The sequence below is a fragment of the Erpetoichthys calabaricus genome, chromosome 1, assembly GCF_900747795.2.
Source record: "Erpetoichthys calabaricus chromosome 1, fErpCal1.3, whole genome shotgun sequence".
In the NCBI taxonomy this organism is placed as follows: domain Eukaryota; kingdom Metazoa; phylum Chordata; class Cladistia; order Polypteriformes; family Polypteridae; genus Erpetoichthys; species Erpetoichthys calabaricus.
The window spans coordinates 124,192,674-124,264,762 of NC_041394.2; the positions used below are offsets into that span (position 1 = coordinate 124,192,674).

Consider the following 72,089-nt stretch of genomic DNA (forward strand, 5'->3'; position numbering starts at 1 on the left):
AACTCCGATAATAATGTGTTGCTACACAAGGGAGTTATATATTGCTTGTTCAAAAAAAATTAAAGAAATGCTTGCATAAAAATCAGATTTTAAAATAATTATCAACATATTAAGCTACTGGTTAAAGTGTCAAAACAGCAAATTATACATAAATAAAGATAGTTCTGCAGCAGCCTTGATTAAGCATGTCTTTCATTTTATGTGAAATTTAAGATGTTATCCAGTACCACTGTTTTTGGCGGACATTCAGAATATGATAGAAACAATTAATCTTAATTAAATTTATGAGGACGAGACAGATCCCTTCAAAATCATTAGGAAGAAGCCTCATATTTTTTTCAAGAGCAATACATTTTAAATATGAATACATCTGGCAGTCAGGAAACCAAAATAGCCTTTTTATTTTGTATGTACTGAATTGACAACTCGCCCAAGGCTTTGTGGAACTCATGATTACATATTAGCTACCAGTTTGCATTTGACGATTTTTAAAAAGGTGAGCTATACTTACAGACATATATGTACATTCTACATTATTATAAGTATAGAAAGTTTATGATTATGTTGAAAAAATTAATTCCAGGAAGATTTTTTCAGTATTAGCACTGCAGGTAAAAACGTTCTTTTTCCTATATTGCAATAGAAAAGATTATCAAATTATGTTCACTCTAAGTTGTAAAATAGGACACAAACAATGATAAAGAGTGGGGGCAACACCTTGGTGACCCTGTATTGTTAGAAAGGCATAAAGAAAAAAGAAAATATGCAGTAATTGTGGAAATGTTTTCAAAGATGTGAGATCATAATAGAACTGACTCAAGATGGCTGATATGCGTTCAAGTGACAGGAAGGGGAGAGTCCATGCAGATGGACACATGAAGTGATGTGAGAGATTGAGTGGCTATCAATCTTCCATCCTGCAGAGGGAGGAGAACAGTAGGCATTAGTATAAAGAGCCAACCTCTGGTCTGGAAGGTAATTACCCATCACTAAAGCCCTTAAGCGTTCTCTCATGCATGAGAAAGTGCAATAGGGCATTAAGAAATAACTAGCCAACGCCCGCCGTAGCATACGGCGGTGTATGAATAGGAACGGAAAACGGTGAGAAAGGAATTCAGAAATCAAGAAGAAATAAATACTTTTTGAAATACACAGTGTGCATGTAGAATTTCCGGCCAAGCAGAATTACATGTGAAAGTGATAAATAAATCAGGCTTTCCGAATTTACATACTATGGCCATGGCATCCTGATAGTTTTGCTGCATTTATCTTGGACTTCATGGAAATGTGGACGGTAATATGATCGTTTTGCCTACACGTACGTTGTTATTTTCAGCGTTTGCTTGCAATGCGTCTGATAGTCCTTTGTATTGTTCCACGCGCCGATCTTGTTGCTGTAATCTGAGATAGTTGAGACGCGTGCCCTCTGTTTTAACATATGCATCTACGACATACTGTTGGAATAGTTTGCCGCTGGAGTGCAAAATACTAAATGTATTCCTCATTGCTAATCTGTACGCGTAACATTGGCATTGAGTAAGCCTTATTCACTTGGCGGTTCTTTTATCGTGAACATGTTGTAAATCTTTGTGCCAGCCAATGTCTCCATAAGGGAATAAAAGTGGGTAAATAATAGGATCGCAATTCATATTGAACGTGGAAATCTGTTTACAGGAGTTGCCTATGGGATAGATGCAAATGTCCCTTTCGGCAGGCAGTTCACCATCTTCTCTGGCGAAAATTGCTGCAACATCGGTGTGACATGTCGGGGCATTGTATCGTTGTAAATCCTGCCTAGGGTTTTCCTTGAAAACCATTTGTACAGATGCTGTTGGATTGGACTGACCGATTTCATGCATGTGTTTGTATGATTTAGCGAAGGGGTTGATGGTTCTGTGCATGGAATCTAACTGGAGAAGTACATTTTCGCTGCATGCAGAGTTTGCTTTATTTTGTAAGTGTACTTCAGTAGCTTGCGCTGTGTCAGAAACATACAACTGTCCATATCCTGTAGAGGTAGAAGTGTTAGCGTATAGTGGAGAGATTTGGTGATAAATTTGCCCGTGTATCTTAAAACGTATGGTCCGTGGCGAGGATGTTGAGTTATCTGTGCACCCACTGAAGCAAACACTAGAGAAGAGTTGCATTCTTGAATGTGTTCATGATAATTTTTAGCTTCTGATGTTTGCCGTGTAAGAAGCTGTTGTAAAGACACAGGTGGCTCCCGAAAAGGTGGTAAAGCTAGTTTACCGTTGTGGCAGCACCTCGAGTACTTGTTGGATGTATTACGCTCAGCAGGCCAGTATAGTGCATGACATAGAAGAGAACGAATAGGAATCAAGAAATGCCGTGTCGGTTGCGTGTGGGCGGGACCAGTTTTGAAGTGGAAGCAGGACGAACCAGAAGAGAAACATATATAAGAGATGTTTTATACTCTATGTGCATGAGAGTGCCCAAATGACCCTAGACTGCTAAAGACAAGGGCACCACCTGGATAGTAAGGATTCTGCTAGATCTTGCAAATGGCCTACAGACAACAAAGAGAAAAATCCACACCGGTAGAAACAAAGATTCTGCAGATGCCAGTAGGGGGGGAACGGGGCTAACTAGGAGGTGGTACACTCTTTTTATGTGCCTTTAAGGGTATTAGGCTGGAGCATCAGCAAGAATGTTACTTTGATCAGGGTGGAATTTACAATGATCCCTTATGATGAAGTCCAGCTGTGTTCAGGGATATCAGACCAAGAAGCTGAAAAGAGAGTAAGGCCAGGAAGAAAATTTCAGAGTTGGCAAAGACTCTTGGGAACATGCTGCCATTCTAAAATAGCAGGAATATGGAGAGCTTTCCCTTTGAGGACAATGAAAGGTTCAGCAGAGCAGAGATGTCAGGATCCATAATTGTGGTTGGGTCTCCTTTGATCAAATAGAAAGCTGTCCCTGATCTATCAAAGAGATTCTTTGGTTTAGCCTAACTTCACCGGGACTGGGCTTAAAGATGCCTTACAGCCAGAGTCCCATGAGTTCAGAGTAAGGAGGAGAGTGGACAAAATATCATCTGGCAGGAGGTTGAGAGCAGGATCTAGACAGAAGTACAAAGAGAATGTGACAGGTGGTGAAGACAATGCTTATGTGGTGTATAACAAGTGCAGGCAAGTGGGTAAACTATCCCACTTCGAATTCATGGATTCACGACTCATTTAGGTAGGCAGGGGTTTCTGTTTTTCTGTTTTGTCAGTTACCTTTTTTGTGCTTCTTCTTGCTGTTTATTTTGATAATAAAAAATTCATGTTCTTTTCTGGCCTCCGTGTTGTTTATTCACATACAGAGGCCTGCCATGAAAGTCTTCTCCTATCAGACAGTATAAGAATATGATATGTAACCTCTCTTGAAGTTCTTTATAAGGGCTAAATCTTCCCTGAATGCTTTCAAAAGTTTTGATGGTGACTCTGCATGACTGAGCCTTGTGAAGGGCTGTTTCTAGGATGAGAGTTGTGTTCTGTTGATGCTAATGACATACACCCAAGACTCAATAAGCCTAACCTGGATTACAAGAGTCTAACGATGGATAAAAGGATATATAAATACTAGCACATCTGCTACAGTATGCAACCATTTTAATTTAGTAATTCGTAGCATATCTTTTAGCAGCTCTAAATTAAACCAAACATTTCTTAGATAGATAGATAGATAGATAGATAGATAGATAGATAGATAGATAGATAGATAGATAGATAGATAGATAGATAGAACTTTATTTGTCCACAGGGGGGAATTTGGCTTTTTACAGAACCTCTTTAAATAAATTAGTACACATCCACTCCATGAATAGTGGTTGGGTATAGAGGCTCTTTGGTGCATCATAAGTCAATAAGCAGTTTCTTGGTTTTGCTGATTTTAAGATGCAGATAATTCTCTTTGCAAAAAAAAAAAAACCTCTCCACCTGACTCCTACACTTTGTTTCATCCCCTTTATCAATACACCCCATAACTGAAAAATCAACTGAGAATTTCTGCAAGTGACAGAACCTGCTGTTATATATATAATGCAAGGTGTATAGAGTGAAAGGAAAAGGAGACAGGACTGTTCTTGGTGGGGCTCCAGGGTTGTTATCAAAGACACAGTTCATGAGTCTCACAAACTGCGATCTGCCTGGCAGACAATCCATTATACAGGACACTAGGCTCATCTACCTGCATGTCTCTGAGTTTATTTCTTAATAGGGATGGCTGGGATAGTATTGAAGGGGCTGGAAAAATCTAAAAAACTTAATCCTAACAGTACTGCCAGCTTTTTCCAGGTGAGTGTAAACCTTGTGTAGCAGACGGATAATTGCATCCTCAACTCCAGTCTTTGTCTGATAGGTAAACTGCAGTGGGTCCAGGTGGTCTACCACAAGAGGACTCATATAGTCCAGGACCAGTCTCTAAAAGGTCTTAATGATGTGAGACGTAAGTGCCACTGGTCTGTAGTGATTAGATGAAGAGGTGCCTTCCTTCTTTGGAATAGGAACAATGCAGGATGTTTTCCACAGCAGGGGCAATTTCTGAAGCCTTCGGGACAGACTGAACAGGTGACGGAGGACACCACAGAGTTGGTCAGTATAGGCCTTAAGAACTGAAGGACTGACTCCATCTGGTCCCACAGCTTTTCCTGTGTGTAGCTTCCTCAGTTGTCTCCTTACTTCAATGATGGAGAGTCCACACTGATGGTCAGAGGTGGCCTTGTCACTGGCCATTCCAGTTGACATGGTAGGAGTTGTTGATGTAGTAGGGATGGTGTGGGGAGACAGGTAATTGGAAGAAGGTGGCAATGGGAGGGAAATCTATTAAGGAAGGGAAAATCTATTAAAAAATTGTTTCTGGGCATTAGCCTTACGTATAGAGTGCCTTATGTTTTCTTTTAAAATAGTTTGGTATGACACTCAATTTATACTTCCCTTAACAACAGTAAGTTTTCTGAGGCCATAGACAGAAATATAGCCTCAAATCGAGACATTCCCTTTTCTAAGTTTATTGTATTGTTACATTTTCAACCAAATGTTGATATTTTTATGGAGAAAAAAGATGAGTCACATGCTTATCTACCCAAAGACAATTTTACCTAAGAATCTACAGAGTCATCTAGATTATTATCAGCAGTAATGCTGATTTTTGAGAGAACAGGCTTTATTCTACCCATCCATAATGCTTCCATTTGTGCTTTAATGCTTGTTCTCATATTTTTCAGAAATGGACATAGCAATCTAGAGATTATTGGATGTATTCAAGCTCTTTTGGATATTGTAATAAGGATGGATTTTTGGACTTTGAACATTTGTTTGTTGTTTCTGCTTTCATATTGCAATATAATGTATTTGCATTCTTGTAGTGATAATAAATGCTACAGGAAAACTTTAAAGTTTTGGAAGAAAATATTTAACTGTAACTATTAAGTTAATAAATAATATGAAATTGCTTGCATGCTCTGCTCACCACATAAACAGTTAGAATCAGCTAAACAAAGAACTTGGGGTCATCTGAACAGGCACATTAAGCACAGGTTGGGGTCTGTAAAAATGAGAGACATGTTTTTCCTTAGACAAGGACCATGGGTTGAACACTGATTGGCAGAAAGTTCAAGAACCTATGTCATGACTAGCCAGGACTGTTCAAGGGCATGAGGCCTGCACATGAGAGGTGAGTTGGCCTTTAAACCATGACGCCCCATTGGCCCAAGGGTACAGTCAGGAAGCATAAGACTTGCATAAACAAGGGGCTTGCCAGAAGCTGTAGGCCTCTTGTTCCATTGATTCCATCCAGAGACCATGTAGGATCAAAGATCTATTGGGATACTTGGGTCTACATAGAAAGTCCTAAGGCAAGGATAGCATCACCATTGGGTCCTTCCATAGCAAGACGCACATCCTGTTAGAGTTGTCTTATTACTCTTTGGGATACTTTTGAAGGTTATGTTATCTATACAGTGTCATTTTGGTCTATAATTTCACAATTTGTTGACTATCAGTCTTACAGTATATTTTTAATTCTAAAATGTGAATGTTTAAACCTCCTCAGCCTGATGATCACATACAGCACTCTTCCAGAGGTTTCTGGTTGTCTCTTTAGATCATGTTCTATTATAACAACTTGTATAAGTAACACCACATCATATTAACTTGATCCATTACAAAGTAGACTGACTCTTTCATTGGTCCTTTTTAACTTAAGTGGTTTACTTGTTTTTCCAAAACAAAATTCATTTGGACTTTGTTACTGCATTTATCCATTCCACTAAATAATACATAAAATTATTTTGGTCAAGCAACGTTTTCATGAATAAAGGCACTTTTTAAAAACTCTGTTACAGGTTTATAAAATTTTATGCTGCACTCTAAAATGCAAAGCATTAGTATGGTTCAGATAAGGCATTTGGTATACATGCAATGGAGCAAAATAATTCATAGATAAGAAAAACATTATCTGAGTATGTGTGGGTTGCACCCTCCAATACAACAACATAATATATAACTATTTCCATATATAAAAAGTATATTGGATGCAGAAAAGAACACTGCATGTCTGTGCAGATTTAACATTCATTGTTGTATAACGAAGCCCCTCACCATTGTGTGGTTAATAATGACGCATTTGAATAAGATTTAATGAATCTAAATTACATTAATTCTAAAATTGATCCACAAGTTATTTATTCATTTAAATTTGAGCATCATACAATATTAGTAATTCTAGACCTCAGAATTAAGATGTTTATTTGACAAACAACAATTTTTCTTGTCTTTATCTTTAGAGTGTATTTGACATATTGTAAGCATTCTATATGCATAATTACTTTAGGTTATTGGAATCAGATTAACTGAATGGTTTTAATTACTACAGCAGATATTTTGCTTAAGGTGTTGCCACAGGCAAATGTACAAATAATAAGTTGCTACATGAATTATTTAGAGGTACATTGATTTTTTTAATGTTTACGCACAGACTTTCTGAATGTGAGAGATAAAATCTCCTTAACAGAATGTCTTAGGTTAACTTAATAAAGTTATAAGCAGAAACATTTTACAGACATCTAATGTTGAAATATTTATTGAGAAGTATTCAGACCCCCTTCAATTTTTCACTCATTGTCATATTGCAGCCATTTGCTAAAATCATTTAAATTAATTTTTTCCCTCATTAATGTACACACAGCACCCCATATTGACAGACAAAAAAAAAGAATTTTTGAAATTGTTGCAGATTTATTTAAAAAGAAAAACTGAAATATCACATGGTCCTAAGTATTCAGACCCTTTGCTCAATATTTAGTAGAAGCACCCTTTTGAGCTAATACAGCCATGAGTGTTCTTGGGAAAGATGCAACAAGTTTTTCACACCTGGATTTGGGGATCCTCTGCCATTCCTCCTTGCAGATCCTCTCCAGTTCTGTCAAGGTTGGATGGTAAACGTTGGTGGACAGCCATTTTTAGGTCTCTCCAGAGATGCTCAATTGGGTTTAAGTCAGGGCTCTGGCTGGGCCATGCAAGAACAGTCACAGAGTTGTTGTGAAGCCACTCCTTCATTATTTTAGCTGTGTGCTTAGGGTCATTGTCTTGTTGGAAGGTAAACCTTCGGCCCAGTCTGAGGTCCTTAGCACTCTGGAGAAGGTTTTTGTCCAGGATATCCCTGTACTTGGCCGCATTCATCTTTCCCTCGATTGCATACCTCAGTGCAAGACACATGACAGCCCGCATGGAGTTTGCTAAAAGACACCTGAAGGACTCGGAGATGGTGAGAAATAAGATTCTCTGGTCTGATGAGACCAAGATAGAACTTTTTGGCCTTAATTTTAAGCAGTATGTGTGGAGACAACCAGGCACTGCTTATCACTTGTCCAATACAGTCCCTACAGTGAAGCATGGCGGTGGCAGCATCATGCTGTGGGTGTGTTTTTCAGCTGCAGGGACAGGACGACTGGTTGCAATCGAGGGAAAGATGAATGCGGCCAAGTCCCAATAATCTTCTCAACCGCTCTCACCACTCTTTATAGGAAAATTCAGTCTGAGGTTTTTCAGTCTCTATACCAGAGATGCAGGTGGTCAATACACTCTCTATAATGCCTCTGTTGAAATTTTTCAGGGTGGGAGGGGGAAAGTTAGCTCTTCTCATGCACCGCAGAAAATGTAATCTTGCCTGTCCTCTCTTGATTAGGAAAGAGGTGTGTTTTGTCATCATTTGTTTGAGATTGTTTGTTACCTCCACTTCCAAGAACTTTGTGCTCTTGATTGACTCCACAACGGAGACATTACTAGAGAGGAAGATAAATAGTGATTTATTTTGTATTATCAACATTCAGCGGAATGTTATTTGCTAGTCCATCAGTCCACCAGTTGTTTAATCTCCTCTTCATTAGCCATCTCATCATCACCACTGATAATGCCTACCTCTGTTAACCATCCACAAGCTTAATGATGTGGCGCAATGGTCATGTGTCATCATGCTGTCCTAGAAAAAAACATTCCAACAGAAAACATCTATCTAATATAGGAAAAAGCAGACAAAATACTAGTGCGGTGGTTAGTGCTTCTGTTTTACAAGGGCTCCAGTTCTCTTCCCACATCCCCAAAGACATGGTGGTTGTATTAATTTTCCCCTGTGTCAATGGCGTGTGTATGTGAGTGGGATGTGAAGAATTGAGAAAGTGTCCAAGATTATTTTCTGTTTTGTGCCCAGTGCTGCTGGGATAAGTTACATGACTTTGAATTAAATTAATTGTGATTGAGTGTATTCTGTTTGTTTGATGGATACATTTTCTTGCTTCTTGCCTGGCTCCTTTGAATAGACATCCTGCTTATATAGACCCTTTTGTATCAGAGAATACACTAATCACTAGCCACATTACCTGTCAAAGACAGGCAATAGAATACATTTTAAAATATTTGATATTGTTTGCCCTAAGTGTACCTTCAGGAACTGTCCTCTGTTTTCTCGTGTGTCTTAATTTCTTTTGACTGGAACTCCATCTCTCAAGCATGTTCCTATACAGCCTGCTTTTCAGACTAGAAGTATCCTGGTCATCTCCAGTCCACTTTTATACTTGGCATGCTTCCTTAGTTTGCTCTGTGGGACTGGACACACATAGACCTTATTGTTTTATTATATAGTAGAAAAATAGTGTTACTTTTTATCTAATGTGATGGCAAAACGTTTGCCTACTTATCTAAAACTGCACCTTCAGTTCATTTCACAATGTCTGCAATGTGTAACTGGGCATTATATGCTCTTGATACTAATTATTCAGCATAAACAAAATGGTGGGTGACACTGAGTATGTAGCATTTCTTTATTTGCAATTACTGCATTGGTTAATAGATAGATAGATAGATAGATAGATAGATAGATAGATAGATAGATAGATAGATAGATAGATAGATAGATAGATAGATAGATAGATAGATAGATAGATAGATAGATAGATAGATAGATAGATCTTTATTTGCCCCATTAGGGAAATTTGGCTTTTTACAGAAACTCTTTAAATAATAAAATATAAAATTAAATAGATAAGTAAATATATATACAGACACCATGGCCTGAACGCACACCAGAATGAAAAGGAAGAAAAATGTAAAAAGAAAGAAAAGAAAACTTCTGATTTGACAGTCACAGTCACAGGAAGGCATTATGCAGACACACTTCAGCTGAATAATTTGTTGGCCAAAAGTACTCAGTGTATCAGAAAAAGAATTTGCAGCATTGCCCGTAATGGCACTCAGTTCTGTTTTAATCCTCTCCTTTGTTGCTACCTCCAGGGTTTCCAGAGTGTGTCCTATAATTGATGCTGCCCTTTTAATTAGCCTTTTGATTCAGTGGGCCTCTCTTGAAGTGATGTTACCAGCCCAGCACACAACACTGTAGAAAATCACTCACCATCACAGAGTTATAGAAGAGGCAAAGGATGTCACTTCCCACATTAAAGGAATGCAGTCTCCTAAGGTAAAAGAGCTCTACCCTTTTTTTAATAGTTTCTCTGTGTTCTAAGACCAGTCTAACCTGTTATTAAGTTGAACCCCCAAGTACTTGTAGGAGAGAATCACCTCTACATCCACTCCTTAAATAGTGACCAGACATAGAGGCTTTTTGGTGTGGCAAAAGTCTATAACCAGTTCCTTGTTTTTGCGGATGTTAAGATGCAAACAGTTTTCTTTGCACCGAGGAACAAAGTTCTCCACCTGAATCCTACACTTTGTCTCATCCCTATTATCAATACACTCCATAAGTGAAGAATCATCTGAGAATTTCTGCAAGTGACAGAACCTGCTGTTATATTTATAATCTGTGATGTACAAGTGAAGAGAAAAGGAGATAGGACTGTTTCTTGTGGTGCTCCAGTGTTGCTCACATCCATATCACAGACACACTCCATGGATCTCACAAACACCTGCCAGCCTGCCTGGCAGACACATAATTATTCAGACCAACATAGGCTTATTCACTTGCATCTGCATCTCAGCCATTGCTCATTAAAAACTTTTACTCCAATCGGTTATGTTTTCTCAAGTTCGCTGGAATAAGCTGCAATGAAAATTTGCAAAAATTCTCCCTTTCATCAAAATGAATATACATAGGTCATCCATGCATTCAATTTTAAAACTGCCAGCATTTTGAATGACATTTTCATTACTGGCACTGTAATCATTATACATCTTGTACTCTTTTTGAACCTAAAAATAAAATACAATAATGTAATAAAAAACACAAAGCAAATAGTATAAGTTAAACACACATTGCATGTTCTGGATGTTTTAAATGCTTTTGGATGTACAATCTGCTTAAAATATTATTTATAAAATTTAGAATTTAATGCTGGTTTTGGAACAGGAATTGTAAAATCTTATTGTTCTTGGGTCAGTTTATTAATAGTAAGTGTTTTCTTGTATTACATGTAATTGTTATATCAAACACTAACGTTTTCTTTTGGCCCTTTTCCACTGGGCACTGAAGTTTTTGTTGTTTTTTGTTGTCTGTCATACTAGACTCTTGCGACTAATTATTTTATTTTGTAACTTTCCCTCATTTGATTTGTTTTGATCATTAACATGGAATGTCAAGAGATGACCATGCTATCATGAGTGACCTTTTTGTGTAAAAGCACATCGAATACACAACATGCTGCCAGATGTTAATTCAGTACAGGAGAAACTGTGCTGATTTATGGAAAATATATAAAAAAAGAAAATATTAAGTAAAAAACAAAAAAAACAAAACAATTATCAAGAACAAATAATTAATTCAAAGACTTACGTGAGTACTTTATCGATAAAAAACTTTCAAATGCATAACAATGAACACCACACGTTGACAGACTGATCAGAGACAGAGACATTCTCTCATCATCTTAAAGGATCCTACATCCCAAAGACACACGTTAGGTTTACCAGTAACTCTGTCTGACCCATAAGACGGGTGAAATGACACCTTTTATTGGCTAACTAAATAGACTACAAATGCAAGCTTTCGAGGCAGCTAAGGCCCCTTCATCAGGCAAGGTGTAATAAAGAAACTGAAAAATACTCTAGCTTATATTGGAACAGCAAAGTGATTTTTTTCTTCCATCTTACAAGGATATATTCCCAGAACCTCCCCTCCTTGCATACAGACAACCATCAAACCTCAAAAAACTGATTGTCCAAAACTCTATGTGTGGCTCAGCAGCAAGTGGCACATCTTCCTGCCTACAGAATTGGTGTGGCACCTGTGCACATATCTACACGACAGATCAGTTAGCTATGCCACATTGTCAGCAGGAGCATAAAATAAAGGGTTCATTCACATGCAAATCTGCTAATGTGGTATACCTAATCATGTGCATAAGGTGCCCCAACACTGGACTGTATGTTAGGGAAACTGGTCAGGCACTGCGCCAGCAAATGAACTCACATAAATTTCATATTAATCAGAACAGTATTGATCTTCCGGTGGCGGCACACTTTAACAGTAATGGCCACAGCATAAAGGATCTGAGGGTCACTGTGCTTATGGGTAATTTCAAGACCCAACAGGAGCGGAGAGAATGGGAATACAAACTTATGCTTAAATTCAACACTCTACAAAATGGTCTGAATAGAGAAAAGAGTTTTATGACCAGATATGTGGACTAACAGACTGATTGACCAGCTGCCTATATCAGAGGCCTATCTTACAGACAATGCACTTCAAAAAAACCTTACAGGACTTTCTCTAGTGATGATTATCTTATCTCTACATTTTATTAGTTCATTGTTCTCTTCTTTCAGGGTTAATTCATCTCAGGTGTGTTTCTTTGTTATACCTTGTCTGATGAAGGGGCCTTAGCTGCCTCGAAAGCTTGCATTTGTAATCTATTTAGTTAGCCAATAAAAGGTGTCATTTCACCCTACTTTCTCCTGTATCAATCTATGGCTAACATGGTACAACACTCTACTGCTATCAGTCTGGTAATGTGACATTGAAGTGTTGCAGAATTTATTCTGAACAATGAGAAAAGCAGTCAATGACCTTTGTGCTTCAAACAGGAATGTCTGACGTTGCACTGCCTGAATGTTAGCCAAAGATGACAATCTTTCATTTAAGTATTAACATCTCTTAAGGTTTTTGAACTTTAGTGATTTAGTAATATTTGTGTTTGGAAAACTAGATAGCTGTTCTGGGAAAATAAATAACATGATGAACTGTTTATAGAGATAAATAATGCAAATATGCCAGTAAAAGTTACAGAATTCATGAACTGCTGCTACAAAGTCCTTCATCACCTTTCATTCCCATAATATTACATATACAGTAGTGAAGAGTAAATGGTTAATTATTTTCCTAAAGATAATTAAGAATATTAACAAAATTTGACAATATGCACTACACAAACCTATAAAATGCAACCATGATATTGTAAATTTCAAAAACATGAAGGTTGACATTATTTAATGTCTTTATCTGCCAGTAAATATGCCAAGGACTAAGCTTCTGTTTTTGAAGAACTGCTAAATTGGGATCATTATTTGAAAAAGTGTAAAGTTTGAATATTGTTGCTCAGTGGCAGCAAAAGATTGATGCCATATAATTGTACTAGAATGCATTGTGACAAAGCGTTGGCACTACTACTGTTAGGGAAAATACTCATGTTTCACTGTTAGTAAATGAATCCATGGGTAACATCTTTTATTACAAAAAGTTTGAGGAAGTTAGCCACATGCACTAATCAGTTTACTGTGACCAGACTGACAAGTCTAACAAAGAAGCGCTCTCAAATTAGTAAGGTTAATTATATAACACAACCAAGAAGCATTAAAGCTTATGTTGAATCAGCATACAAATAAATGGTTTAATCTCATAATGCACATAAGTCTTAATATTATCTGAAGGTCTCAAAATAGTTAACATATTAGAAGTCACATGTTTATTTCTACAGGGAAGCATCTTATTTATACATTTTTAAATGTATTTAATTTTGATTATCTCATCATTCCTTGGTAACTGTTCAGGACTCAGTAGGTACAGAATATCTTAGTTATGCAGGAAAGGCACAACCAAAACACTTGTAAATTCACAAAAAATAAAAATAAAACAAGGATACACCTTTGGGTTTCTCTGCTATGGCTACTTCAAAACATTATGGATTTTTACCTATTTCTAGACTTGTTCACCATCTATGAGGTTTACATACCCCTCTGTGTTCACTGAGTTTTTTCCAAGTTATTAAGTTTACTTCAAGTTTCCAAACATGATGAGACTGTGATGTGTAATGTAAGCTATGTTGTGCCACTAAACTGGCCTAGTATGTAAGTGTGTCCATCGGAGTGGGCTCCTGCCTTGCACCTAATGCCAGGATGGGCTGCAGCTGCCTGAGATCATGTCAGTGAAAAAGAGTGTCCAGAAAGTGGATTGATGTATGAACAGTTTACAGTTTAACAGACCACATATGACAGAACATATACTTGAAAACAAACTTAAAAAGTGATTCAATGTAATTGATATATGCATTTAGCAGAAAAACAAGAGTACAGAGAGAAACAAAAATGCATGATGCATATGCATGAAATGAAGCCCAAAAATTGAATTTCCAATGAGTATGTGCAGAAACAGAAAATGACTAAGGTTACGAAGACTTATTTTTTAAAAAAATAAAAAAATATTAATTGAATTGTTAGACACTTGTTTTGACTTGTAAAACCTCAAAAGGCAAAAAGTTTTGTTTATTTTTGTTTCTACTCTTCTTTTATTATTTTAGCTAGGAATTAACATTTATCTTTTTTTTTGCTTTTCAGATGCATGCTGATAAAAGAATGGTTCCTTTTGTAGATTGCTGTGTAAAGACAGTGAAGTTTTTGCCTTAGATTCCTTTTCACACAGATTAAAATTAACACCACACACAAAATGGCAACATCTTATCTCAGTAAATTAATCAGACAAGCCTTATTTCTATTTGCAATGTGGAAAAGAACAATAGAAGGGCAATTTGCATGGTAGGTTTTATATTAAAATCCATTTCTCTTCCAGTCAATAGATCACATATTTAACTATATAACATAACTCCATGTACATTATAGTAGATACTAAAACATAACTTGTGAACTGGAAGAAATCCTGGGTGCGAATAAACCAAATCATAATCCATTATCTTAATTATTTTATATATGATAATTGAGCTGACTCTGAATTGACTGCAGATGAGATGAATCCTGAGTCAGCACTATATAGGCTTACAGTCCATATTCAGTGCCAGCTGCAAGGAAGCCTATGAAGTTTGGAAGCCAGCCACAGTCACATGATCACCATTCTATTGTGACTAAACTCAGCCATCCTTGTAAGATACTAAGCCCCTGATAGTGGGCCGAGAGTTTGTCCTGTAATTGAGCCTGTATTCTACATGATGGACCTTCTTAATCAGGTTTTGAATCTCTGTGTCCACCAGGTTATATCAGTCACTTACTTGCATGCCAATCAAGGACTGAGCAAATACTCTATTTGTAACTCTTTCACTTTCTGGCTCTGTTATATAGTGTTGTCCAGTTCCTCTCACCAGTGATCTCTGCCCTAACTCAGGTGCAAGGTACGTCTTGACTCTGTAGGGTAGAAATGTATAACCAACCTCCTATCTGTTTTACCCTTAAATGGCAATACACTTTTACACATCGGAATGCCACAGTAGGATAAGACCGCCTCCAATCAAGAAAGTTGTTCCAGAACCCATGCTCTGCATGAAGGTGATACCAGCTATATCTACCTGGTACTTCTGCACCTCCTATACCAGTTCAGGCTCCTTCCCCACCAGAGAGGTAATATTTCAAGTTCCCAAAGCCATTGCTAGAATCTAGTTTATCTAAGTCTTTCCTGCCTATGCCTACCACTAAACTGGCTTCACATCAGAATCTCACCCTTTATCTTGCAGGTGGTAAGCTCTCAAGATAGCTCCACATTGCGGTTTCGGTATGAGCATGACTGAGTTATGTGGGTTGGCTCACTGGTGAACGCCACCACCAGGCCTGACTCCAGGACTTGGTCCCTGTAACCCTGTCTTGGGCAGGGAACATTGTTTACTAACTTGATTTGTTTAAACACATGAGAAAACTACGTGGTTCAAAACTGATTAACATAAATGGAACCTAGCAATAATTGTCCATTAATCGAATGTTGAAATATGGCCCGTTGACAAATGAGGAGACAGAAAAAAAAACTCTAGTCAGTAACATCCATGGAGAAAATAAATCTCTGAGGGGTCCATGATTAATTTTAATGGACAAAGCCAAAGACAGAGCCAGACATGGTCACAGTTTTGCAGACCTAGGTCAAATGGCTACCCACCCCATCCTTGGTAATCATAGACCAAGGTATCTAAATATGTTATACAAAATATCAAAATCAACAGAGGCAATCAAAGATAAAACAAGCAAACTCTTAAACCACAAAACACGAGAACATTAGACTAGATTCTTTTGCAAGAGCAGAATGTACAATGCTTCAGCAAAGACCTTTCCTCAGGTTCACAGTTTATTTCCAGTGTTGTTACTTTCTTTTGACTCCCACACAATCACCACTACATAGCAGCAGACACTAACAAGGGAAGCCAGGGGCAAAAAGAAAGTAAAAGGAGTGGCAGGGGTAGAGGTATTCAAACCTGCATGCCACCTCCTTTAAAATCCTAACCCTCTATGGCCACTCTTTGACATTTATACAGAGTGTCAGGAATTCCCAAAACTTGCGTGGTCGTGTCCCCTTGAGAATTCTTTTTTTTCCCGCACAGAATACAGATATTGCTGCCCGTTCCCTTTTTTGGACAATACAGTACTATAACTGGATTTAACAGCCGCTAATGCAGGCCAATTTACATTCTCACAGCCAGTTCATGTTTTTCACTCTTGCTGAGTTCTGCCCTTTCTTTTGCTACCCTTTCCTCCCTGCCAAGCCATTGACAACCAAGGAAAATTTCTCAATGTGCACCGCAGGTTTAAAAATGACAAAATTAATCTTGACTATCAAACCGTCCTTCAGACAATATAATACATTAGGTACTCAATTGTGCTTAAACTGAACAGTTTCCTAAATTGTTAAAAATGTAAAAATATCCATTATTATTTAATGAGGTCTGCTTATGAAGCAGTTTTTGTGTTTGAAACATTATCTTCCATTAAAAAATATATTCCAAAATAGAAATAGGTTAAATGATTAAATCATTAAATTCACTGTAGCAAGTAGAGCATAATGTTGTACTCATAGTAAGTTGATTAAATATGCATAATTTAGTTTGGTTTTATTTCATTGACTCTTTCAATATATTTTGGATGTCTTTATTTCTACAAAACTAGAAATGTTAATGTTAAAGGTTTATTAAACATAAAATCATTTAATCATTAAGGTTTAGACTCCCTGCTTGGCTTTCTTAGTCTCTAGAGGTCTCTCTGTTACCATTCTGTTCCAGTAGAAGTAGATAGTCGTGCAGAATGATTTCCCAGTACAGTGCTTCAGACTTATATCTTAACCCCTTTTTACTATGGACACTTCCATTCTTAATTTACATTCCATCTCTCGAAAGGACAAGTGAATGTTCTCCTTAATTTCCTTAGAGCAGCACGAGATAGTAGATGCAAGCTTAAATTAGAACATACATAAGAATATAAGACTAACGAGAGGGGACCTTTCAGTCCATCAGGCTCATTTGTTTAGCTAATAGCTAAGCTATGCCAATATCTCATGCTGATACTTGTTAAAGGTTATCAAATATTCTTCTTCAACTACTTGTATCAGTAGATTATTCCAGATTCCCACAAATATTATATTAAAATAGTGCTTTCTCTCTTTACAGAAGATTTAAAACTTGTATTAATGTATTCTCCATCCATATAAAAATGGAAGATGTTGTATTAGCTAGCCTCAGGTTGTGAAAGTGTTAAACCATTAAAGGCTCATGCCTTTATTTTTTTCTTTTCTTAATGCATGGAGAAGTCACCGTTATGTACCAATCGTATGTCAGGAATGTGAGAAGTGATTTAGTGGACATAGAAGGAAGGTCACTCGTAGGGATGGGTGGTAAGTATAATTTGGTATTAAGAATAATGCTGGCAAAGTAAGGGGGCAGAAAAGTAATTATTTCCTATAAAGCATGTGAAAATATTGGTGGTATGGACAGGAATGAAGTATAAAAGAGATACTAATAACAATTGCTAGAAATTAAAGATTTGCCAAACAAAAGGCGCTCACATTGAACTGAGACTGCTGTTGCACATCTTTGCAATAAAGTCCATTCTGCTTGTCCAACTCCAGACTCCGGGTGAGTCCATTCTCTGCAGCATCTTCTCTTAAATACACCTCCCCTTAATTTCTACTGGTGTCCTCAAGTATGTGATTTGTCATTTAGTTGTTAGAATACCTCTGGATCTACTTTATCAGTGCCTTTGAAAATTTTGAAAACCATGTGGAATAGTAGGTCCATGGCTTAACAGGTGATGGCCAAATAAATAAATAATTAAATAGCCTCCATGGGTGTGCGTGCTTGTGTGGCTACAGGAAGTTGGTAGGTTGATTGAGACCAAGCAAGCCTGCATGTGAGGGTGTGGTCTGTCTTGATTGCTCCATTGGCTTTCCATGGTCTGTGAAATAGGTGCTGCCCCCACGGAGGCTTATAAGGGATGAACTGACACAACAAAGGGAAAAACAGAAGAAAGGAAAAAAGGAGGAAAAATAGACTGGCCAGCAAGTGAAAGACAATCGAAGCAGAGACGGAGTTTAATGGAGAAGAGAGAGTGTGAGTGTGCCCCTTTGGTGCAGGGAGCAAGAGGTAGTTGTTCGGGAGTGAGATTCATACCTGCGGGATCCTGAGACTGAAGAAAGGGTGCTCCTACTGAGTAATTGCTGGGGAGTAGGAGCAGCCTGACAAGTGGTGTCTTCCGCAGATGCCGAGGGATAGGCAGCGGGGGACATATGTGGCTCAGCAGGGCTCCCCAGTGTTGCTGGAGACCGGGCAATTGGTACTTGAACCAGGGTATGAAGGTTGACAGCACCTGTCAGTAGATGTCTCCTACTTCTGTGAGATCTGAACAGGATAAGTGGAGAAGGAGCCATGTTTAACAGGGGACTGTCTCTGGCTTTTAACCTCAACACTTTTAATGTAATTTATTTATTGGAACTGTTTTTAACATTCACTATCACTTATTTTATGGATTATTTACTTATTTATGGATTGATTGCAGTGCAGTATTTGGACACTTTAATTTTGATTGTTTGGATTTTTAATAAAATCACTGTTACACTTTTGCACCTAATCCTTGCTATGATGTTTGTGTCCTCATCTGCTAGGCTCGTCCTCGGTTATAGTATCGATGGTGGCAGGTTCAAGGGGCTCCTAGGATACCACAGGAGCATGGAGCCAACCCACACTGTCACACACCTATATTAGGTCCTCCTCTGATCAGACTAAACTGGTTTAATTCTCTTAGTCTGTCAAAGTACAACATGTCTTACAGAACTGGGATGCACTTGGTTTCTCCGTACCTTAATCTGACCTCAAGGTATGGACGAAACTCAAAATTCAAACCTTAAACTAGCTGGATATGTCAACAGGATCATTTCAAATGTTCTTCTCTATTAAGAATTAAGTCAACGTCAAAGTATACTTGGTAAAATTTATTTACTCTAAATAATATCAAATTGTATTTGTATCAGTCTTGAGGAGCTGCAAGGTTATAGTTGACAAAGATTTTGCTTTCTGTGACCTCTAAAGCCTTACTGTTATTCAGGTACAATGCTACAACAAAACCAAATAGTCAAAGTGCACTGTAAGGACATTCTGAGGGCATTCATGAACCTGAAAATAAATCAAAATATCCAAAAAATACAGGCTCTTCAGAATAAAAGTAAGGAAGTAATGAGCAAAGAAAATAAGCACAAATCATCATACCAAATGCAAAACTATATGAAAACTGCCTCATTGAAAATTCCTTAAATAATTTGTGTGTCCCTGTATCACCATTGGGGTGGCTGCCCATTTACACAACTAAGTATCTTATGAAGCATTTCCAATACCCAACTGTGTTTCTCTCTCTGTCTCTAACTATCTCTCCCTCTCCCAGTTCCATGCCTGTATGTATCCTGTCAATTCAGCTTTTACCAAAAACACACATTTCATCTCCAAGGTCAACTAAAGATTGGAAGTGAGTAGGCTTTATCCTGCCACCCTGAGACCACTTCCTGGGCAGCCACAGAAACTACTTCTGGGGTCAGTAACACAGTGTAGCAACCCAGTGTCCATATGCCCAGAGTTCCCACAAATAAGATTTTAAGTACAGACAACTCTATTCTCTCTCCTGAAACAATAAATAAAGCCATGGATTCCTATGGTCTCCTCTAATATAATGGAGAACTTCTAAGGTAATTCTCCATTAATCAATTTGTGTCGTGTCCCTATACACACTTGTTATCTTGGCACTGGCACAATGGTGACCCTTCTTACTGCCTTACTCTGTTTTTCTACACTTAGAATCTTGTAACGACTTCTGATTATATGGTAGTGAGCCAAAATAGTTGAAATACGCGTCACAGTATTTACACCATACTAACAGAAATTAAAAAAGGTGTATGAATTTATGTATTACTCAGAAACAAATTTTAACAGTAAGCAATAATAAAGAAATATACTCTTAATTAATATATAAGCAGCAATGCTAGAATATAAATCAAAACCAGTCATCATTATGAGAAAGAAACATATTACAGTGTGTATGCCATTATAGGACTTTTGATGAATAATAATCAATGAGACACCCACTCAGGGACAGCAAATTAATGCAAGTAATGGTGTGTTGGATCTCTGTTTTACGTTCCGGCTGGGATACCAGAAATATGAAGAGAGTTGTACAATTTATGAACAAGGTTCATAAATCAGTAAAAGTCTAAATTAACGCATTCACTTTCTCTATTGTGATTTGAAACATGGTCTTGCTTCCATTGATAACTCAGACACACTTGGTGAAATAGTCAAAACAGTACAATTTACTTATGACACGCAGATAATAGAAGATGGATATATGCAAATAAACATATATATATATATATATATATATATATATACATATATACTGTATATATATATATATATATATATAGAAAAAAGACACCAACAACACAAAACATAAAATAATGAAAAGCTTAGTTTAACATTTTCTATCCTACTAGGGGGTTCCCCCCTGCTCGCTTCACTCGCCAGCCACTTCACATCTCTGCCTCTGTGAAGAGGGGGGCTGAATGCACCCCAAGGAGATGTGGTCGCTCCTCCGAGACACCCTCTTAAACGGTGATACAATGGGAAACAAATACAGTTTTTTTTTACCTCCTCTTTGCTCTATCAGCTGCTGGCTTTGAACATTTAAAAGCCTGTACAGCTGCTGTCCTAATCTTTTTGTTTTATTTCCAGCCCCGGGCGTGGTTAAATCTTTTGGCACAAAGTGCCGTCTTGCGAGACGTGAGTTCTTGATATTTTTTTAGTTTATAATTTAAAAACGGAATAAGAATCTGAAAATCTAACAACATCACATTAAAGTTCAATCAATTCTGAAAAGAATGATAGCAAACATATATATGTAGGTTTTAAAATAAGCCAGATTTAAAGCATGACAAAAAATGTGACATAAAAACGTCACTGTTGCACTTTTAAGCTTAGGATTTCATATGTAGAGAGTAGATAGAAAAAGGCACATAGGTTAGATAAAACTTTCCTCTCCAATCGGAAAAGGCACACAACTTATGAATCTACAATTTTCAATTCAAGACGTCTAAATGGATAAGTTTTCTGGGTGGTTATGAGGCTTCTTTTGCTGGCAAGTGGCGTTCATTTGCTCACCACAGCTAGCATTTACCATGGCTTAGGGATGCCCGCAGACCACACTGATTTCTTTAACTCAGTCTGTGTGTGTGAGTGGTTGCATGTGTGAGGTGTAGCTCAGTCCTTTACTTTTGGATTTAGGCTTAGAATCTTATAACACCCAGTCGGTATTCTTCACAAAATTATCATCTGTAGCTAGAGTTGGCACCAATAACATAGTTTATTACCTGGCTCTGTCTTATCTATTAAATTTCAGTTAATTGATCTTAGCATCTAAGTATACTTATGGTTTGAGGCAAGTGATGCTTGGTTCCTTTCCTGGTTGGCTTTCTCCAGACACATAGAAGGACTTTTCAGTTTGCTTTATTTACCTTGTAAAGGAGGTGTCCTTCTTCGCCTTTAGTCACACCATCTGGTTGCAGGTGGTACTGCAGTTTTCTCTTTGAAGGTTACAAACAAACTGTCCTTTGATGCTAGCAAAGTCACACATGCTAAATCAACTGACGATCACTGAGAGACCATCATTTGCAAAGCGAATGCATGGTTTACATACAGTCTCCTTCTCTTGCTCCTGTCCTTGCTGTCCCTCAGCAAGGCTGGACTAATGGCACACTCATCCCATTTCCAGTACAGACGAGTATTCAACTTTTCACTCGAGCACAGTTGCCCTCTGGAGTAATGGGATTGCTTCAATCTCTGTTGCAGCCACACCCTATCAGCTATGGGATTTGGCTACGGGCAGCCAAATTACGGCCAGGTGAAGCTGTAGCATAGTAAGAAAAGCGCCTTTCGTTAGAGTGTTATAAACGTTTTTATAAGAAGGAATAGAGGTAGTGTCATTGGCTTCTTTGGTGCACATAAGCCCATCCTCTTGGTTGACCACTAGTTCTTAGTTTATGATCCTTGGTTCAGAACTCGAGTCCATTTCACACCTGAGAGAGATATGTTCTGGAATAAAGGAATCGACCATCTGATCAAATAAGGATGCAGATTCTTTTTCCAAAGGGACGTCCAGTCAGGCAAAGAAGACCTTTGGCTGGCAATAAGAGTATCTGGCAACAGTTTGCTAAGCCAGGACTCAGGTTCCAACATGGTTAAATGGATAATGCCAGTCTGTCCTGCAACATTAAGCATCAAAATGTACATTTTGATTACTACATTTTAGTCATGTGCACCTTTATCACTTATAAGTATGAAAATGCTGTGCTATTTTTTGATATGAACGATGCATGGGTGGTAGGATTCTGAAGAGTTTTAATTGCTGAACCACTCAAGAATTCATTGGTCCATTTTCTTATCTGCTTAATTCAAATCAGGGTCACGGGAGGCAAGCACAATAGGCTTAAAGGGGGAAATAACTGTAAAAAGGTGCCATTCCACTACAGAGCACACCTATGCGCTGTTCACACCTATGAACTGTACACATGGGGCCAGTTTAGATTCAGCAGTTATCTTAACATGTCTGTCTTTAGTATAAAGAAAGTGGTACCTGGAGAAAAACCCATACAGATGCGAGGATAGTGGGAATGTGTAAACTCTATAGAAATAAATAAACCAAACAAGGAAGGAAATACATAATTTTATACAAATCTGCCAAAATAGTAAAACAAGAAATTATACTTAAGAAAACTCTGTTTCAAAAGACAAAAGACTTCAAGCACAATGAGTTTCTAAAGGAACTTTGGTCAAAACATAAACTGCATCTACTACCAATCATATGAGGACATTGTTAAAAAAGCATATATTTATTTGCTAATAAAAAAAAAAATCATTAATAGAAAAAAAATTTTTTTTTATATGTTAGAGGAATCCAGAGTTCCTGTAGAAAATAATCATGGATAGAGGAAGAATACTGAACCTTCTCAAAATCAATGACTATGAATAAATGCTATGTACTTAGAGCTATAAATTTAAGGAGCAGTGCTCAGCACTGCATTCACAGCTTGATTCCAGCTTTATAAACAATGTTAATGTATTAAGCACTTATATTTATGGATTTGCTTTTTTACCCTTGGAAAAATTGAATACATGCTCAAATTTCACCAACAGTTTGTCACATACAGTCAGTCGGTAGTTGTGATATCTGATAATGTCATTGGCCCGGTGAGACAGGAGATGAATAGAATTTTTCAATAGCTCTTTAAATATGATATGATTTCACATATTTTTTAAAGAATGCTACGGTGGCTTGAGCTGAACATTTGAAGACTCTGAGCTTCCTGTTGCTATACATGACCCTAATTTTTTAAGTAGCAGTCTGCATTTGAAACATAGACTGTTTTATTTTCACTGCTTTTAATGCTAGGAACCTGCACTTCTTATGGTTGGAGTGTTTTTATGAGGCTTTTGCAATCTTCACCACCATTGTGGTTAATTAGATTTTTTTTTTCAATTTTAATTATGTAGTGACTAAGGCAGATGCATTTATCTTTCTGCACACTGTACCATGAGGTATTTTTTTAAATGTTAGTTTTCGGAATGAAATTCTTTAATTAAATCACCATGGGTCAGCTCTCCAAAGAAACACCTAAAAGAGGATTACTGTTAGAATTTAGAAGTAAATATGATAGAATCAGCATCATGATGTACAATTTCAGTTCTCAGCCATTTCACTAATATGTAGTTCTAATCTTATATATCCATCCATCCATTTTCCAACCCGCGGAATCCGAACACAGGGTCACAGGGGTCTGCTGGAGCCAATCCCAGCCAACAGAGGGCAGGAACCAATCCTGGGCAGGGTGCCAACCCACCGCAGGACACACACGAACACACCCACACACCAAGCGTACACTAGGGCCAATTTAGAATCACCAGTCCACCTAACCAGCATGTCTTTGGACTGTGGGAGGAAACTGGAGCGCCCGGAGAAAACCCATGCAGACACGGGGAGAACATGCAAACTCCACGCAGAGAGGACCCGGAAAGCGAACCCAGGTCCCCAGGTCTCCCAACTGCAAGGCAGCAGCACTACCCACTGCGCCACCATGCCGCCCTAATCTTATATATTCCCTTGTAAAAGTTTGTACCATTTGCATTTCCCATTTAAACATATTTCTGTTCTAAATATTACCAATGGACTTAGAAAATTTCATAAATCACCAACATATAGTAACATACTTCACATTGTTCTGAGGCTAGAAATAAAATAATTCTACCTCATCTGTCATGGCCTGCTCTTTTACATCTTTGCTAATACTCATTTACCTGCCTACAGTCACCCCATCCTTGGCTTTATCCCTTATTTTAGGTTATCTTCCAGGAAAATTATGGTATAGTCATGTGATTTGCAAGATGTGTATTTAGGCAGGCATCCTTCCTCAGTCTTTCCTTGGTGTGTCCTTAATGTTTAAGCTCTGAGTGGTGTTTTCACATTATTCAATTCAAGTCAGTTTATTAAGCACACTTCCTCTGATTAGCCCAGGGTTCTATAAAATAATTACAAAAACACATATTATTTAAGCACAAAACACAATGAAACATAAACAGAGAAACATCATGCACCGTCTCTCTTCTTCTTTGCACCTAATAGTCCTATAAATAGTCTGGGCCAATAGTAGCAGCCTTCTGTCTTGACCAGAGGTGCTGCACTTTGAATATCATTTATAGTTCATTCCCAGATATCATCCAATCAAAGTGATATTCCGTAAAGGATCACTCAGTAGGTAGAGTTTAAAACAGATCTATGTTCACGTACACTAGCAAGGACTACTTTTCAGGTTACACCAAGTGATTTATACAATCATATAAACAGCCTTATGGATTCTCTTAAATATGGAAGTAAGTAACCTTGATTCAGGACTGGATGTAATAATATTTGGGTAAAAACATAAACAATATTGTAACATCTCTGGAGTATCTCTGAATAGTTTTTTTTTCTTTTTTTTTTTTACCAAAACTGGTCATTTTTAGGGTTTCACCAGCACCACCTACAGGTGTGTATGACACCTGCATTGCTGACAGAGATAAAACAGGCTGAAGAGATGGGTGACTGAAGCAGTTACATTGATCTACCTTTAGAGTATCTCAAATTAGAAGCCAAAAAATATATTACTCCAAAGCAAAAGTTTAAGTATTTAAAGCTGGAAAGGAAAACTTGGCAGAAGTTTCAAGGGCTAAAAAATTACACTTTCCTCTTTTGGATCCTTCACTACTGAAACAAAATTTCAAGTTCAACTTGAACTTGAACTTAAACTCAGTCTTTTAATTGCTTTTTCTTCAAGTGAAAAACATGAGGAACATCAGGGGAAGACAATCAGTACTTTCTTACCTTATTTGCTGTTTACCATCATTGTAATTGTGAAGAAATACATAAAAAAGAACAGTCCAAACTATGAATTAATCTCTTAGGTATGCATAAAAATTAAATGGAACCAATAATCCAGACAATGGCTGACTCAAGTACTGTACTGTTTTAATATGTGAAACAACCACTACTCATTAATGCAAATGAACAAAACCCCTTTAGCATTCTTTACAGTGTTCTTGACAGCTCACACAGGGCATTGCTATAATTTCTAACATCACTGTACAAGGAAAACTTACCGTCTGAAAGTAATGAAGCACCATTTTCAGTTGACATAATGTTATTTAGCCATAATATCATAACATCCTTGAAATAAAAACATACCCTTGATGATCCCTCCCCCTCCACCAGATGTTAAACTAATATGTCTTTGACTGCAGAGAGAGAAAGACGTCATGCCAGTCTGGAAGGGTCAGCTCCACTGTATACCAGGGTGGCAAATTGAAGGATTTGGACCTCAGTCAATTTATTTACAGTATAAGGTCTACTTTGCTTCCTGGAAAACATATACATTTTACCATCTTATTGCAATGGTATTTTAAATGTTGGCAGACGTTGTTATTGTGGGATGTTCATGTCACCGGTTGCTATGGTTTCCATCACAAAATGCTTTAACAGGGTCCTGACTAGTTTCTGATCTATGACTTTGACTTTTGTTTAACATCATTGGCTTTATGAATTATCAGTTTTTTTTCTTGATTCTGACCCCAGCACATATCGTTGACCTTGATGCATCTCCTGACTCTGTGTTGACTCTATCCTGACTTCCTTGCTATGTAGTTTCTAAATCAGAAATTTACTGAAATTTTCTCTGAACTTACATTAAGACCATCATGACGTAAGTATTGGTTAGTCTGTTTCTCTGGTGGTCAGTAAATTAAAATCTGTTTGGAATGCTGATCTTTTTTTTTTTTTTTTATAAAGCTCAGTGATATACATTGTTTTTTTATTTTCATTATTGGTTTTAATGCTTAATTTCAGCAATAAATTCAGATTTGTTTCTCTTTAAATTTATTTTTGCATGAAGCATAATAAATCATTTGTTGCCTTGTATATGTAAGTGTTTCCTGAAGTGTTCTGATTGATATCTTCGGAGAAGTGTTAGTTTCACCAAAAAGTCAATTTGTGTGGAAATAAATGTAACACATTTTAAATCTGCTATTAATAAAGCACACAGTCTGAATTTGCAAGTCTAATAATACTATTTAAAGTTCAGAGCTCCAGGACAAGAGGACTGTGGTCAATATGGGAATATACATGATACAATGAAGAAAAGAAAGAATAGTGTCTGAGACACAGGTAAAAAAACTTTCTTGGCTACCACAGCTATGGCCCTTAAAAAAACATGAAATTGTTAACACTAGAATTACCAAAGCTTACAAAAAATGTAAATCCAGCCCATCTTAAATCTGCTCGGACCTCTCCATCAGCAGCCTACTATCCCATCCTCCCAACGCTGCAGAAAGTGCAAAAACCTCTCCCAGCTCAAGTCTGGTTTATCAGGGAGTGAAGTAGTACCTAGAGCTGTATAGGCTAAAAAAATATATCATTATTTGTTCCATGTCTACAAAGATCTATGTAAGTGTAGGATGACAGGAAATGCAAGAAATGTTGAACACATACCTAAAAGACAAACTTTTTCCATGTTTTAGTACTAACGACAAAATGTAGACATGAAGAGTATAATGTGTGAAGACTGAAGTCTAAATAAGCACTTTCACAAAAGGTATTAATATAACAGAACAAGTGCGCTTTTATTCAAGACTATAACCGAAGAAAAAGAAATTTGTGTTAGTGTGGGTCATTATAACAACTTCTTTGATAGTACAGCGGTATGAACTGCTAACTCCTATTCAAAGGGTTCGAGTCTCCCCACTTCTTAAAACAAACGTTTTGAGTAGTGAACTGCTGTTATTGCTACTATTATACAATAAAAACATACATTTGATTTGAGTCTGTAACAGCCTAGTGTAAATGTATGGTACTTGTAAAGGTTAGCATTTTTTTTATTCAGTTTTATTCTCTCAGTCACATTCACGCTCGCCCCGATCTGACACTGCTCTTTTCAAATAAAGTTTTGCTTTTTTTCAAATGTGGCACTTGGTGCCATGGCCCACCTGCCAAGTTGTTTTGCCTGCCTAAGGTAAAGTCATCCCTGATGGAGGATTGCAGGAATCGTGAGAAAGAGGGGTCCTTTCATCGGATTGGCTGGCCCAACACTGTTTCAGCCGTGGAATGTCCAAATGGGGGAGGCAGCTTGATGGATGAGGTCTCCAGGAGTCTAAAATTATCCAAATCTTACTATGTGATATCATCTATTGTTAAATTCTGCTCCGTACTTCTAAAAAACTAATTTTTTATTGAGGATTTGTTCTGTTCTGTGTATTGTATTGTATTGACCCCCTTCTTTCGACACCCACTGCACGCCCAACCTACCTGGAAAGGGGTCTCTTTTTTGAACTGCCTTTCCCAAGGTTTCTTCCATTTTTCCCTACTAGGTTTTTTTTGGGAGTTTTTCCTTATCTTCTTAGAGAGTCAAGGCTGGGGGGCTGTCAAGAGGCAGGGCCTGTTAAAGCCCATTGCGGCACTTCCTGTGTGATTTTGGGCTATACAAAAATAAACTGTATTGTATTGTATTGTATTGTAAATAAAGACATGCTATAACAGAGGTGAACTCGGATGAGGACGAGGTTTCTACATCGGAGAGAGAGAACAGAAGCCCTCCCTGCAAGAAACATCCACTCGCACATAAGAACAACGCAGCTGCACCAGGCGTAAAGGCAAAAGATAGCACCGTTTGGATGCACCAAGATGTCAGGCGTCATCCTGCCAGTCAATCTGCCCCACACCTGTCCAACAAAGCAGCACGGCTTACAGAGCTCGCCAAACATATCATGCAAAGTCCAGTTTGTGATTATGTTTAGTGATGGTCTTTATATAAAAACATTTATATGTTAATATATAAAAGCCAGACTGAACGTTATTTACCTTGACTTATTTACTCATTTTCCTACAGCGTAAAGTCACAAGTAGACTGCACAGCTTCCTCTATTTGATCGACAAGGGCATGCTCACAAATTACTGCCACGAGAAATACCTGCTGACACTTCTGTATGCAATCAATGGTACAAGAATGCAGTCAGACTTCTTTTTTTGGGCACATACACTGTCCACATCCAAACATTAGCGTGTAGAGTCACTCGTGTACTGAAGAGTCTATAGCTGCAGGTCGAAGGTGTCATTGGACTTTTACAGTCACTGTACTTTGTATATAAAACCCAGATCGAATGTTATTTACCTTGATTTATTTACTTATCTTCCTACAGTGTAAAGTCACAAGTAAACTGCAGAGCTTCCTGTGTTTGTTCGACATGGGCATGCTGACAAAGTACATGTGTACAGAGCTTCCACCTGCAGCTAAAGTCACTTCAGTCAACTAAACTCAACAAGTCTAGAATCAAATTTTAGATAACTGTTGAAGAAAATAACAAATACATATGCACTAGATAGTATTCCCTATTTGGAGAAAGATCCCACTTGATTACCATGGAAAGGCAGTTTGACGTGTGAGCCTCACGCAGGTGAGAAAAGCCATTCCTGACAATATTTTCACATTGCTTTAATAACAAATAAAAGACAAGCCTGCTCTGCACCGTACAGTAACCAAAATGATGCATTCTTTTTTTTTTTCTTCTTTTGGCTGTGAAGCTATATAATGTCCTATACATAAGGAAATAAGGTGTTTTGATTTCCTTGCCTCTGAAATATTGTCACATTGCCAAAGGATAATAGAGTTTGAACTTCTAGAATCTATAAAAGCCATATAAAAATTTTAGAGGAGTACTAATGCGGTCTGTTTTCCTTACACAAAGGGGCACTGTGAAAGGAAAAAGTCTGAGAAACACTGCTGTATGCTAACAGGAGGGGTAAGGGAGGGCATGGAAGAAGAAGAACTGCTCAACAGCTGCCTCTGGGTGTGATCCTCTTGGGGGACAGTCCCATCCATCTTTGAATGCTATACCACTGTGATGTCACTCTAACTCAAAGTTTGTTTAAGCTGGCTTCACAGAAAAATTTTCCATGAAAAATTATGAGCACCCAGAAAATTTGCAGAGAAAAATGTTGTGGCAAATTTAGCCAAATAACACTATTGAGGATATGGTAATAAAATAACTTAGGACAGCATTCTTTAGTGAATAAACCTACTGATACCAATCCATCCATAAATACATGGGGACGAATATGCAAACTACATATAGATGTGGGCATTTTAAGACAGGAATGACAACTCTGCGCAACCACTCTCCCTATAATAAAGCATCAATATTAAACTTACTAAAGTTCTACCTAATTAACACTAAATTTACACCTATCGGTTCTTGAGATTGGATTGCATGCTGTGTGTGTTCTCAACCTTTTTTCTCTAGATCACCAAAATATGCACATTCATGATGATAGCAGCAGCAGTAGACAAGAGATTGCAAAAGTAACTCAACACAATTTTTTTTTAGTGGCAGAAATGATAAGTTTTGCATTGCAAAGAACTGTGAGTGAAGGTGTGACTTATTCAGTGATGATTATGTAGTTCTCTACAGAACAGCAGTTCACATCCGAACATCAATAATAACAACGCTTGGAGACGAATTTTCAAGTTCACACCATGCTCCTGGCCCAAAAGGGTGCTGCAGAGGAAGAAAAACACTGAAGCGAAGATCACAGGCAATTTCCATTTTTAAATGTTTTGTTTTTTTCCTTTTTTGCTTTCATAAAATTTTATGGATGTGCTGGTTTGCAATATGTGGGCAATTTCAAGACGCAGTTCAATATTCAGTACTCTTAGCTTATATTCAGTTAAGTTTTAATGCTTTTGTTTTCACATTTGACCTTGGAGCCCTTTACCTCCATTATAAAGCACAGGAGCAGGCTAGAGATTTTTTTTTTAATATATAACAAATGCTTCACTTTAGAAAACAATTTCATGTGGTAAAATCATATACCCCATGATTTTGAAATAAATACCTTTAACTCGAGAAATACCAAACTTATTCTTTAATAGCTAGGTAATTTGAGGATTAGTATTCTCTAAATGAACTTTTTTTGTACTTTAATAAGTATCTATACAAACTGAAAAAGAGTAAAATGTTCTTTTGTCATGCATTTTATATATTTATGTGGTGCTTTTATTTTATTTTATTTTATTTTATAGATTTTATTAAATTCTCCAGCAGTCTGGAGTTTTTTTGTTTTTTCTGTCCTCCCTGGCCATCGGACCTTACTCTTATTCTATGTTAAGTAATGTTGTCTTATTTTAATTTCTTACTTTGTCTTTTATTTTTCTTTTCTTCATTATGTGAAGCACTTTGAGCTACTTGTTTGTATGAAAATGTACTATATAAATAAATGTTGTTGTTGTTGTTGCTGCTACATTATCTGTCAGTTACTGCTACTTTTTGAACCACTTGCCTTTTCTTAATTTCATAGCTACCTTGATGCCTTTTAAACTATTAGCTTTTCCTGCTGCTGCCTGCTTCCTTTCCATTTATCAGGTACATCTGTTGTTTTATCTCACCCAGCACCCTTTTTATGCTGTTGCCTATTTTGCTTTCAAGACTTGTATTGTGTTCTGCTGAGACTGCATTGCAGGCCTGCACCTCATCACTCCATCTCATGCTGAAACCTCTCAGCTTGGTGTCTGTGGCCAATATAATGCCTTTCTTTTTTGTCCATTTACTGGAAGCAACTTGGCCCAGATCACTGTACTACTATGGTTCAATGCCCTTTCGATTGGTGCCTTTTGTTGCTCTTGATTATTAATTGTTAGCCTCATAGCTTCACATTTGGTTTTGTCTTTCCAGCATTATCAGGCGTGCTGCAGAAACCGATGTATAGATCCTCCTCTGTCTGGCTTTTAGATGAAAGAAATTCTGTAAATGTTCAAGGTTATGATCTGTTGACCTTCTCCTCACAAAAGAAGAGACACAGTTGTGTGATATAGCAATATGTGAGGTGTTAGAATGTTGTGCCTGTCAACTATTGAACTTTAAAGTATAGCAAACTTTAACATATATAGGGTGTTGTCCCATAAGCATGTATTAAAAGTGGTCCTGCCACCATTAGAAAAAAACCCCAATGAGATATGGTTACTTCTATGACGGTTGTCCCTGAACATGCTTATTTATTGAACTGCACTTCCTCCAGTGAATGACAGACCTCCTTGCCCTTAAGGCAATCTATAAATAGAAAACATTAAATTTGTTACAGGAGAGATTTCCCCAAGAATGCCAGAGAGCTGCTAGGAGGTCTAAATAGGAAATGGTGTGGTCCTGCTTATGTCAACCAAAGGGCAGGCAGCCTAGAAGCAAACAGAGATTGATCTGGATTACATAGGCTTGTTATGTTATTTTGTTATTTTTATTTTTATTTTTCATATTTTTTATTTTGCATTCTTTGTATATTCTTTATTCTTGATCCTTTTCATTCGAGTGGCACTTTCCTTGAAATAGTAATGTGGCTTGTTTTGAATTTTGGAAGTCAATTGGCCTCAGTTATAGTGCCATTAGTTAATCAAATGCATCAGAAGCACTATGTGACTGAGTACTTTTCTGTATACAATGTTTTAATTTTTTTTTTTATCAGGGGCTAATATTATTAGTTGACTTGAGGTGCTTACTATTGAACATGCTACATGCAGTCCTTGGTGTTGTTGGTGTGAAAGAGCTGGCAGCAGAACTCTGCATTAACACTAAAATTACCAGAGCCTACAAAAAAACTCATAGATCCGGCCCACCTTAAATCGCTTCTTAAATCTATTCGCACCTCTCCGCCAGCGTCTTTTGTCATCTAAATGTGCTGATAAACACAACCTGCAAGCAGCCGGCTATTCCATCCCCCCACCGACTTAGAACATGCACGAACTTCACCCAGCTCATGCCTTGATTGATTATCTGGGAGTGAAGTGGAGTTTCAGAGTGGAAATAATAGATTGTTATATGGAACACACGCATTTCATATGTGTCCCGTTTCTACAGTAATCTGTGTAAACACATTGTTAAAACAGAAACTTTTTCATATTTTAGTAATAAATGTTACAAAATGTAGGCATAAACTATAAAATGTGTGAAGCCTGAAGCCCAAAAATCAAATAAACACTTTCACAAAAGGTTCAAGAATGACATGACAGCTTCCGTGGCGTAACGCTAAAATTTGCTGACTCAGAGCGCAGCAGGCTTGCCGTCCTTAGAGACCCAAGTTCGATTCCCTGCTAGGGAGAAAATGTTTGTTTTTTTTTTTAACCGTTGCCTCTCTACCTGCCTGCCTGAACTCCCTGTCTATCTATATAGTAATAACAGTAATTTTATTATTATATAGCAGCTTCCCTGTCTGCCTATCATATAGTGCCTTTTCTTCCTATCTATCTATATATCTATCCCCTTGGCTGTTTTTTTTATATATCTATTATACAGTGCCCTATGGGGTGCCAAACAGGCAATTACAATGATTTTCGGAATATATAAAGTCATTCCTGAATATATAAAGTCCGCATTGGAATATATAAAATCATTTCTGAATATATAAAGTCAGCGTCGGAATATTTAAAGTCATTCCCGAATATATAAAGTCAAAACTTGAATATATAAAGTCAGCGTCAGAATATATAAAGTCATTCCTGAATATATAAAGTTAGCGTCGGAATATATAAAGTCACTTCCGAATATATAAAGTCAAAGCCTGATTATATAAAGTCAGCGTCGGAATCTATAAAGTCATAACCAAACATATAAAGTCAAAACTTGAATATATAAAGTCAGCGCTGGAATATATAAAGTCATTCCTGAATATATAAAGTTAAACCTTGAATATATAAAGTCAGCGCTGGAATATATAAAGTCATTCCCGAATATATAAAGTTAAACCTTGAATATATAAAGTCAGCTTTGGAATATTTAAAGTCATTGTCAGAATATATAAAGTCATCATAGGAGTATATAAACTCATTCCTGAATATATAAAGTCAAAGTCAAAATATATTGATTGAAACGACTCAGGTACATTTCTAGTAAACTAAAAAACTGAAATAAGTTAACAAAAACGTATTCAGAAAAATATATTAAAAAAACACTGTCCGGTTAATGTTTTGAAAATGATGCATGTGCCTGGCATTTTGAACACTATATTTATTTATTCTTTTTGTATGGGCTCATTTTTGGTCAAACCTCACAAGCCCAATTGACTCTGAGTGGCTTCTGTGTGTAAGTTTACCGCAACCATTACTCAAAATAAAAGATTTCTTTCACTAGTACGAGTAAAATGACAAGCACAGAAATTAGAGAGTATTTGATGGAACTACACCATTTTACTTGTGAACTTTCCCAATGTTCCCTTGATCTAAATCATTTGGAGCACATATCTAGATGTGCCGAGGAACATCTTAACATCATTCTTGCATTTATCTTGGCCGGTAATACATACGTTTCCGAAAATACACATCATGAAACTCTCTTATCCTCTTTAGATGTGCTTTTTGAATTTCTAAATCGTATTTACGGCTCACTTTCGGAACAAATACTCTCTTGGAGGGGGTGCACATCCAGAATGCGTAATGGTTATAATTTCGCCTAGTTTGCAACATAATATCCAAGGAGGTCGACCAAGATAATTTGTTATTATTATTATTATTATTATATGCCATCATGTATATACCAGTGTTTACATATTGTGAGGTTTATTGTGCATTGGTTTTGTCTAGATTCTCTAATTTTTGTTAACATCTTAAAGATGTTCGTGTCAAATCAATTGATGGTAATAAACTGCACTCATGCGAGTGTCATGCGATGGACACGATATACGTATGAATTTTCATTATTTTTACTTATTATTTGGCTGGCGTCTTTTTTTAAGGCTACTTGCAACATGCGCTATGCATCAGGTTAAAATTTTTTTATTAATGTATTTTTTTCTTTATCAAATTGTAGCACAGGCAGGTAAAGTAACTTTCTCATGAACATACAATGTCAGTCATGGAAGCCAGTAGTGAAGAATATACCCTTAACCACTATGCCATACCTATCTGATCGAGTCGATTTTTAATTTTGGTGTTTTCAACTGAACAGCTGAAGGAACCTAAAATACATGGGGTTAGGGGTTGGCTATTAACATAAGTTAATATTCTCAAAGCCACATAATACATATCAGGGTGGCAGAGGCACCAGGCTCACCATCACTGGGTACAGTTACATTACAGTTCTGGATGGAAAACTAGTACATCACAGGACCCACACCCACAATCACACTCATTCAGACTGTTACTGTATTTGTAGTCTGTAATGTGGAAATCGTTTTGTTTTAAAAGACTCACATTGTTTAGAAACGTGCAAACGTGTATTGTTTAATGGTGCTCCAATAGGTTATAACTGTTAATGTTCCTTCTCCAGATACAACACTAATCCAACTCATGTCATGTATTTACGAGATTTAGGATTTTCTTGGACATCAATTTCAAGAATGATGTGTGTGAGCATTCGAACACTATTCAACCACAGACAACAACTGGATCTTGCCCACTATGGTAAATACAGTGTAATGTCTAATGCAATGTTGGATCAGTTAATAATAGATATTTTGTCATCCACACCATATTCTGGAGAGACATATATATATGGAAGTTTAAGAAGTCGCGGAGTTAGAATTCAGCGTTGGAGAATAAGATAACGGCTTGGACTGATTGATCCTGTAGCAAGAGCTCTAAGAAGACGATATTGTATTAGAAGAAGAACATATAATATTTGTATACCCAATCAACTTTGGTAAGAAAGTTTTTTTTATTTTTTTTAAAGTCTAATTCATGTATTTAAAACATATATATTATTTATTATAGGCACGTGGATGGCAATCACAAATTAAGCCCTTGGAAATTCATCTTTCATGGCTGTGTTGATGGCTACAGTAGATGCATAATCTACCTGCAATGTGCCAACAACAATAAGTCTTCCACTGTCCTTCAGCTTTTTCAGGATGGTATAAACAGATTTGGATTACCATGTTGTGTACGTACAGATGCTGGAAGCGAAAATATTGATGTAGCTCACTTTATGATTGCTAAAAGAGGTGTCAACAGAGGAAGCTACATAGTTGGCCAAAGTGTTCATAATCAAAGAATTGAAAGATTGTGGTCTGAACTGAACTGAAGTTTTGTTTCCATATTTTAAAGATATATTTCTTTTTATGGAGAACCTTGGTATTTTAGATAGCACAAACTCAGACAATATCCGTGTACTGCATTATGTTTTCCTGCCAAGAATAAACAGAGCTTTAGTAGAATTTTTTAACCAGTGGAATCATCACAGTCTTAGTACTGAACACAACTTGTCTCCACTTCAGTTATGGACTACTGGCATATTGCAACATTCTGAAAATTCAGTTTGTCAAGAAGTGCTTGAATCCAACAATTTAAATTATGGTATTGACCTTTTTGGTCCCATGTCTGATTATACAAATTTTTCTGATAATGTGTATGATTTGGAACTTGCATTTGATAATCAGGAGGAAAATCATTTACGAAACTTAGTCAATCCATTGTCTGATGATGGGAATCATGGAATTCAGCACCCTGAATTCCCCTATGTGATTTTCTGGAAAATAATAACAGTTCTACTAGTGATTCATCATAAGTACATACAAGTCAAAAATGTTGAATTTGTTAAAACGATTTACATTAATAATGTATCATTAAATAGTACAGTACCTGCAGTTTTGTTATGACAGGATATTGTTTTGTCAAGATATGTAAATTCTTGCTAAAATGAATGGCACACTACTAAATATACAATATGTCTACTTACAATTATATTGTTTGTATAAGTAAAAGTTTAAAATAGCAATGAAAACAGTATTTTCAGTATTCTTTTTTTGTGATAAATGAAGAAACACAGCTGTCTTCAGTGCAAGTCACTTAAATTAGTAGCCCTTGAAACTGTTTAAGTTTCCAATATCAAACTTTTGGCTTTTTCTTCCTTTTGTATTGTTTCTGAAAAAATAACCCCACAAAACCTACTCAACTGCCTGTTGTAGCCCATTGTAACCATGTCATCTGCACTTCTTAACAGGTAATCGCTTTGAGTAGTGAGAAGAGTCCTATATACCTGTAAATGTATTGTGTTATTTTGAATCATAAAAAGATCTGAAACTGAGCCTCTTTATAACCCAAGTATTGGCCAATAAATTACTGTTAAAAAAAAAAAACCTTTAACAATTTTAATTAAGCCCATGATGACTTTTTCATAACACAGATATTGTCCACAACACAAAAAGATCAAACTTGAAGTAGTCTATTAAATAACTTTACCATTCACTTTACTCATACACTGTCATGAATGTAACAATAAGGCATTTAACCTGCACCTAAATAACAAGTCCATAAGCAATGCTAATAGAGAAAACAATAAACAGTTATATTTATAGTAAACTTAAAGATGTCAATACCTGATTCCTTGACAATACAAAATTAATTTATTTCAAATATATGAACAATAATTAAAAACACAGTGTAACTTTGTTCTTTTTGCAAATAAAACATTCTGACGTTGAAAAATGTACAAATACCACAAAAGATTTTTTTTATTGCTTAATGTGTAATGTTTGTAATATACATCATCATCATCATTAAGCCTTTCCAAACCCTGGGAAATTTCTAATGCCAAAATTCATATTGTTTTTTAAAGTTAGTATAATTGTTGGTTAGAGGAATCCTAAGTATGCAGTCGCAGGTATTCACCAAAGGGAATTTTGACTTGCAGTGCAAGAACTCCAAAGATGGCTCAGGAAAGAAACCAAGAGGAGAAACTGAATCACTTCCTGTTGCAAAAATAAGTATTTCTTCCAGTGTCACTGCATCAACACAAACTGAAAATAAGAAAAAAGTTACTTTAGTTAGCACAGATTTTTAGTAGCTTAATTTACATTTTTACACTTCACAACCAATGGCGGGCTACTGTGTAGCAAAAGAAAAACAGTACAGTGCAGACTATTTGAGACAATTAACTCTGCAAGGGGATATGCAATAAACTTACAGCTTCATTCTTCATTATACACAGAATTTGGGGAAAACTAGATTTGTTCTGTAGCATGTAAACAACCCACATGTATAGCAGCTGAAGCTTCAAAGGTGAATGTACCAAAATAAACCAGAACAATTATTTTACCCAAGCATTAAATATAGTTTCTTATAAACCCCATTGAACCACTTCTTAATGTGGCCTGCATCATTATAGTATGTTACCCCATTTTCAACTTTACATCTCTTAGTTGACGCATAGCTGCAGAGAAAAAATCTATATTTTCTACAGAGGAAATATTCGTAACACTATGCACCTTAGTACATTCATTGAGTGTCTCAGTTTAAAAGGGCAAGCAAAAAATTAAATATCACACCTAACCTTGATTAATGAATGGGACAGCATTTAACATTTGGCATGAAGTTTAAATATAACTTGTCAGAAAGTCCTTTGTCAGGTTGAATTGCGACCTCTAATGGCAGAATATTAAAAATCACTTGTGGCGCTTTTCCTACATATTTATGGGTGAAAGTTCAGGCTTCGCACGTCTTTCGTTCTTTTGTTTGCTTGCTGCACGTTGTGGGAAGTTTGTCCTTTTCTCTTATCACTTGAGCCATTAATGATGTGCGTCCTTGCGGAAAAATCACAGCAACAGGAATTAAAGTACTTTCAGAGTTCAGATTGTGCTTGAAATTAATCTTTACCTCGATATTGGAAAGGGGAGTTTACAAACAAAGTTGTACCACCGTGGAGTTAATAGCGGCACCTCCCGTGACCAGACATCTGATCGTGTCTATGGTCGTTTGGACTTTATCTCACCCGCATCTATTACACCAGCCTGTCGTACCGAGACCAGCTCTCAATTTTATAACTATTATTTTGTAGTATTATAACATGACATTGTAAAATACATGTAATCAGGTTAAGGGTCTCAAGAAGCCAGGGTGAAACCTGGCACCATCAGTCACCAGACTGGACATTCCCTGGATATGACACCGGTCAATCACAGGACACAATACAGCACGCACCCACAACTCAGAATTGCACGAGGCCAATTCAGAGATGCCACTTAACTTAAACCAGGCAGACATGGAGAGAACATGACAATTTCACACAAATAACAACCTGGTGTGGAATTCCATCTCAGAACAGTGGAACTGTGAAGTAGTAGTATTCTACTATGCCACCTGTAAAATACATGTAATATTATAATAATCAATGTTTAAATAAGCCTATTTTTATACATTACATTCTGCATCTTGCAGATAGTCTCTCCAAAATCCCACTACAAGTAATTCAGCTTCATATCTGTTGCTTCCTTCCTCTGACATACGAAACTTGAAAAGTTGTTCAACCTCAATAGCTGTTAATTTTTTCTCCAATTTAATAAAAAGGGATTGAAGCTGCTGTGGAAACTGCTGCAATGCTGAAAGAACTCCAAGGCTCTGCAGTCCTTCTTGAAATCTATGAATAAAAAATAAAAATTCTCAGTAAAACCCAATTCTTATAACTACTTCCATATTTAATATGTTACATATATATGTAACAATAATGAACATGTAAGTAACACTTTCACAATAAAATATTTTAAGTACACATTGATTAATTTATGAAATAAATATCTGAAACTCAGAAATGTACATTGAATTTTCAGGGTATAAAAAGGAATAAATATTTACTTAATGAAATTGATATTGTATACCTTTCAAATGGAGTTCTTGTTCTCTGTAGCACATACCAATGTGCCACATCTTTGGTAACAGCTCCTTTATTTTCCAAGGTGATTTTTCTGAAACACCTGGAAAGGTTTAAAATGCAGGATGCTCTGATAGCCACTTGCAATTGTGTGTCTGATGTAGCTGTTTTTATCTAGAAGGAGACATAACAGTATTAAATTACGGTACTTTTTGTTTACAAATTGGACCAAATGTAAACTATGTAATTGTCTGATTGTTACTTACCCTTTCTTTAACAGTGGACTGTAGTATGGACTACTTATTATTCAAGAAATTTAAAGGAATGCTCTATCCATTTTTTTTTAACTTGTTGCTTACCCTATGTAGTTGTTGATAATGGCACAGATAATTTTTAATCTAAAGTTTTTATGCAGAATGGATATAAAGCTTCTGATAGAACTGCCATCTATGGGGAACAACATTGTACAACAGAAAAAAAGTATAAAAATGAAAAAATCACACCCTACTAGTGTCACATAATCCACATCAAGTCATCACATCATATGTCCCATGTACTTTAACTAAAATATTGTTAAATAAATCACTTCTGTAAAATGCTCTTGTGAATTAGAATGGAACATGTCGAACCATAAGTGAGTATTTAAAACTGTAGACCTACATAACATTATTAGATTTATTTTCATAGCGCTGAGCCACAACAGGAGTACCTTGGGATTATTTTGCATCAGTTTATGAAAGTGCAGAGTTGAACTAATCTTCTGCTTGTTGAAACATCTCAGACGTGCACAAGCATGAGGCAGACTCTGTTCCTGGAATTGTTTTCACACACTTTTGTTTAACTTTTAATCGTCAATTGTACTTGTCTCTCGGAGCACTTGGCAGTGTTGATATAACATGAAGCACAATGTTTGCAAATGAATAAGTGGTTATTGAGCTGGACTTGTGACCAATGAATTAAGGAGGTATGCAGTTCTTCAACTGAAATGGTCACTTGCATTTGAGTATGTAACATTTTCATTCATGATACTATTTTCTGGAAGCGGATTATTTAACAAAATTTCAGTACAAATACATGTGTGTTTGAGACATTGTGAGCATGCAAGTAAATGACTTGAAGTGCATAAGATTTTTTTCACAGATGTTTCTGATGCTTTTTGCTGTTGTTCAGCATTGGCCCCCATGGGCACCTATTTTATCAGAAATAAAAAAAAAACAACAGATTGTTGTGTTGAACATACCTCTATAAGTTGATTATGAATATCAATATCAAGAATATCCTCAACTTCTGCTTCAGTATTTTCTGGACCTTTGGCCAAGGATTTATAAAGAATTGGGGAGAAAAAGCATGGTGATTGCCCCCCATGCACAACAGACATTGCTATCAGTTGTCCCGCAAAAAAATAGCAATTTTCCTTTAATGCTGCATGAAAGATTGATAAAAAAGGTTTTATAAAAATCAGTCACAAAAGCAAAACATTTAGTTATATGAAAATCCATTAGAACGATAACTTAGTCAAGCAGTTAAGGCTTTGAACGTCAAACACTGAGGTTGTAAGTTTAAATTCCACCACTGACATTATGTGACCAAGTCCCTTCTCCTACCTGGGCTATAATTGAAAAAGAAATGGAATGAATTGTTGTCTCAGAATTTTTCATCTTATTGGATAAAGGCAAATATTAACTAATAAAGTAAAAAGAATTTTGCGAACATACCTGCTGAATTGCAACTTAAAAGTTTGCTCCCTGAAGCACGCTCAAACATTCCACTGTAATCTTTCAAATATTTCAGGCATAAGCGAAAATATTCACGTTTTGGACCACCAAGGTCTACTGCTACTTCAGAAATGCCAATATCGTCAGTAACTTTTACATCAATTCTTTTTTTTGGAGTAAAGTTTGGTCTGCTCATTGCTCTCAACGTGCCATCCCAAACATTTCTTCGCATTATATTGAATCAAGTAACTTCATGTTCATTTATTGCAGTGGTAAGTGGCATCAGTATTTGCTCAACAGACAATGAAGTATCTCTGTAAAATTTAAATATTGCTCAGTTAATATTCTACATCAGGATTTATGCTGAAATATCCTGTCGCAACTGCATCTCAGTAAATTATATACACAGGCCTACAGCTTCCTTTTGCTATGACTAGCAGTCTACTGAAAATCCTAAAGATACATTGATTGAACACATCATAAAACATTTACAGCTAAACAATACATTTAAACTGTCTGTGAAAAACGTTTTTAATATATTTGGGGTTCAACCCAGCATTAATTTAAACTACATACTGCTGGCTTTTAAGTGTCTCTTCCATCAATGATCTGCTAATTGCTTCTTGAATATCGGAATCTTCAGACAAGTATTCTTCATTTTCAAGAAGGTTAACATAGTCACTATATGGAAAGAATGTTCATAGAGGAAAATATTGTAGAATTAATTTCACAATATTGATTATTCGCAATCAAAGCAAAACTTTAACTTTACTTTGTAGGACTCTGAAAGTAATACAAAAAAGTCCCTGGTATACTAACAATCTGTACTTTTAATCAAATCATAAAATCTTTCCACAAACAATTGTTGGACTGTGCACATTGGTTTCTGTAGCTTATGTTTTACTGTTTAGTTTGATACCTCCAAAATATTCTGGCAAATGTAAACAAACTATTAACAAGTTTAAAGGACAACAGAATGTTTTTTGAAAGTGCCACCCCATACAGTGGACAACGTATAGTTGATATTAATATATGAATTTAAGTAAATATTTATACATTTGTATACAAATGTATTCAAAATTCATGTAAGAAATGTAAAGAAAATTCACAACTGTTTCAAAGTGCATTCAAATACTGACAACAAGGAAAGTAATTAAATGAGAGAAAATAATTTTAATGTGCTTGAATGTATAAAAATGTTTTGGCTTTCCCACTGGACACAGAGTAAATTATGTTCACTTCACTTAAATTAAACCACTGTCAAACACTGAACAAATTATTGCATCCTGTCAGTTTCAGTTTTACTTCAGTTATTTAGGTTTTCCATTTCCTTGCCTGACATACCTAACATATGACGTGCTGAAGCAACTAACAAAATTCTTTTTTATGTTTAGTAAGGGTTGAAAGCAAAAAAAGTGGAAGACTGAATAAGAAGTGAACAGAAATATAATTAATAGTAAAACCTTAATCAAGCAATCTTCTTTAAGTATAAACAGCTTCCGAAAATTGAGCAATTTAATCAATTAAAGCACAAAACTATAACCTCAATGTTTAGACCTGTCAACATAACCAGTTTTCTTTCACTATCTTTCACTATCCAAGATTTCAGACTGTTTTGTTTTCCAGTCTGTTTAAAACAATTCTGTATCTATGTGCATCCATTATATATAAACAGTCTGTAAATGCAGAGAACCAGTGATCTGTGCCTACACTCCAAGAAGAATGTTATACAAAAATAAACTGCATTGAAAATATTATGTCTGAGTTATTTAAAAAAGTAACCACTTAGACCTCCATAGGAAGGCTGCAGAACTGCTCTAAATAAACCAAAAATTGAACGTTCTTCTGTGTTTTCTAATTATTGTCAGAATTGGAACATGTTCTAAAAATTACATCAACATCTAGAGGACTGCCAGAAAAACCCTGGGATTAGACTTTTTTCCATCTACTTGAGGAAAATATCAAAGTTAAATTTTACATTTCACACAATTCAGTATTTCAAATTTGACATTTCAAACCACAGCATTTCTGTTCTAAGTACTACAGTGAAAACAAATCACCTTTAAGACAAGAAGATGACTTTGGGCATTTTTCTGACCGGAACACAAATATCTGATGTAAACCATCTTTGAATCTATTTAATAAAGAAAATGACTCTCAGGACACCAGAGCCATACCTGGCGGCATTTGGCGCAAGGTTGAAGTTAACTCTGAGCAAGATACCAGGTCAGTGTGGGTTAAACTCACTCACAAATGATCATGCTAACTAACATAGATTACAACTGTCTATTAACCTAACCCTCATCCTTTGACAAAATCGCAGTAAAACTGGAGTGCCCAAAGAAGAATGCACACATTCCACATGATTACCGGGCCATGATTTGAACTTAGACTCTCAGAGCGGTGAAGTTGCATTGAAAATTATACTATATGATGGTGGGTTTCTTTTTTAAAAACTTGCCTTTACAATTTAAAGTGATATTTCATTATTAAATCAAGGCACAGTAAAACATCAAAAAGTGGACAACAGATAAGAAAGAAACTTAAAACAAAGGTGTATAAGAAAGGTGTTTATAAATACGACTACTTTTTAAATTTTAAACAGTATAAACTGGGACAATTACAAAATTCCATGTATATTGTAAATAGAAAACTCCTGCAACATCTCTTCACACCTATTCATCTTTATTAGATTTACCAATGATGTTAAAAACTGGTCTCAGTTTTTTTTTAAAACAGTGCATTATTATATTAAGCTGTACCAACCCAAGTCATTTTATATTGATATTAAAGCATTCACATACTTCTAAAGATTCAAAATCTCTTTCACTCTTCTGCTCCTCAATTATTTCTCCTTCAGAATTTGATGGCTAAAATAAAATATATTAATAATAATATCACATGTAAAAATATTTAAATTTATCAATGAAAGTATTCCACAACCTTCATTTTTAAATTTTCAAAACATTTCTTTGGTAACTACCTAAGTAAAATTAAGAATACGTACACGTGCAAACCTGTAACATTAATTTGTTACAGGGACCATCTCCAAATATAAATTGATGTCCAATATAAAACCATTTTTAAAATACAAACTTACAGATGCCTCAGGGAAAGTCAACACTGTTGTATCTGGTTTTACATATATAGACTTCTGATGAAATATCTTTTTAATCACAAAGTCATTTAATGTTTGGAGGCTCGTCAAGGATGGCGTCACCAGTTTGCTGTGACATCCAAGTAAAATTTGAAGCCTAAGATTAAAAATTGATAGATAATGTAATACATAATTACAATTAAATATAAAACATAAAACAATAGTTTATTAAATTTTACATTTACAAGATATGCACTTCCAGCGAAAGAAATATACAAAAGAAATACAATACTATCCCGCATGTATCAATCTTTGGCTTGAACGCTTCACGAACAGCCTTCCATCACCATGCCTTCATCCCAACACACTTTGAATTCCACCACTGACTTGATATGACCAGACTCAAACAGCCATGCTTTAACTGCAGCTCTGGGCACTTTCTGGCATTCAGCATCTAGAAGGAGTATCACTTCTTTGGAAAACGTTGGATGTTCTACTGACGGCTTTCCTGATCCAAGAAGTTTTCTAAAATAAAGACATTCAAATATACATGCTACCGAAAGCCAAATGAACCGTTTAATTTCGGAAGAATTTTAGTTATATTAGCTGTGTCCCACTGTAAAAAAATCACAACCGGTAGAAGGGCAAAACACTTTAAATTAGAAAAAAGCTTACTGTTTTGTTATCATTTGGATAAACATAAGCCTGATTGTTCTCCGCCACAGGGCAAAGAACGAAAATTTCTTACTTTAGGTAGTTTGTTTATACAGCGCTTCTGCTTTACAGCCTGTACGTACCTGTAAAATCCTCCTGAACCTCAAGAATTCTTTCTCAGATTGTAAATTTCTCACAATCTGCCTTGCTGTGTTACTATCCATTGCAAAATACAAAAACTACTAATTCTTATTGTATTTTTTGTACAACGCTTTTCTGAAACTTCTGTCACAGTTGGTCGGTCTTGTGAGGAATGTCTCATAGCGCGCCCATTGAAAAATTAAATATATTGCTTAAAAAAAAAGAGGAGCACAAATATTATATTAAAAGATTAGTTGAAATTTATTTTTATTAACATTTTGACTAACTTTCGGTTAATTTATTACATTTCACTGTATTAGGACCCCACAGAGTTTACTAAACACGTGCCTGAGTCGATTCACTCTATATATATTCCAAAGCTGACTTTACATATTCAAGTTTTGACTTTATATATTCGGGAATTACTTTATATATTTCGACAGTTACTTTATATAATCAGGAATGACTTTATATATTCCGACGCTGACTTTATATATTCATGTTTTGACTTTATATATTCTGATAATGACTTTATATATTCCGACAATGACTTTATATATTCAGAAACAAGTTTTGACTTCATATATTCCGAAGCTGACTTTGTATATTCAAGTTTTGACTTTATATATTCAGGAATTACTTTATATATTCCGAAGTTGATTTTATATATTCAAGTTTTGACTTTATATATTCCGACGCTGACTTTATATATTCAGAAAATCAATGTATTTGCCTGTTTGGCACCCCATAATATATATAATATAATATAATGGAGATTCCTTTTAATAGCTAAAATACATGGCCAGGATTAAAAGTGGATTCCATTTTAGACATGGAGCAATGAAACAACTCATTGTCTTTGCAAAAATATCTTAAGGGTTCATGTGAATTTCCCAATCCTATTTACAAGTACTTTGCTTATTTGGAAAGCACAAATGATGGTATACCCTATTGTACTGTATTAAAGCGCTCCCATATACTATTTGGACTCTGCGTTTGTGATTTGAGATTTTTGTGTTCATGTATTTGGTATTAAGTCAAGATGATTCAATATGTGCCAATAGTGCATTATATTCTTCTTCTTCCTTTTCATGATTTTCATTGATATTTATCAAGGCACAGTTGAGCTTTAGAGAGTATGCAGGTTTGGAGCATGAATGTTGTATCTCTGCTTTTTGGAGATGTTGTCCTTTTTGCATCACCAGACTATAATATCAAATGACAACTGGTGTAGATTGCAGTAGCATGTCATGCAGCTCGGGTGAGAATCAACACAAGAAATCGTATTGTCTTCTTCCAGGAAAAAATGGCTTGTTCTCTTAAAACAAGAGGAGCAACGTTCATGAGTTCAGGTATCTCATGATACCTCCATGTTATCATGAGCAATGGTAGTGGTGATTATGAGATTGACCAAGGAATCTGTGCATCAACACTTGTAGTGCACCATGATGATGAAGAGGGAGTGAAGTTCTTAAGCAAAGATTATGGTTTATCAGTCAGCCTATATCCTTATCCTCATCTAAGGTGCCGGGTTTTGGGTAGCAACTGAAAGAGTAAGTTGGCAATACTTATGACCAAATATAGGTTCCTGTGTAATATTGCTGGGCTCACTCTCTGTGATAGTGTGAGGAACAGGGAGTAAAGCAATGCTTCTCTAGTTTGAGAGGAGCCAGTAAAGTTTGGGTTTAGGAATGTAGTTAGGGTTTCCCCAGCAGGGGCATCAGGAACATGATTCAAGGCAGAGATAGAACACACTGGAGGAATTGTATCTCTCAACTGGCCTAGGAACATTTGGAAATTCCCCCAGAGGATTTGAAAGCTGTTGAGATTTGGGTGACCTGGTCTACCCAGCTCAAGATGTTGCCACCATGAAATTTTATCAGGATAAGTTTAGAAAAAGTTAAGTGAATTCCTTTAGCCTTTATCACAATGAGTAAGCGTACCTGTGTATCAACTCCTACAGTTGCACTTGCCAAAGTGTGTTACTTCCTACTCAGTTTTGATGGGGAAAGAAAAATAGTGATATCCATTCTGATGATGTTGGTTATTAAGTCTGGCTAAAGTGCAAAGTCAAAAAATCATTCATATTGGAATTATTCCTACTACATTGCACTGAATACTATAGATGACCCATCTCTCTCTCCCTTTTGTGCACTAACTCTTAGAAATTAAAAAAAAAATAAATAAAAAGACTTGCTGCTTGGTAGGTCCTCTTAGTTCATGGTCCAGGTATAGAGTAGATTGACTCATTGCTCTCTATCTTGCTCTAAAAATTAATTCAGATTACATGGATGTCTTGGAAAATTTCAGTGGCATGAATCCTTTGCCTACTTGATTGTGTTGGTTCTGCATTGGGGTCCATATTGGAAGAGTTATACATAGAAAATGTCCTTGACTTTATGCTTATTGGAGACGCCCATGCTTTTGAACAGTACCAAAGGAAACAGTAGCAATTTTAAAAGAGTACTCCCTTATGGAAGTGATGTCAATGCCTGAATAATGTGTCATTACTATATGGCAGATTATCCACCAGGTTCAGAGGCAGCACATCTATTAAATGCAGCGCACATTAAAGTCAAAGTCACCGTCCTCCCTGTGATAATTATTGATCATAGAATGCCTTTTTCTCTTTTTGGTCATGCCACTGGATTTTCACTTATTGCAAAACACCGTGTTGGTAACTCTCTAAGGTATCCATGATGATCAGTTTCAAGTGCTGGAAGGCTACAATAATCAGTGGCTCTGCTCTACAGCTGGTTGGATCTTAATTAATGAGTTAGAACAGCTTGTGAGGATTTATGCCAAGAGTCAATCAACAATGTACAATACATCAAAAAGAGTTTCTGGAGCCAAAGTGGGTAAGCTGAAAAGGATGATTAGGGGATTTCAGATTTTCACTAATGAAAGATTTTTTAAATACAGTACATACATATTACAATAAGGTAACAATAAAGCACCCATATGTTCTCCCAAGTCGGCAGAAAATTAGGATACTTGACAGACCTTTATGGAACTAAACAAAGAGGACTGTCCTTCTGTTCAAGGCATATTTAGATCAAATTTTACATTTGTATTGGTGGCATGGTGGTGCAGTGAGCAATGGGTTCAGTTCTGGCTCCCCTCAACTTCTGAACATGTACTTGATAGCTGAACTGGCAGCTGTACATTGGTCAGAGTGACTGTGACTGTGTGCTGAGAGAGCTCTGCGATGGACTGGCATCCCATTAAAGGTGAGCCTCCAGTTCTTTAATAAGACCCTCTGACTCCCCATGACACACTATTAAACAATAAATTAAATGCTGTAGTGTAATCAGAAGATATTTGTACCCAAACACTACTGATATCATTTGGATAAAATTTGTTTATATGTCTGGACAACAAGCTAAAGAGAAACTATTTGCATCATACATCCTATTCCCTTGTACTCTTTTTTCCCCTGACAGAATAAATAAAAAAGAAATGCAGCACTGCAGATGATGCTGTGTAGAAGGCATGCTGCTTGTCAGATTTCATGATGCCTTACTGATGCGGGGAAATAGTTTGCAGTTTGGAAGAAGATTACTCATAGGTCATAGGATAAGAACATAATCAAAATAGTGTTTTAGATAAGCTCCATATGCCTGTCCTGCTGCTATATGGCTGTGACACAGAATTGCTTTTTAAACATGATTCTTAGACATGCCCACAATCCTATAAGCCAACCTTAAATAAAGTTGTTTGCTCCCCTAGGTTGTCATTTGGAGTTATACACAGAAATCAATCGCCTTTTTCTCAGACAGGAGCACTGAGAGCTCCTTGACAAGGTTATTCCTTGGCCCAGTGAGTTTTCTTCCTCCTGACTTGCAACGGAGCAATGCTTTATATTAATATAATCACTTCTGTCATGAAATATTTATCTGCTGAAGCTTAGTTGATTGAAACAAGTAAGAGGAAAAAAGCAAAACAAAAAAAGAGAGAGAGAGAGACAAACAAAATACATGGTGTGATGAAATCTGGCTCACAAAAATTCAATATATAGACTTTATCAAGACTTTGGAGAATATTTCAGAATTAAATATTCGGAGAACGAAGGTTGAAACATACCTATTTTCAATATTTACAGTAGTAGTGTTTTCACAAATGTATTTTGTAAGAAAAATATATATAATCTGTGCTGTTGGCATTACTGTTGTGTAGTATATATTAATGCTGCATCAAAGTCATTTTCTTCAGAACTGTGTGATCTGTTGTAACAGCTTTGTTGTGGGATTTTATGTCTACTTTGAGAATCATTAGTTGGAATAATCAAAATTCTTATAAATCCATAATTACTTTTATTCACTCAATAGTACCATTCTGTTCTCTTCTTTTAACATTCTGAAAAACAACATCTTCATCAGCTATAGAAAAAAATCTCACCTTATTCTGTCCAATTGGGACTTTGCTCAATCAAACGCTTAAAACTGTTGATTGGTATTGCAAACCTAATGGCGATATGCATGTGAACAGCACTGTTTGCTTTCTCAAAAATGCAAGGCTATGCATCGACAAAAAATGTAGTGCAATCAGATTATCTCAGATGAATACACAATGGGCGGTCGGAAAATCAAGAGTACACCTTATGAGAAGGATTTAGGAGTCATAGTGGACTCTAAGCTATTGGCTTCTCGACAGTGTTCAGAAGCCATTAAGAAGGCTAACAGAATGTTAGGATATATAGCACGATGTGTGGAGTACAAGTCCAAGGAGTTTATGCTCAACCTTTATAATGCACTGGTGAGGCCTCATCTTGAGTACTGTGTGCAGTTTTGGTCTCCAGGATACAAAAAGGACATAGCAGTGCTAGAAAAGGTCCAGAGAAGAGCGACTAGGCTGATTCCAGGGCTACAGGGGTTGAATTATAAGGAAAGATTAAAAGAGCTGAGCCTATACAGTTTAAGCAAAAGAAGATTAAGAGGTGACATGGTTGAAGTGTTTAAAATTATGAAGAGAATTAGTACAGTGGATCGAGACTGTTACTTTAAAATGAGGTCATCAAGAACACAGGGACACAGTTAAAAACTTGTTAAGGGTAAATTTCGCACAAACATTAGGAAGTTTTACTTTACACAAAGAACGATCGACACTTTGAATAAGCTACCAAATAGTGTGGTAGACAGTAAGACGTTGGGGACTTTCAAATCTCGACTTGATGTTTTTTTGGAAGAAATAAGTGGATAGGACTGGCGAGCTTTGTTGGACTGAATAGCCTGTTGTCGTCTACAGTGTTCTAATGTTCTAATGTACTAATTTGTTGTCATATGTGACACATGCCTGGTCTGCCGAAGTGGTCAGTAATACTGCGGGATATTTTTCCCGTTTCTAACCGTGCAGCAGACTGGTTGATGGGAATTGTAGTCCCCACTTTGTCATTTGCATAAAGTTGCAGATAAAATTAAGGGATGTAGTGGGGTAATATATATTAAATGCCTTTCTTACTGGATCAGTTATATGAAATTGACTACTCTCACAGCTACAGCACCTGGCAAGCACTTGCTAAAACCGCCTTCTTTGAGCTTTGACGAACTTTTCTTCTGCACATAGCCTACATTTGCCTAAACCAGCACGCTCCATGCAGTGCATTAGAATGTACCACTTGCTAGAGGACTATTAATGACAAATAAAAACAAATTAAAAAATAATCAAATCCATCAAGGTATTTTTGAGATTTTGAGGTATTTAGTTTTTCTGTAGTGTTTTTTTTACTCTTAAATGTTGATATATCAAAATGTTTTTTTTAGTGGACACCTACTGCCCAAAATGCACCATCCTGTCAAATTCCAGCTTTTTAAACAGGAAATAGTGTTTTTGTTGATGAGTGAGTAACTTCTACTGGCACACACTGGCTGCATCACATTCTGGTACAGCACATTAGGATCAAGAAGCACCATAGAGGGTTGGTGGTGATAGCAGAGAACATTTACAGCACCTAGTTGCCTTCTGTTCAGGATATCTAAAACATTCGTTGTCTTAGAATAGCAAACAATATTATTAAAGACCACCACCATCCTGCATAGTTGCTTTTTTCACTTTTTCTTTCTGGCAATTACTATGGAACTATTGGCAGTGGCACCAGGAGATTCAGGGAAAGAGTCTATACACAAGTCATACAGCTGCTGAAAGTGAATCATAATTTTAAATACCATATATATATTTTATATATCTATTATAAAAGAAAATCTTGAGATGAGACTATTGCCAAGAGATTTTTTCAAGTCCTGCCTCCTCTCAACCATTTTTCAATCACACCCACAGTCCTCTCACCTTTCTTTCATGTGAATGCTTTTATCAGACTGTCACACACGTGCGCTTAGGAGGCAATCAAAAGGCCCAGAGGTGAGTGAATGGTTATCAGATGGGGGGTTGTATGATGGTATTAATGCCTCTCTTTCTGACCTTACAGATTACATCTTGCCTGAAGAAGGGGCCTGAGTTGCCTCGAAAGCTTGCATATTGTAATCTTTCTAGTTAGCCAATAAAAGGTGTCATTTTGCTTGGCTTTTCTGACCTTACAGAAATAAAGAAGACAAATAATGAAACAAATACCCTCACAGAATGTAATTCAAAACCAACAATACTTCCGGCTCCAGTTTACCACATCACTTCCGGTCCCCCAGTGATGACGTCACCACCGACCACCATTGATGACGTCACTTCCAGTCCCCCAGTGATGACATCACCACCGACCACCATTGATGGCATCACATCCTGCTTTAATCATTTCCTGTAGCCATTTTGAATAATTTGTACTATATAAAGGGCGGCAGAAACGAGCACTGTTGTCAAATGTCTGATTTAAATTACTTTATCATTTTGACCAGAAAAAAAATATTACAAGGGGCTAATCCCCAAACCTTTATGCTTTGTTTGTGAGCTTAATTCATCACAAGACACAGTTCCTGCACTCTTATAATTTTTACGTTTTCCTCACTCTAAGTTCCCAATAAAAGAAGACTTATTATGTCCAAATCTTATTGAAGAATTTCATTCCGAAAGCTTATCAACACAAGAAATGAGTACACGGGCAATCCTAGCACCAAGAAATGATGAAGTCAAACAAATTAATGTGAAAATTGTCAATTGGTTACATGGCAAATTGGTTAAATGTGTATCAATAGACTATGCTGAAACATTTGGTGGTGATGGTGTGGAAGATGAAGACATCAACTTACAATATCCCGTATAATATTTACAACCGTTAACACTGTCCGGTCTTCCACTGGCCGATTTACTGTTGAAAGAAGGATGTATCGTAATGTTATTACGTAATTTATATCTGAGTGATGGGCTATGCAATAGGAAAAGATAAGTTGTATTCAAAATTGGTCAAACAATTCTGACATGTAAAATTTTAACAGGCGACAAGAATGGTAATGTAGTACATCTTCTGCGGATAACATTAGACACCAAAGCAGAGCTTGATATGCCATTCGTATTAAAATGTTTACAGTTTCCTGTTAGAATAGCTTTTGCTATGACATTTAACAAATCACGGGGACAAGCATTCGATATTCACTCACGTGCAGTAATACGTTGCACTGTCACGATGTAAGTCCAAACACAGACTCAAAATTCAATGCGATATTGATGAAAAGTTAATTCAAAAAATAGTTTTTACTGGTTTTACAGTAAAAGTGTAAGTTTAAAAAGTATTTGCGTGTTAATTTCAAAGCCAAACAGAACAAAAACGTATAACGTAATGAATACCTCTAACGCAACATGAAACATAATTTTCTTTCAATTTATTATGTTTTACTCTTTTTTACTATGGTTAATTACTCGCTGTTATGTAAAATAGTTATAGATAGATAGATAGATAGATAGATAGATAGATAGATAGATAGATAGATAGATAGATAGATAGATAGATACTTTATTAATCCCAATGGGAAATTCACATATTATGCATATGTAACAATTCCCATGAAAATAACGATCTGTTTAAATTGTACATTTGCTTCCCCATATGCGAGCGGCAGATATGCGAAGTGGCTAATGCGTAGCGCCCGGCAAGCAAAGTAAGCAGGGGCAGAGGCCCCTAGTGTATGTACTGTATATATATATATTTTTTTTTTTGAGGTTTCTGAACTCTTTTGGGACCCTGCCCCCCAACAGGACGACACACCGAAGTGTGCCCTGAAGTGCGATTGCTTGGCCGTTGCCTTGGAAATAGCAGGCTCACAGCGCTGCAGTGGAGCACCACGGAAGCAAATCCGAGCTGATCATGGTCGTGCTATAAGTGCCTGTCCTTGATGGGTGATGCAAGGAACATTATAAATGCAGGGAACGGTATTACTTGGCCACTAACCTGGACATGATCCTGCCTGACTGTTATGTCTGTGTATAGGAGAATGGTAGATCCCGTTACGATAAATAACCATGCTGTTCCTGTTTCAAGATGAATAAAGCAGGTTTTGCTAAAGTACAGAGACTCAGCCTCGTGTTTTGGGGCACAAGACAGGGACTTACGCGTCACAATATATACACACATACAACTCCAATCACGAGTATCTAGAAATTAAAAAAATTCAAAGGCATTCTCTTTAGCACTATGGAGCTGCAGAGGTGCAGGCCCACAAGCTCCATGAATTGTCTGCAACATAGAACACCAAGCTTGGGAGTGAACTGTTTGAATTAAAAAATCAATCAGTTATAAAGGTTTTTGTTACCTTGGGATATGATTCTTGTGTAAAATTGCAGGTGATACTGCATTTACTAAACCATCATCTATCTGAAAGTGTTTTTTTCTGTAAGTGTATTGGTTCTATGCAGTGGGTTGGCACCCTGCCCGGGATTGGTTCCTGCCTTGTGCCCTGTGTTGGCTGGGATTGGCTCCAGCAGATCCCCGTGACCCTGTGTTCGGATTCAGCGGGTTGGAAAATGGATGGATGGATGGTATTGGTTCTAAAAAGTGAATGCACAGACTGGTGAATCAAAGTGCAATGTGGACTATCTTCTGCCTTGACTGAACCATATAAATCTTCAAAATCAATGGAACTGGAGGAGAGAGAGTCAATTGCTACTCCCACAGCGTCCCTCTCTAACTCTTCTGAGGATGTTCTAGAAACCCACAAGTCATCTTATGCCAAAATTGATGCATCCAAATTATCTGACACTGTAAAATTGTAATGGTAAGCCTATTTTTTTAAAAAACAGCATCTTCACCTGAGCCAGCTTGTGGAATGGAGTAAGTGTAACTGTTACCTCTAATATAGTGTGTTTGTGCTTTATGCATCAAAATCAAATCAAAAGTAATTTAGTATTTGAATTTAAGTATTACATTTTGCATAGGGCAAGCTATAAAAATGTTAAATCACAGGAAATATGAAAGCTATTAAAATTTTGTATATAATTCACATTGTTAAAAGAATTCTGCCATTGTATCAATGACTACTTGGGTAATGCTAATTCTATTAACATATATTTAAATTAATTCATTTTTTTTCTGAGTTTTTAAATGTGGGTTGAAATTTTAAGCAACCCATAGTCTATTCAAGTTTTTATTTCTGTTCACTTAGCTTAAAAATCTCAGAATTAGTCATCCTGCTTAAGTCTGTGCCCACTGATCTCTGTCACTGCATGATTTTGGACAGCATAATTATTTTTGATCGTGTTATGTTACAGGGATTGTTCTTTGGTTTATGTTCTTTTTTATTGTTATTGTCGTTGTTTTTGTATTATTTATGTTTTTGTTATTACATATATTTTGTTATTTACTGTTCTTATTTATTATTTATGTAGTGTGTATTTTCTTCTGTTCCTTGTGTTTTGTGGGTAGTACCCCAAAAGGTGGGTCCACTATTACCTTACTGTTGAAGGACCACCTTCAGCCCTTATATTTTAGGCTGGAGAGTATTGTTCTTTGGGTTTTCTGGGTTTTTGATTACTTTTGCTTTGTCTTTGGGTTCTGAGTATAGGATATCAGATTGGAATTGTTAGCTTTGGGCTAGCTTTTCAGGAAAACAATTTTTGTCTCATTTTTGACTTATTGATGCTTTTTGTTTATCAAAAATCCTTTAAATACATTTATCATTTTCCTTATCGCTCAAGCTAGAGCTTTGATCGTGTATCCTTCTTCTTGAAGGAATTTTTGAGTTTTTTTGGGACATTTAAATTTATTTTAATCTGCAAAAGCTTGTTCCCCATTTTAGGATTGTGAAAGTCAAATCCTGCCTGTAGAGTTTAGATTCAGGCTGCCTGGTGTTAGGCCTATCTTTAGGCACACAGTGAAGGCCCTGGCTTGGTCTAAGGGTCCTTCATCCTTCCTGATGTTTTGTGTTGCATATGACCATAGTATAAACATAACTTAAGTATTTAACTCCTATCACTAAAATTTTCAACATTTTTATTATTTAGACTCATCGACAGTGTTACTGTAAACTCTACAGAAAATTAAAAGAACTAGGGACCAAAAACTATCAATCAAATAAGAGGTCACACTACAGGAATAGGATATTATTATGATTTGAAGTCAAAACCATAGTAACAGAGAGTGTAAGGCCTTCTAAAGACAAAGCCAAGTCAGGTCTCCTTTGCCTGCCTTGAATAGGCCTCACCTCTTACAGATGAATAAAAATTCTACTGGAATGCACCAGGCCTTGCAGGGCTTAAAAGGGGAAGAAGTCTCAAAAAATAAACTTAGATCTCCCAAAAATATCAAAACTGCCTCTTACAGAAAGGAAACTATAAAAACCTATGGTTGAAGGGTATCTTTAAAAATCAAAAGTACTTATTTAACAAACTGCCCTAATTCAGAGTGTTTATAAGAAATGTAGTTATTTACTTCATAAGGCAGAAGTACATAATAAACAAAAATTGTTGTGTTAAATATAGATAGACTGTTAGGTCATTTACGTTGGTGCCCTGCCCAGGGTTTGTTTCCTGCCTTGCGCTCTGTGCTGGCTGGGATTGACTCCAGCAGACCCCCGTGATCCTGTGTTCGGATTCAGCGGGTTGGAATATGGATGGATGGATGTTAGATCAGTTGCAGTGTACCTAAGATTGCACTGTACTAGATGCGGATCAAGACCAGACTACGTAGTACGGTACTTAGAGGAGATCTAAGTGCCATTGCAGTGAATAGTGGAATAAGATCAATACCAAGTTCAACTAATCTGCAGCTATTCTTAATTTTGTTTTCTGTTTCACCTTGATTTGCTCAGTTGGTTGTCTGATTGTCCATTAACACTGGCATGCTGGCAATTAATGTCTTGCACTTTCTCAATTATGGACTACACATTCCCCTCCATTTAAAGGGACAAATCACTGGGAAAATGTATGTCCTTATGTAAACTAATTAAAAATAACTGCTGTCGTTAATCTACATTAGATTAAAATGAGGGTAGCTGTTGTTATTTGAAATGTTATTCACCTTGAATGTCTGAAACGGCAGTGAAAACTCAATATGGAAAGTAATAATTATGAAAGGTAAACGTAAGTAGAATCAGATTTGAAGTATAATTGTCTCCCTGTAACTCATGGGCAAATCTACCATCGGGGTGACCTTGGTGTGTGCCCTGGCCGACTGGGCACCAACAAGCTTGGGTATAAAGTAATGCTGACATTTTTCTGTTTTGGTGATACCTTGCGCTCTTCCACACAATACAGCTAGAGACATTATTCGTATGTTATATTGCTGCCCCTTCTTCTAATTCTTCTAACGTACTAGTGGTATATGTGTTTTTTTTGTATGTGATGTGAGTCTTCTTGGACTTTCTTCCTCAATTTATTTTTCTTTCTGCTGTCTTTGCTATTCTTTATTTCCTGCTGAGGCTCTCTTTATACTTGTGGGAGCAAGTAATTTCATTAATGACTCATTGGGTGTCATTGAGGAAACTGGCTGAATTGATGGTGTCTATATGTTAATACGTGATCAACCAGTTTCCCCTTTAAACGCTCTGCATTGCTTTGCAGCCGCACGATCCCACACCTACATGAGTCTGGACCTCACCAGTTTTATTTTAAAAACTCTGCACTGCTATGGATCCCTAATGAAAGAAAAGAATAAGGAAGTGCAAAATAATAATAATAATTATAATAACAAGCAGAGAGGATTGATCCTTCTAGTCTGTGGTCTATGTAAATGGCAGCAGTGGACAAGGCAGGGAAAAACAAAGAAAACATTCTTCAAATATACCCAGGGATCTCTAAATGTGTCAGTATGTGTGTTGCTATGAATGTGAGTGTCTAAGGCTTAGCAAACAGTATTTAATTTTGGAAGGAACAGAATAAAAATACAGGCTTCTAGGAATCAGGAATTATGCATTGTGACCAATCTGTGCTCCTTCACTTGCCCTGTTTATTAAATTCAATCTTTCTTGGGGATTTATTAAGAGGCTCAATTTAGAAAACTGAACTGGCCCTTGGAGCTTTTTCATATTTATTTTTTATTATCTGCATAGATGTTTGAACTGTGAAGTGGTAGCAAAATGTAACATAACTAGGGCATATCAGAAGCATAGTTCCTAGATAATTGGTCTCTGTTACAAGCCGATGCAATTATACTCATATGACGACTTCCAAGTGAAAGGCAAAAGAGTAAAGCTTTTGGAGAGGATGCTTTTTATGAGTTGTACTGTATATAAATACTTGCTTTGCTTGAATACAACATTTTCTTAATTTTTTAGTCTATTTTATTTCTCAGTTTAATTTTAAAACTAGATCAATGCTGCATTGAAATCAGCATATTGCTTTTTATGTTTTGGTAATCAATGATGTGGATTTAAAAACTACAAAAAAACTGAAAAGGGCAGTGGCCACTCATGTAAAAAATAATTTGCCTGTGAACCTTTTCCAGACTACAACTGCTACACTTTATGAGATTGCTGTAATGGCAAACAGGATGTCAGTAAGGGTTAAAGGATGGTACACATGCTATATGGTATGCTACTGGTAGGCCGAAAGGTTAGGGTAATTGATCCTTAGCTGGGGATGCGCTATAAATGCCAGGCCACTAGTTGGCAGCAGCAGTAATCTGCTGTACTGATCCATTTTCCAGCAAAGACTCCTGAGACTTACAATGTTTGCTGACACCCAGCAGTACTTCCTGTCAGAGTGGAATGATGCTACAATTGCACCTGGGTTATGGCCTGTAATGGCCTCCACCACCTCAAATAGTCAAGCTTGGATTCAGGAAATAAGCAGAGGCAGTGGCTATGCTGGTGAGGAGGAAGAGAAGGCTAGGAATCAAAAAGGAACATTTTTGTGATACTCAGGTAAAGAGTACAGATGATTAAAATAAGACTCAAGAGGTGCAAAGAGTTTGTTCTTTTGTTTTCTGTTTTTACTGTGTGTGTAATAATAATAATAATAATTCATTACATTTATATACTCTCACCCACTGTTGTCTATTGTATGTTATTTAATAGAATACTCCTTCTAACCATTAGTTAGACTAAGTTTGGTCATGTGACCGCTTGTGTCTGCAAGTTTTCATTCCAATCAATTTCACTATCAGTCATTTTTAGCTTCAGTTGATCTCATTGTTTAATTAGCCTTTTCTTATTTTTGTTTTTAGATAACTGTAGCAGTGTCAGGTATACATTCATAAGAAATTCAGAATTCTTTGCCGTACCTTTAAATGCTTAACTCTCTTTTGTCATGTTGTTTTTAATTCACATTTTGTGTTCCTAAGAATTACTGAATGCTTTGAAGTCATTTCTGGTTTTTTTCCCAGTGCCTCCTGTCTCACTGGTACTAGTAAACCCACATGTATGATATATCATTCAACTCACCTTGATGTCTAGTTATTTAAGCCGTCAAGGGGTTTTAAGTTTTCCCTCCTATTTTTGGTCCTCTGGACCTGAAAATCCTAATTTTTAGGTTATTTTTAGACCATATTTTATGCAGGAAATTACAATCTTATGAACTAAAAGGTGTCTTCAGAAAATAATGATCGGAACAACTTGATGTTGAACATGCCACATGTACTGACCCCAGGGTTTTGCCCCCAATAGGATACGAGGGGACAAAATCGAGGGGATCAGTTGTGTGATGAGTGTAATTTTATTCACTATACTGATCACAAATATGATAATATTTTTGATATTTGATATTTCTGGTGGTCCTAGTCCTCTAAATACCACTTCCAGAATGGGTCAAATCACAAATTTACAACATAAGTATGTGGGCTATCATTTTAGACAATTTCACTATCAGTGATTATGAATATGATTTTATTTCTGGGATCTAGCCCTCTTTGGACCTCTACCAGATGGTGAAAAATTACATATTTCTATTATAATGGAACATATTTACTGTAGACTTTAAACATTTTAACTGAAACTCACATTTTAATATTTAAAATATTTGTCACAACTGTTCTTGTTTATTATGTACTTCTACCTCATGAAGTAAATCATTACAATTCTTATGCACACCTCAAATAATGGGGGCTTAAGCTAATTCAGACTTTCTCAGTTAAATTTTCTCTCTGAATTCTATATGAAAATTGACAATCAACACTACACAGAGCAAACACAAGTATAAATGACACTGAATGCTAAAATAGCGGCAGCTACTTGTCATCCATTTATGGATTTACCAGCAAATAATCATTTATTGTGAACATTAATAAAGAACAAAATATTAAACAGCAAGATGAAAAACATTCACTCATTTTGATCTAACACTCATAAATGTTTTGCTTGCCTCATTCAAAAATCATTTAGCATGACCAGCTTGTAATTTCTGGAAACTGGGAAATGGCAGCTTGCTTAATTAATAGAGAAGTCCAATGTCATGAAGAATTTGGTTGGGATGAAAACCTGCAGAAAACCTGGAAGGCCCCAAGACTGAATTTGGAAACCCTCTTTGTCCAAGGGTACTTAGTTACAGTCCTGGAGGTCAACAGTTGCTGTAGGTTTTCATTTTAACCAGTTTCTTAATTAGAACCTATTTATCTACTAATGAAACACAATTATTGTGGGGCTTAGTTTTAGTCAATATGCTTGTTACAATTCTGAACCCTTAATTGCTTATTTCAGTTTTAAACTGCTGCATTTAGTCTTTAATTGTTGCCTCTTTTCTTAACCAGACATCAGTTAATAAAAAGGTGCAAATGACAAGGGAACCAACAGCTCTCCAGTTAACATGTTTCCATTTAGACCTGTATGCGTGCAGGAAGGATTTGCGTTAATAAAATATTTTGAAATAAATGAATGAGAAGGGAAGGGCCACAAAACATATGCATAAAGTTCCCTGAAAACAAAAAAAAAACATATAGTTTTTCTCTTGGAAATATGAAAACACTAATAAACCATATAATTAAGTATGTAGTTTCATTATCTGTTAGGCCTGGCTTCTAATTACAAAACTGGTTGGAATGAAAACTTTCTTCCACTGTGCACCTCCAGAACTATAACTGAGTACCCCTGCTTTATACTGTGCCAGCGTCTCTCTACATATGGAGTCTACTCCATCTGGTCATGACTTCTATTGAATCCCCCGATTTTTCATAGAAAAGTTGCAGGGGCTTGAAAGGGATGCTTTACTTTGCGTTACTTCATTGTTTTGTCCATCTGATAAGATTTTAATAGATTGCTTTGGGACTTCCAGCTGAAACTGGCTGGAGTAGGAAAGTGCAAACACAAGTCAAGATTGGATGTTAACCTTTTTCCACTCCTTGCAGAGCTGTTTGGTAGATTAAAAATCAATGCAATGAGATCATGACCGAAAAGATCAAAAATAGAGAGAGACAATCTGAGATCTGGGAGCACCATATATTTTATTTCTCCTCTGCAATAATATGTCTTTCTCATTGTCAGTTTACTGGGCACTAAACTAAAATGCAAAAAATGTATATTAACAAACTGTATTAGGGAGGCATTTCACTGTTTTTGTTATCTGTTCTTTGGAGAGCAATCAGTAGATTGGAAGTGTGTGCTTCCACAATATATGAAGAGAGACTGTGTGTGTGAGTTACAGTATGTTAGACTGGGCAAAATACAACACAGTGTCTCTGCAGTCTCACAGTATCTCCAAGTGGAGAGCTTCATTTGAAACACTAGTGAAAGGCATATTGACTAGAAAAGCAGTCCATTAAGATCTTTAATTTAAACTGCTCTTTAAATTGTTTGTAATTTTGTTTATTTGCTGACAGATGTAACGAAATTTTCAGTAGTCAGGCAGATCTAAATTGCACACAGATCTGTCAATACTGAAAATCAAAAGAACAAAGCCTGCCAATGTGTCACAGGCCCCATTGGTCTTATTACTCTAATTAGAAGTGTTACTTAGAGCTGTTCGTATTGCTTTTTTATAACTAGTTATCATTTTGAATTATTATGAAATATTTCATAATCTCTTTTCATTCTTGTGGCCCAACATTAGTAAAATTAGAAGTATAAGTGTGTCTTATAAAAATAAACTGAACTGTAATAACATTAATATGTATAGTGGTACAGTAGTTAGTGCTAATATCTCATAGATTCAACTTGCTAGGTTTGAATGCAAATGTAAAAATTGTAATTTGATTTTTGTTTTTCTTTTTTGCATTTTTCAATTTTGTGTAGTATTGCTGTTTTGACCGTGTTTGGAATGGAATAATTGCATAACACTGATTTTTGATTATTGTTTTATTGGCAGTTGCTTCAATAAAGGACAGCTTTTATTTTTGCATCTCAATTCTTGTCTCTCACTTACCGCTGGTTTCTAGTCTACCTAATTATTTTTCTTTTTTTGAGGCTTAACAGTGTTGTAGCTAAGTAAACAAATTCAGAATGTTTATTCTTATCTTTTTCATTTGGATATACTTTCATCTGACCTGGGGTCTTCACACTACCCCTCCTAATCAGCCTACACAGATTTTCTTCAACATATAGTACCTGTTTCAATGGAACAAACATATCTACCACCCTATTTCTCAGCGAATCTCAGCACTACTATTAACATTGTAACTTGTTATAATAGTCGTGTAACCTGTAAAGAACGAAAAAGGGGAAAAAGAGGTGGTATTCGAGAAAGACTGAAAAAAACTGCATGTTTTGACCCCCTTTACCAACTATTGTAATAGGAAATGTTCAGTCTCTCTGAAATAAGGTAGATGAACTTCAAGTGTGTGCACGCTTTCAGGCCAGTTACCGAGATGTGTGGGTTATGGCATTTACAGAAACCTGGCTTAAATGTAAACGATTCGATTGACCACTTGACGACTGATGGATTTGGTGCACCGCTTCATTTGGACAGAGACATCACCGGTAAGTCACACGATGTTTGCCTTTATATAAATAAATAATGGTGTAAAATGGTGATCGTTAGAGGAAAAAATGTGCATGAAAGATGTGGAACTTCTGTCTGTCTTGCTGCACCCAATTATCTACCCAGAGAATTTCCACAGATTTTCATCACGATCATGCATATTCACTTGACGGCAGTGAGCGAGGACATTAACACCATCTCCAGAGCAATAGAGAGGCTTGAATCGTTGTCACCCAACTGTCCAAATTTTATTTTGGGAGACTTTAACTGGTGTTCACTGAACAAAACACTTACCATATTTTACCAATATGTCACTTGCCCAACTCGTCACAAAGGAGTGCTTAATCAGTGCTACAGGAACATTATAGGTGCTTATGAATCGAAAGCAGAACCACCTCTGGGCTCAAGAGATCATTACTGTGTCCAGACACTGTAAGCTGTTATATGCAATTCTGTGAGGACACCATAAAACCCATGAAATCAGCCAAAATATACCCAAACAGAAACCATGGGTTACCAGTGATCTAAAAGAATTGATAATTCAAAAAACAGGGCATTTCAACATGGAAAATTAACTGAACAGAAGGAATTACAGAAGGAGTTGAAATGTGAAATAACGAAGGCAAAGCTGAAGTATAAGGACAGAACAGAGAATCAACTGCGGACTGATACACAGGGCTCATTATGGAATGGCATGAAGATGATAAATAGCCTTCATACAAAAAACAGTAATCGAGTTGGACTAGCAGGAGTCAAAACTGCCTATCAGTTGGCACAAAATTTGAATGAATTGTATTCAAGGTTTGAAACACAGGATTTTGTTTCAGAAGTAAGTCAGCAAAAGAACACACTAGGCTGGTACTAGGAGTTTGCCCTTTCTTTGACCAGAAAGATGTCAGAAAAGTCCTTAAACAAACAAATATCAGAACAAGGTTTGGGTAAAGACAGAATTACTGTGCAGAGGAGCTTTCTCCAATATTTCACTTCATATTAGAAATGTCCCTGGATTCACAGCAAGTGCCCAGCCTAGGGAAACAGGGAATTGTTATTCCATTGGCAAAAACTGCACACCCCAAAGCATTAAGTGACTTAAGACCAGTGCCTTTAACTTTTCATATCATCATATCATGAAATCCTTTGTAAAGTTAATTAAGAGACAACTACTTAACAAAACTAAGGCTCTTCTGGATCGTCACCAATCTGCATACAAAGCAAAGATGGGCTGCAGGATGCCACCGCAACACTTTTGAATTTACTGTATGAGCACTTGGAAGGATTGTAAAACCATGCAAGATTGCTGTTTATAGATGTTTCATCAGCTTTTATCATGATCCAGCCCCACATTTTAGTTGACAAACTGATTGATTGATTCTTTTTGGACCCTGACTTGGTGGGGTGATTCTGGACTTATTAATAAACAGAACACAAAGAGTGAGCATCAATGGCTGTTTCTCCAATAGCCTAAATACATCTGTTGGTACTCCACAATGGTGCTGCCTATCTTCTCTTTTGTTTATCTTATACTAGCAAAATACCCGCGCTTCGCAGCGGAGAAGTAGTGTGTTAAAGAGGTTATGAAAAAAAAGGAAACATTTTAAAAATAACGTAACATGATTGTCAATGTAATTGTGTTGTCATTGTTATAAGTGTTGCTGTCTTTTATATATATATATATATATATATATATATATATATATATATATATTATATATATAATATACACACACACATAAACATTTATATACATATATATATACATATCTACATATACACATCTACATATATATACACACATACATAAACACACACATAAGACTTACTGACTGAAACGGGCTTTCATTGACAATCATGTTACGTTATTTTTAAAATGTTTCCTTTTTTTTTCATAACCTCTTTAACACACTACTTCTCCGCTGCGAAGCGCGGGTATTTTGCTAGTATATATATATATATATACATATACACACATACATGCAGTTTTAATAACACAGAAATCAATATAAACATTAACATCATTATCATATGAGAATATGAAGTAATATATAAGAAGCACATTTCATATAAATATAAATTATTAAACAGTAAAATCTTCTTCTGTAATTTGCTACCGTGGCAATTTGTGTGTCTGTCCAGGATTTTAAATGACCTGTAGGTCGCAAACCGTTTCACCTATACACTTGAAATGTGGTACACATATAGTACGTCACGTCTACTATCCGCTTTATGGGTGATGATTGTTTTATTCTTTTTATGTTTATTTTATTTTATTGTAGAATCAACTCCTATCTGCGCACAGCAGGGCAGCCGTGGGCGGATGCGTATGGTGTATTCACTCCATGTTATCGTGCATTGCGCTGTCAGTGGTATTTTGATAAAAGAATTTGAACAACATATAAGAAGCATATAAATTATTAAACAGTAAAACATTAACATTTAAGAAGTAAAGTTACATTAAGTACTACTGCAGTGCCTTCGGGTATACCTCATTTTTTGTTTGCCCATTACATGCTTAAATGTATACATTTTTTGGTGCACCTACCCGAGAACACGCGACATATAACCGAGCGTGGGAGAAGCATGGATTTTAAACACGCGTTGAGTTGATCTGCTGGTCTCCCTCGTGGAATAACTGGTAATGTTTGACTAAAATCTACAGCGAGTAAAACGACATTACCTCCTATTTTTTTTTTTTACGATCTCTGAGATCTTGCTTTTTTCGGTTCAAGGCTTCATAAGCTCTTTTATGTTGTATGGTGTACTCATCCCAAACCATCATCTTTGAATGTTGCAAGACTTTCGCCTTGTATGTAGATCGGGGTAATTACATTCATTGCATTCCTAGTCTGAATCACAATGTGATTGTATGGGTGGTTACCTGGCACTGTAGGGTTGCCACCCGTCCTTTAAAATACGGAATGGTGCCGCGTTTGAGAATGAAATTGCGCGTCCCGTTTTGAATCAATACTGGACGGGATTTATCCCGTATTTTTTTTATAATTTTTTTTTTAAAGCAGCGTCCCACACGCATTTTATGAAGATGCCTCCTTTCCTACTTTTGATTGGGTAATACTTGATGTCATCGTTACTTTGATTGGTCTTTTTAACTGTCCAGTCAGGAGGGCGTGTCTTTTAAGTAGAGTCTGCAAAGTGTTGGCACTGAGATGTGGCGTCAGCGCCATAGTTGAAGCCCCTAACGTTGCGGTCAGCAAGTCGGCTAACATCCGCCATGTGCCGTCTTTCAGTTGCGAGAAGCAGATCATAGAATGGTTGAAACTGTTGCCCCTAACATTGCGCCACGGCGTATGGTTCATTTATACCTCGTGTCTTCTCATTAAAGTTTTATCTCGCGAATATGTTATTGCAATCCACAGCGGGAGCGTTTCTATAAACTTAATTTAAACTTACGTTTTACACCGTGCTTTGTTTCCCTTATGAACATGCTTGTATGCTTAACTCGCTCCGTTCTCAATTGTTTAATTAATTTTTTGCTGTTCGCTGTTTGCGGCTCTTCCTCCATTTCCCCCTACTTCGTTCTTTTATCTCGCGAATATGTTATTGCAATCCTTAACGGGAGCGTTTCAATAAACTGATTGAAAATAGTTTTGCATTTACCTTTTTAGTAAAAGGCGAGCTTTTAAGCCTGAGAAATCACCCCGTAAATGCACACGTTTAATTGCACATGTGTTAATATGTATGGTTACACAGTATTAAAAGACAGCGAACAACGTCAGTTACCTTTGTTCCCGCGTTTGATAAAAGGTGAGCTTTTAAGCCTGAGAAATCACCCCGTAAATGCACACGTGTAATTGCAAATGTGTTAATATGTATGCTTACACAGTATTAAAAGACAGTCAAAAATTAACGTCATTTACCTTCGTTCCCGCGTGTGACTCGTGCTGTAAATCTCTTCCTTGTTTTTAGTTCACGTGATTACGTAGGAGGCGTGATGACGTGATACGTGACTCCGCCTCCTCCATTACAGTGTATGGACAAAAAATATGTTCCAGTTATGACCATTACGCTTTGAATTTCGAAATGAAACCTGCCTAACTTTTGTAAGTAAGCTGTAAGGAATGAGCCTGCCAAATTTCAGCCTTCCACCTACACGGGAAGTTGGAGAATTAGTGATGAGTCAGTCAGTGAGTGAGTCAGTCAGTCAGTCAGTCAGTGAGGGCTTTGCCTTTTATTATTATAGATACAAAAGACTGCAGGAGTTCACACAAGGATAGAAATATCCTGAATTTTGCAGATGACTCTGTCATTGGGAATCTTTTACAAGGGTAAGGAAGACAGCCATGGACCTATTGTGGATGAATTTGTACAATGGAGTGATTACTCCAATTTATGACTAAATATTTCTAAGACAAAAGAAACGGTGGTGGATTTCAGGTGCTCCCCACCTTCCACTCTCTCAAGTTTAATTAAAGAGTGACAGTGGGAATGGTAGAGCAATACAAATATCGGAGAACAATCATTGAAAACAAACTAAACTTTGAGCTTAACACAGAAAAAATTTGTAAAAATGGGCATTCATGACTTTTCTTTCCTAGGAAACTCATTTTTTTTTAAGTGGACAAAACCACAATGACATTGAATCAATTGCTACATTTGCTTTTACCTGTGGGTTTGGCAACCTCAGCAATAAGAATATAAACCATCTTAACAATATTATAAAATTAGCAGTAATATTATTGGTTCATAGCAGACCTCTACCACTGAAATGTATTGCCACATGATAGAAAGAAGAAGAAAAAACTCAATTCTCACAGACAGTAGCCATTCTCTTTGCTTTAAATTCCAGCTGTTGCCATCAGGGTACAGATTTGGGTTACCAAAGGTAAAGAGCAACAGGTGTAAGAACACATTTATTACCAGAGCTATAAGCATTTTAAATTCTGCTACTAGTAGGGAAGCTGCTAAATATTAAATTCTGCATTATTATTTTGTGTACCATTGAAAGTAATTACTGTTCTTTATTGATCTTGAGTATGTGTTTATGCAATAGCACTGGTTGTCAAATGTTGAGTCTTTGTTTATCAATTGGATCTTAGTAACAATGTATTCTGTTTTAGTACTTTCCTGCTGCAAACAAATTTCCCTCTGGGATAATAAAGTCTACCTAACCTAACCTAGTCTAATTGTGTTCTTCTGACCATTATGATAGCAATATGCAGTGCAATATTGTCTAAATAATTCTTGAAAGAGTGTGGCAATACAGTTTATTCCAACACTACTTTTATACAGTTAGAGGGTTTATAAGTAATGAACAAAAGTTGGGACACATGTAGAAATTGTTTGCAACAACTTTTCAGACTTAATTAACTTCGTCTGTTACAGAAAATGAAAGCCATATGTTGTCAGCCCATTAATTGTTCCCCAGAAAAGGTATTTTGTATAACTCTGAAAATTACATTATTTTCATTTTTTCTTAACCTAGCCTTTTTTTTCAATCTCTTGCAATTTACTGCCTAACTTTGTACCATTTCAGGTTATTCACTGGAGTTGAACTGCTTAAATTTCAATAAAAAGTGGAATAATGAGGGTGTTCTAAAATGTTTGACTGGTAGAGTATTAATTATTTACATATAATTTAAAAAAATGAGTCCTTGGAAGCTTATTTACACACATACATAATGTAAAACAAAATGAGAAAACAAGATAAAGGGTTGGGGTGTCTCCACGACAAACCTTGTTTAATGGAAGGAAAAATCAAAAAGGTGAGATGTGCTGGAAAACAAATAAACAGTGAACTCTGTCTTTCACAATTGTGGGTTCTGAAATAAACACTGACTTCCAGGTTTATATATCAGCAGAGGCAGAAGAGGCAGGGCTTTCAGATTTAAACAAGAAGCGATATCAGTACTCTTCAAGTTCTTCATCAAGTCTAAAGGTAAAAAGGAAAATGGAGTCAGCAAGTGCACCCTTTCTCAGTCTGGAGTATGCATAATACGCCTTTTACTTGCAGGTGTCTGACAATAGCAATATAAACAGTATCTGTGTACTATTTTACATAAAATGTCCTTTATTCAACTTTGCAAGTCATTGTGCATTGTGGTCTCACAAACAAAACAGTAAATTGTCCCAACTGTTGTATATCACAAGCAAACAATTGAACAATATCAAAAGTCTTTTGCAGTTACAACTTCTTCGGATCCATTATTCAGCCCCTTTATAGTAAGGAAATGCTTATTTCATCCATTTGCAACTCCAGCTTGCAGGGCTACAGGCTCAGCTGACCTATGTGACACAGAAATTACTTTAAAACAAGCTCTCAGTTTGACTTCCTGGAATATGTGGTAAGTTCAGTCACTATATAAACTATACACTTACCTTTCAATCCCCAATAGACTTGCTTTATTTCTGATACAGTGTGTATCAGGCACTATTTGGACAACACTAAAGACACATTCCTTTTTGGATGCACCACTTCATTTACTTGGTTGCATTTTTTGTTAATGTAATTTACTCAGCATCAGACAGTTTTTCTTTCTTGTGCCCTTTCACTCCTTGTTACTCCATACACATCATTTGCCCTTCAACGCTCTCCTTCCACTCAACCCTTCACACACCTTTCCCTCTCTCCTACTTCCTCCTCTTGCTATACACCACTCACTATCCAGCACCCAATTCAAGCAGGTTTCTTACCTAACAGGGCAAGATTGGGTCTCTTTTTCACAGACGGCTCTGTATACTGCAAATAAACATTGTAAACAAACTTAATTTAAAACTTTTTCAATTGGCACATTGTGACATACTTTTTTTTTACCTTCTCCATTCAAATTCATTGTTGTATTAGCATCATTACCAACTTTTTTTTTATTTTTAGATTTCAGTTTATTTTCTGGAATGTCTTACTTGCAATCAGAGGTCTTAACACTACTCTTTACTTGCTTTCCCCAAGCCTTCTCCTAGTGTGTCTTGTGCCTTTGGCACAGTCGGTGAGCGAGTCACCATTTTCATATTTTGCTGTGCCTGACTGTTCTTCTTGCAGGTTTGCCACCTTCCTCTCAATGAACTATCAGGATTTGAGCTCTGGCTACCATGGTTGTGATTTGGTGTTGTACATAGATGGTCATTTGCTCCAGGATATTTTCTAGGATGTAGCTTTGGACTTTGCAGCAGATCAAATCTCTGGTTTGAGTATTTCCTCTTGAAATATTCAGTATTCACAATGTTTCCCATAGAGATTAAATGGTGTGCTATGGTATGACATCACTTTGGATTTAAAACCAGCACTACTCTGCTTGTGTGAAACTTGGCAACAACACAATGAGTATTAAATCTTAACATATTTTCTCCCTCAGGTTACAAACACATTAATAAACCTTGCTCCTCTGGAGGTCATCTCTGATGTTATTTGCAGATTAAACTTATCAGTTAGAGAAATTTTTGTTTTTGTGTAGCATAGTATCTTTTGAATTTCTTGTGCTTAAAATTGTTTGTGTTTTTCAACTGTTACTTGTACTCACTGAATCTATCAATCTCTTAACCCAAAGTAAATTTACTGAACTCCTGGCTTTTCTCAGTCTCATTTCTTGTTCTACGTATGATCTTATGTAGTGACTTTAACAACCAGGTTGTAGCTATAGAGTGGATTTTTGATTGCTTCTTGGTTGTTTGAACCTCTCACAGCAAAAGGCTGGATGAAGTGGGAGCATGCATTACAGAGAAGAGTCACATGGAAGGACATCTGGCAGTGGAACACTCAAAGAATCAGGCTCTTAATTCAAGAAGTTTATGATGTCCTCCTAAGTTCATCTAACTTGTTGACATGGGGCTTAGCTGAAACGCCTCCATACTCCCAGTGTTCAAATACTGGGACCATATTGAGTAGTTGCTTCAAAGCGTTGCTATTAGCGTGTTACTGTTGATGGCATGACTAAGTCCTCAAATCTATTGCTGATGCCATCAACAAGAGGATAAGGGACAGCAGAAAGATCCATCCTTCATCTAAGCAGATGGAGGGAGAGAGAGCAGATAAACAGAAGAATAGGCATTACCCAGCTGGCCTTCTATCATCAGCAAGGTGCACCATAGCCAGGTTCATGGCAATAGTGCTACTTTAAAACTAGTAAATATATACTCAGGCTTATGCAGGGTATAGGTGTGTGCAGTAGCATGGCAGAGCGACTCCGGGGTGTGGATTGGAGTGATCGGCTGAGCGTGCATTCACCTGCAGACACACGTGGTTCAGTCAATTGCCTTATTAGTACTCCAGGGGTTGTAATCAGCTCTAGCACACCTGCCTCCCTTGAAAAAGGTATAAAGAAGCCTCAGCAGGAAATGGGGAGGGGGGGAAACAGAAAAAGATTAGAAGATCACTGGATCAAATTAATGTTTTGTGTACTATTTTCTTTATGTTTCTTTAATGTTAAACGATTCTTAACAAATGTTTGGTCATTGTTTTCTGGCTCATTTAAAAAATCATTTGTTCTCTCTTTGACGTTCACACATATTTTGATCACTCTTCATCTCCTAACTCCTTTGATTCAATTTTTATTCTGATGTCTTGTGATGCCCAAGTATGCCAACTGCTTTGGCATCTTCTTAAACCCATGTCATCAATAGTCATGATTAGGATTGACTAGTGTAATGTGGACACAAGCAAGCAAGATTGGTGCAAAATGCGCTAGTGCACTTTATTTGAAGCTGGCAATGTACAAACAGTGCAGTGATAAAGTCTTCAATAAATAAATAAATATTCCATAAAATAGTGTGTGAAGATAAAACCAATAAATAAATCCCAATAAATATTTTGTTAAAAAACGAATTAATTTTTGCAGTTTTAAAGCATGAGGCCCATTTCTGAGACTGACTGTTGAGGTCCTGGTCTGGGTGGGGTTTGGTTTATTTTTCAGGCCTATCACCTTCTTGTCATTTTGTGGGCATCAATTTCCAACATCCTGCCAGTAGCCAAGAAAAACAAAAATTATATATATAAGGTCAAGTCATCCACAACATTAAAACCACTGGCAGGTAAAGTGATTAATATCGATTATCTTGCTACAACTGCACCTGTACTGGAGTGGAATGTATTAGCAGCAAGGGAACAATCAAATCTTGAAGGTGTGGTGGAAGCAATAAAAATGGGCAAGCGACCTTGCCAAGAGCCAAATTGTGATGGCTAGGTGACTGGGTCACAGGATCTCCAAAACTGCAGGTCTTGTGGGATGTTCCCGGTATACAGTGGTTAGTACCTACCAAAAGTGTTCCAAGAAAGGACAACCAGTGAACTAACAACAGGATCAATGGTGCCCAAGGCTCACTGATGTGTATGGAGAGTGAAAGCTAGCCCATCCCACAGAAGAACCTGTTGCACAGAAGTTGCTAAGGAATCTGCTAGAATGTTGAGAAGAGAATCAGAAAGTCTATCAACAATACATTCAGAAGAATCAAGCAATTTTTTAAATACAATACAACTCCTACTGTGCTTGCACAATACATTGTTACAAGACAGAACCACATTCAAATTAATCTTCTCCAGCTTTTCCAACTATATGACCATTGAAGGGGACTAAGAAATCAGTACTGCAAGATCAAAAAGAAAATCACTTGTGCAACAGAATCTAGGACATATTACTTTTTCTGTCTACCAGAAAAAAAGCATTGACAATGTGCCTGGTCCTGAAGATTACCTTCTTTGGTAAAACTGTGGTCTTGGTCAAATAAGAATACAGTAATCCCTCCTCCATCGCGGGGGTTGCGTTCCAGAGCCACCCACGAAATAAGAAAATCTGCGAAGTAGAAACCATATGTTTATATGGTTATTTTTATATTGTCATGCTTGGGTCACAGATTTGCGCACAAACACAGGAAGTTGTAGAGAGACAGGAACGTTATTGAAACACTGCAAACAAACATTTGTCTCTTTTTCAAAAGTTTAAACTGTGCTCCA

At 36.5% G+C, this 72,089-nt stretch overlaps 1 protein-coding gene and 2 long non-coding RNA genes across 3 annotated transcripts; all 3 read right to left on the reverse strand.

Annotated features, from left to right (window-relative positions):
* Positions 1 to 32,977: 32,977 nt before the first annotated feature.
* On the reverse strand, positions 32,978 to 33,665 carry LOC127529552 (uncharacterized). The gene is made up of 2 exons (XR_007936178.1): positions 33,480 to 33,665; positions 32,978 to 33,294 (listed from the first exon to the last, which is right to left on the reverse strand). It is a non-coding gene; the product is annotated as an uncharacterized LOC127529552 (long non-coding RNA).
* Positions 33,666 to 36,881: 3,216 nt separating this feature from the next.
* On the reverse strand, positions 36,882 to 41,039 carry LOC127529538 (G2/M phase-specific E3 ubiquitin-protein ligase-like). The gene is made up of 4 exons (XM_051933347.1): positions 40,614 to 41,039; positions 39,381 to 39,547; positions 38,928 to 39,142; positions 36,882 to 37,526 (listed from the first exon to the last, which is right to left on the reverse strand). The coding sequence occupies exons 1-4, from the start codon at positions 40,749 to 40,751 to the stop codon at positions 37,315 to 37,317; spliced, it is 732 nt and encodes a 243-aa protein (XP_051789307.1). The 5' UTR covers positions 40,752 to 41,039; the 3' UTR covers positions 36,882 to 37,314.
* A 2,853-nt stretch (positions 41,040 to 43,892) lies between these two features.
* On the reverse strand, positions 43,893 to 44,252 carry LOC127529553 (uncharacterized). Its single transcript, XR_007936179.1, has 2 exons — positions 44,189 to 44,252; positions 43,893 to 43,958 (listed from the first exon to the last, which is right to left on the reverse strand). It is a non-coding gene; the product is annotated as an uncharacterized LOC127529553 (long non-coding RNA).
* Between the last annotated feature and the right edge of the window lie 27,837 nt (positions 44,253 to 72,089).

Excerpts from the sequence above, each read along its gene's own strand:
- LOC127529538 (XM_051933347.1), bottom strand. The coding sequence starts at position 40,751 with ATGTCTGTTGTGCATGGGGGGCAATCACCATGCTTTTTCTCCCCAATT. Across the intron at positions 39,548-40,613 it reads TTCATAATCAACTTATAGAG|ATAAAAACAGCTACATCAGA; the intron begins GTATGTTCAACA and ends GTCTCCTTCTAG. Across the intron at positions 39,143-39,380 it reads ACAAGAACTCCATTTGAAAG|ATTTCAAGAAGGACTGCAGA; the intron begins GTATACAATATC and ends TTTTATTCATAG.